Here is a 72,089-nt window from a genome sequence, read left to right as displayed (position 1 = left end):
AAAATGAAAAAATATAGAGATAAATATATATAAATTAAAAATAAAAACCAACATTAAAAATAAAAAGGAAATTGAAAAAAACAAGGAAATAAATGGAAAAAATAAAAATAAAAAATAAAAAATAAGTGTAAACAGGAAGGTAGATCCTATTTCCCCTAGAATTGAAGCTTTGTAGCACTATGGCCAGTAGACTTGGCGGAAGAAAGTTCTTTTTGCTGGCCTTTTGGGGGGTGGGGCTTGGTTGGTTGATTCTCAGGCCAACTTCCTTCAGTGGAAATGCGCCTCCAGGGTGCCTGGTGGGGTAGGGCTTGGTATAAGTGGCTCCAGCCTCCACTAGGTGACACTGATTTGCTCCCTGAAGGATTTCAGTGCTGATGGGTGGATGAATATGTGGCGAGAACTTCTCTAGCCCCAGAGCTGAAAGATTGCCCCCCTCCACACTCTTCAGGGAACCCTCACAGAGGAGCAACCAGTCACCCCTCTTATGTTCCTGGTTTCTGTCAGAACCCTGCATTCACCCTGCCTATGTCCCAACTCTTTTATCTCAGGTGCCTGACTGAGTTTCAGAACTCCAAATTTTAGGGACTCCTGCATTGTGGACCCACTCTCTTCCTCTGGGGGAGGGTCTTGTCAGTTTTTGCCTGCCTGTGCAAAGAGAGTGGTCACATGACCATGCAGAGTTCAGAGCTTATGTCAAAACGGAACAGAAAGCCAGCATCCCTGCTTGCTGCCCTCAGCCCAAGATCCTGCTCATATGCCTGGAAACAGTGCAACATGTTGGTGCCACACATCCTTCTTGTGACGCAGGGGATCCTCCGACCCCGCTGTCACTCCTGGGATTCCACCTCACTTCACCACCTGTGCACCTTTAGGTCAGGCACACCCCCCACTGTAGTGGACTTCTAAAAGTTCAGATCTTCCTCTCTGCTGCTTCTAATACTTTTTATTTAAGAAAAAAAAATTAATGTTTATTCATTCTTGAGAGACAGAGAAACAGAGCATGAGTGGGGGAAGGGCAGAGAGAGAGAGGGGGAGACTGAGAATCCAAAAAAGGCTCCAGGCTCTGAGCTGTCAGCACAGAGCCCAACGCAGGGCTTGAACCACAAACCGTGACATCACGACCTGAGCCAAAGTGGGAAGCCTAACTGACTGAGCCACCCAGGCACCCTTTTTGCTGCTTCTAATACTTTGAGGTAGCCTCCGTAATCAGGCTCCCTCCTCACTGCTGTGCCCTCAGCTGTATCTCCCCCAAGTCAACTCTCTGCACCTCTTACCTTCCAGAAGGTGGCCACTTTCCTACTTACAGACTTGCAGTTTTGTTCTCTCAGACCTCCTACTGATTTCCTAGGTGTTCAGAATGATCTGATAACTATCTAGCTGTGTTTGAGGGATGAGACAAGCTTGGGGTCTCCCAACTCCTCTGCCATCTTAACAACCCCCCCCCCCCAGCTCTTCTATTTCTTTTTGCCTCCTTTCTAATCTTTGAATTGATGAAACTTTCTTTGCTACCCATAAAAGTTATACATTCTTATTCTTCTTATATTTACATCTGACTTTTTCAGACTTATGGTTTTATTTCCCCTCCCACTCTTTCAAGATTGTCACTATTTATGTCTTTTCTCAGAATAACTGAAGAACCTTAGCATTCTCTTATATAAAGGGTAAGAGTCCAGGGATTTGGGTTTGGGATGATAGATTTGTGCTCCTAATTTTTGGAGTGTGTGTATGTGTGCGTACCAAGACCCCTATCCTGTAGGACGTGAACACCTCAAGTTCCACGTCAGCCAAAAACCCTGGCAAATTTGTCAGTACACAGGACTGAGTGCTGTCCAGCTCTGACTGGGCCTCAACCTTCCATTTCCAAGGAGTCTCTCCTGGAAGAGGATCCCTGTAGGCAAACAGGAGGGTAGCAGGTGCACAAGACAGAACACTCAAGTCCACTCCCTCTAGGATCTCCAGTCTCTTCTACTCAGGACCCTCTTCTACTCAGGCACACATTCTCTTCCCATGCCCATGGTTGGTTGGGATCCAACCTCCTCTCTCCCACCTTATTTAATTGGCTTACTTTAGGAAGGTGCATTGCTCTGAATTTATGAACTGCTGTATCTCTCTCCTGGAATCCAGAGTTGGGTTGAGGAGAAAGACGTGGCTTTTTTACTATTATATCTCTCCCACACAAGCATTTTATATATTGAAAGTATGTGGTGCAAAGGGAATTGGGAGTGAAACTATTAAACAGTATTACCTCCAAATTACTGCTATCAGTTGGGGAGAATTTAATTTCACTGTCCAGGAAGTATTATCGAAATCTTGTTTTGAGAAATTTATTTCAAAATCAGGTTTACTCAAAGGAGATCAAAATCCCCACCCCTCCAGACACACACACATCCCGACAGTGTGATGGAAAAGATCAAGATCATGAAATATATGCCCTAGATTACAGATACAGACTTCACTACAGCAAAACACAGACCCACCCAGCTAGTGGGAAAAACAGAGAGATGAATTTTGTAGGAACACAGAGCCTTCCTGCTAATATCGCTGACAAATGCTACTCTAAATGGATATTTGAGGAAGCGCATATGCAAACACTAAGGACTTTCTAGAAATAGTTACAAAATTTTTAAGTTTTCTCCAGTAAGTCTAGAATTGAAACAAACTGACCTCCCAGGTTCTATATCTGTCTGGACTGGCAGGATTCTCCCAACTCTTGGAACTCTAGCTTGGGAGATCGGATCAGGCAATGCCAGATGACCAGCACACCTTAAAGGATACTGTCTTTGCAAAATTATGTAGCCTGGATGTGCTGTACATCGTAGCACAGTGTTAAGCAACACACATTTTAACTAAAGCGGAATGCTCCGTGCAGCATCAAAATGAAAGGTGTTGAGATAAGCAAAACAGGTCTTTATTATGGAAGTTTGTGGAAGGTGTGTACTTTGCATCAACTTTAAGAAGGTGGAAAATGATACAAGAAACAAAGCCCATTGCATAAAGGAGAAAGCCTATTTATGTGTGACACGCTATGGTAGTCACATCATAGAAAGGAGTTTATTAGAAATGCTCACTTCTGAGAGCTCTGCTGGCAGCTCAGAGCCTGGAGCCCGCTTCAGATTCTGTGTCTCCCTCTCTCTCTGCACCTCCCCTGCTTGCACTCTGTCTCTCTCTCTCTCTCTCAGAAATAAATAAACATTAAAAAAATGAAAAAAAAAAAAAAGAAATGCTCACTGCTGAGACTTGTTTGGCTCTGGAATGACCGTGTACACTGGGGAACCCTTATCTGGGTACACTTAACAGAGAATCATGGACATCTGGGGTCAATGCCACACCCGGGGTTTACTGGAGTCAGCTTATACATTCACACAGGCTCAGGCAAGCACCAATTGTTAGACACACAGGAATTTTGTGAGCCAGTAGTTAAACTGCCTATAGCTTAATAACAGCCGTGGCTGGAATATTCACACCACGGAAATGAGTAAATGCTACAAATCAGAGTTGTTGTTGTTTTAATTCAAAAAGCTCAAGTTTTCATGTGAACTAATATCTTAGCAGTGACTCCGCCATCTTTCTCCCTTAGAAAGAAATGGATTGTAATGAATCGAACATTGGAACATTGTTTCCAAATTGGAAACAATTTGGGTATGGAAGAGGTAGCTTGCTTTTCATCTGGTTGCTTCAAGACCTAAAAGTACAGAGTTTGGTTTTTTGTTTTTTTGGTTTTTTTGTTTTTTTACTCAATATGTAAGACTAGATTTATTCTACTAGTCTTTATTTCCACAATACTTTATGATAACCGATCTAACAACCACCCTCTTTAAAATAGCATATTTTCATTTAATGATTATAAATCACTTATAAGGAAAAAAATTAAAAATAAAAAGCCCACTTACACTACAGCACCAGTCTTTAGGAAAAGAAATGCAAAAGTTAGAGAATTATTACAGGATGATCGCACTTCTCAGGGGAGTAGGAGAAAGGGAACACATCAGACTTGTCACCCTCAGCTTATCCAACTCACAACAAAATACCATGAGAATTTTGGAAAGGTGCTTAGTAACGTTTTCAAGTCTATGGATGTGAGGATTCAGATCTAACAGTTAAGGGGCACCTGGGTGGTTCAGTCAGTTAAGCGTCCAACTTCGGCTCAGGTCCTGATCTCACGGTTCTTGAGTTCGATCCCCACATCAGGCTGGCTGTCTGCTGTCAGCACAGAGCCTGCCTCAGATCCTCTGTTCCTCTGTCTCTCTGTCTCTCCCTCAAAAAAAAAAAAAAAAAAAAAAGAAAGAAATTTAACAGTTAAAACTGGATTATTAGATTGGATTATAAACTGGATTATGAAAATTTCGCATTCTGCATATTTTATAGGATATTATTTCCAAATTATAGGAATAATTTCAGCGTGAGGTTTAAGTCACCAACGTTTGGTTTCCCATTATTTCAGAAAAACTTTCTCTGCATCCTTAATGTGCTTACAAAGTACTGCACCTAACAGAGGAAGAGAAAAGCAGCAGGCAAGAAAGCTGCTGGTTTAGAGAAAGTCTGTCAGCAACCCTGAAGCAAGTCCTAGTCACTTCCTCCCAGCTCAGACTCAGCAAGGAGCAGGAGGGCACTGACTGAACATACCGGAAGGCCAGCTTAGGTATTTACGGAAAGAACAGCCAGTCAGTAGCTTCCCAGCTGAGATGTGAGTCAGTGAAGGACAGAAATATGCTTCTTCTGACTCACCTGCAGGGTGTTAAGGCCCTAACATCCCACACCGCTCCGTGCAGGGATGGGCTTGACACGGAGAGAACATTTGGACACAAGAGCACACAAGAGTTGCCCCACTTAGCTCACACATTTTTCTGGTCAGACAGACCTCAATTTCAAAGCCAACACTCAGAGGAAAGTTGCAGCCAATACAAGTGAGCGAATAAAATGGATTTACAGACTTTATGACATCAAGAAGGACCCTGGGCCTGAAGACCCAGAAGGTGTAGAATAATTATCTGAACAAGAGAGGTGCACAGGTTAGACTGAGTGAAGGGCATAGAAGCACCGAGTTATAATCCAGAGCCAATTGCAAGAAAAATTAGGTTAATTATTTAGGTCATTTTATTTCCGGTAGAAATCTTTACATACTGAGTAATGTCTGATACGATGGTTCAAGTTTATTCTGGGGGTGGGGGTGGGGGAGGGGAAGGAGTTTTGTTTAGGTAGCAAGGGAAAGATGTGCTAAGGGACTGAAGCAGAAAAGAACCAACCCAGGTGTAAAAGAGATGGTCACAAAAGCCTTTGCCTTGGCACATCCTCCTGTGTTGGAGAATAATTCAACAAATTATTGTGGAGCACCTGTTTTTGTGACACTCTACCAGATGCTAGAGTTACGTAAATCAAAGAAACACATTTATTCTTCACAAAGGATTTAGACACTGCATCGGGAGACACTTAAAAGGATTATTACAATATGATCTGTATTATTACAGTACAGCTTAGTGAGTGCAATGATAAGGTGTGCACACAATGACAGAGTACAAGGCACATTTACATAATATGCATTGTTTTCACATACAGGAAGGGTATCTTAGGCAACTGTAAAGTAGTCTAGTAGCCAGGTAATTAGACATGGAGAAAATTAATTATTTAGCTACTATAGATGTATAGATTTAGAAGGAAAATAATAAGAGGAGGGGCTTTAAGAAATTTATATGCCTATAAGTGAAATCATATGCGATCTGTCTTTCTCTGACTGACTTATTTCACTTAGCATAATACCCTCCAGTTCCATCCACACTGTTGCAAATGGCAAGATATATGTGGAATTCGAAAAACTTAACAGAAGGCCATAGGGGGAGGAAAGGAAAAAAGGATACAAACAGGGAGGGAGGCAAACCATAAGAGAATCTTAAATACAGAGAACAAACTGAGGGTTGATGGGGGTGGGGGGTCTGGAGGTGGGGAAACTGGGTGATGGGCATTGAGGAGGGCACTTGTTGGGATGAGCACAGGTTATTGTATGTAAGTGATGAATCATGGGAATCTACTCCTGAAGCCAAGACTTCACTGTATGTTAAGTAACTTGACAAAAAAAAAAATAAATAAATTTATATACAAAAAGCATCACTGGAATATAAAGGGGGACCTCCCACAGTCTGTAGGACTGGGGAGAATGTTCTGTGGGGAGGGATATTTTTGTTGAATCTTAAAGTAGGAGTTGGCCAGAGAAGTGAGAAGGGATAGTCAGAGTGGCAAGATTTAAAAAAAAAAAAAAAAAAAAAAAAGTGAAAAGTGGTTAGAAGTGGCCTGGCAAGTTGGGGACCACAAACAGTTCTGTTTTGCTGGATCATAAAATGCAGGGCAGAGGGGCTCATGACAGGCTGGAGAGGAGCAGCCTTGTGAGCCCTGGATGGTCTGGTGATGTTTGGATTTTCTTCTGCAGCAAGGCATTAGAGGTTTTAAGTCTGTGACATTTTCATTTTAAGGTGAATGCTCAGACACCAATGTGAAGGGCAGACTTCAAAAGGCAGACTTGAGATCCAGAATTATTTGGGAGGCTGTTGAATTGTCTAGGTAACATTTAATAAAGGTCTGGATCAGCATAGTGGGAGTAGATACGGAAAAGAGGAGCAGGTTGGAGAAATACTTATAAAGTAAAATTGTAAGACTTATTATAGTGAACTGATGTGGCTATAAAAAAAGATGGGAAAGATAGAGCTTCTTGGTTTTGAGCTCTGATAATTGGTGTTAGGTAGCACTGTCCACCCCCTCCCTGGGCTGCATAGGATACACAGGTGACATGGGTTAAAGAGGTAGAAGATGATTTCATTTTTGACACCAAATAAACAAGCAGTGATGATGTTCAGAACACACACACACACAATTAGGTATTTATCACTGAAGCCTGGGGACAGGTCGAATTAGAGATGAAGAAGATGTGACAGTCTTCATAAATAGGTGGTATTGGATCCAAGAAGTGTTCATGACATCAGTTAGGTGTGCAGAGGTGAGCAGAGGGCCAAGAACTTAGGGTCTGAGACACAACAAGAACCCATCTTTAAATGAGAGAAGCAAGAGTAAAGAATATCCGGAAGAGAGAGTAAACCACAGGATGAGAAGTTGACTGGGAAAGAAGGTCCTACAGATAATGTGGGGAGGGAAATAGGTAAGGGCAGGCTTTACTGATCTCAAAGACAATGTGAAAATATGCAGAGGTGTAGATCCAGTTAAAGTTAGGGCCAGGTATGCCAGATGTTGTCAATTTCCTTCAAGAAGTAGGATGCAAGGGGGGCACCTGGGTGGCTCAGTCAGTTAAGCATCTGACTCTTGATCTGGGCTCAGGTCATGATCTCACAGTTCATGAGTTTGAGCACGCCCCCGCCCCATTTAGAGCATGCCTGGCATTCTATCTCTCCCTCTTTCTCTGCCCCTCCCCATGCTTGCACGTGTGTGCACACACATTATCTCTCTCAAAATAAAATTAATAAGCTTCAAAAAATAAGTGGGATGCAAGGTAACCTGCTAAAAATGATGAAGGGTGTTGAGCAGAATGCTTAAGGAGAATTTTTTAAAAACCTAACCAAAGACAAGAAGAATTAAATGAAATGTGAGGCCAGCTGGATTTTGAGATTATGGATTTTTAGTGGCATTGTTCTACAATGCTATGTAATTATTGTTTCCCACATCAGTACTCACCTACTCAGATTTGGAATAGAGTTGGCAGATTTGAGCATGGATATGTGGTTGAATTCTATTGGACATGTGTGTCCAAGGAGTGACAGGAAACCAAGAATGCTGTTGGGTCCAGTGTGAAAAAGAAGAAAAAGAGACCAGGCCAGGCCTAATAGGCTCTTGGAAAATAGAGATTTAAGGCACAAGACATCTCTATGATGTTGGATCCCTGGAAAGTGAAAAGATAACAACTAGTATTTTAGAGGTTGAGTAGTTCTGGGTGATAAATTCAAGTATATGGCCACGAAAGTAAAGAAAAAAGGAGATAATGGTTACTGGAGTTGAAAACTGTTTAGAAGAAAATGCTTATTTTCTTCATCCTTTTGCTCACTTAAAACGAGAGGACTTTTGCTTTACTCCCCAGTAGGGAACACAATTAAGAGGAACATTATGGTCACTTTCCTCTTTTTCCTTACTTGCTCTTCTCTTTGGGAGGAGGAGGGTCTTATTTGATCTCTGAGATCAATGGAAGCCAAGTTCATTGGTCGTTTCCAGTAGTAGCCTTGCTGCCTTGAAAGGTGGGCAACACTGGTCCATATTCTCTGCTCTCTCATGGTACCTGCTCTCTGGCATCACACATGACAGCGTCTGTGTTTGGGTGACTATGTCAGGATCATGCTATTCCAAGATCTTCACTTGTGTTGGAAATCAGAAACCAAAGTATAACTTTAGTCTACTAAAGTAATGGAGTCAAGATAGTTTAGATCCTTATTGTTTAGAAACCATGCAGAGAAGGGATGAATGCTTTGTCTTCTTGGAGTGTCAATAGGGAGTTCAAGGCACTCTGAGGCTAGGATTCAGATGGTGATCCATCTGAGGAGTGATGGATCTTGACACCCAGAATGATGGAAGGAAAAAAAAAAAAAAGACTTTGAGCCAGATACCAAATTTTCTATAAATGCAACCGAATTACGAGGAATTTGATAAGTGATAAAAAATGAGAAGCAAATGATTTGCTTATGATGGTCAACATCCTCAAAGGAGCAGAAGTGTCCATGAGAATGGGCAATAAGTGACCTTATGGTGACATTGGGTATAACAGAGAATGCTGACCTCACCTTTTGGCTCTGAGTGTGGGAGAATGAGTAGCCTCTACTGAAATTGGCTGCCAGGGACTCGTCACCTTCATGACAGAGGCAGGTTTGAATTAAAGCCAGAGGGTGTCAGTTCCACAAAGAGTTTCTTGATGCAGAGGAGTTTGTTGACCACAATTGTGGTTCCAGAAGGCACACTGAAAATTTCTAATTGCCTGTTTAACAAACTTTCTCTCCATCTTTATACTCTTAAGAGTAGAGGGCCTGAATTTTTATTTTATCCTAGTGCTGAAAAAATACCAGACACATAGTAGGCACTGAATGAGTATCTGCAGGATGAATGAATGAATCTATGAACAAAAAGCACTAAGGAGAGTACAGGATAGAAGAGGTGAACACAGGCTTACATTAACAAGGAGACCAGAAATGTGAAGTGTGGACCCAATATTTTAAACAGAATTGATTTAGAACCGCTTTGGTGTGAAAAGTGGGGAGGCCCATGGAAGGAGACTTTCTCTACAAGTGATGAGGCACAAGCAGGAACTCTTCGAGGCTGAAGGTCCTTACGCTTCCTTGAAAGCAAGAATCCCAGGGCTCCAGATTCAACTATTCAACACTTGGGGTGGAAAAGGGCTAGCCAGTAAATAGCCAGACAACGGAAGGCTGAGGATCTATAAACACAATGTAGAGCATCAAGTCCAAACAAAAATTCCTGAAAAAGGAATTTTAAGCAAAGAAAAGCAAAATTGGAATCAGTGATTTGGGGGTCCAGGAGAGTTTCTCTTGACCAGTACCCCTTTTAGAGAGGCCTATGGCCATGCCCACAGATAAGGAGGGAGTTACTGGGCAAGTTCAGACACAGGTCAAGAGGAACTGGGGCTGTTCGTATCAGACCATTCTTTTCCAGTAGATTGGGTTCTAGATCTGGTGTGACCTCATCAGAGCCCACAATCTCCAGAATACAATACTCTACTCTCCATTCAATGCCACTACAGTAAAAATGTATTGCAAGAAAAGAGGAAGCCTACTAGAATTAGACAAGCCCCTGAAACTTGTGATTCTCATTGCCTTGAAGAATCCCTGGAAATTAACGTCCAGCTTTGAACATGAGCAGGCATTACATCAATTGCTCAAGAAGAGCCAGATGGCATATCTGAGAACCCGAGACCAGTCAGCACGATGCCTGTTTTGCTCCTTTCCCAAGAGGAACCTACACGGGAAGCCATGCTAGGAAGCCCTAGAACTTAGGGCTTCTGTTTGAATAGGAGAGCTGTGGCCAGAGCTGGCAAGGAATGAAGTGTTCTGGGTAGGGGAGTCAGAGCGTTGCATTTAAACTAGGATGTGGCAAGATAGATGGAGAAATGGCAACACAGGTACTCTTTAGGGGCCCAAGTGATAAACTCCACTGGAATTAGGGCAGAGAGACAATAAGTGACCGTCGCCCAAGAAAAAAAATGAGGGTACTGATTAGGAAACAGGTGTCCAGGGGAAGAAGTTCTTATCAGTAACCAGTTCAGAAAAGACTGAAGAAGTAGATAAGAAGTAGGTAAAATGGTTCAGCCAAGCGCTCACCTTGGTAAAGAATTCCTCCACTACTATCAGAAAAGGGTCATGGTCGTACAAGGTGAGCAGACTGAAGGTTAGAGTAGTTATTTCACAGGAAAGTACAGAAAACAGCAAAATCCAGGGCACAAACCAGTACTTTGAAATGGGCTAATGGGGTTCTAAATAGAAATTTTCCCTTCGGATAATGGAAAAGAATGTATGGAAACAAAATTATTTTAAAAAGCAGTGCAAACACAGAAAATGGTTTGGAGGTTAAGATCTGCCTTATATCTTCAGTTACTTCAGAGTATTTGGTTGGCAGTGTTTATGTATTAGGCGGAAGGAGGCAGACACGTGATAGGGTGTGGAAGGATTAGAATCAAGAGGCTCTTGCCTTATTCCTTTCAATGGTATTCTTTTTAATGGGCTGAGTTTACTGGAAATGTTTCCTTCAACATATTTGACTTCAAGACTCAACCTATGCACTTTTCCCACAGTTGATTCATAGCTGAAAAAGTTGCTAATGGTTATTTCATTACTTTTATCTATGATTATTTTTCTTTTATCTGGGTTATCTCCCAAACATCAAATTGCCTGATACATAAAAACAATTCCATTCTATCTTACCCACCAAAAATGTTCTGAAGAAGTGATGAAGTGTTCTACCTGACAGAACATAATTTATCCTATATTATTGTAATCTAATTCAAGCCATTTCATGTTGTACCGGCTATGATTACACAAAACGTAACAGTCTACTTGGCTTAACTCCTCCTATGAAAGAAATTGAAGACACTTTCCTTGAGGTCAGCAATTCCTCTTGCGTCTCATTCCTAAATCAAAGTCTGAGGAAAGTTCAGAAGAGAAGTCACGAGGGAAGAGGGCAAAGCAAGTTCAAAGCTCAAAGAGTGACTGAGAAAACATTCTGGTTTCTAGAGACTTCAGATTCCAGACATAAATGAACAGTTTTTCAAAAGGGAGGGAGAAAAGAGAGAGCAAGGGGGGCAAACCGAGAAACAGACTCTTAAGTCTAGAGAATGAACTCATGGTCACCAGAGGGGAGGTCCCGGGGCCGGGGGGGGGGGGCAGGGAGTGGGGGAAACAGGTGATGGGGATTAAGGAGAACACTTGTTATGATGAGCACCAGCTGTTGTGTGGAACTGTTGAATTACTATATGGTACACCTGAAACTAACATTACACTGTGTAACTGGAATTTAAATAAAACTTAAAAGATAAAGTTGAAGTTTTCACCATCAAACGGACACACAAAATGAATAGCTTTTCAGACTCCGTTCTATGGTGCGGGTCTCTGCCCTGGCATGTGAGAAGAGGCACGGGCCTGGCAAATGTTCTCCCCCGAATATACCCCCTCGACTCCTCACACTAATTCAGGAATCCACGAAAGGGTGGCCGCTTTCTCAATGTGAGTATCTTGTCAGTGAGTTTAAACCTGCCGGTTACTTCTACTTCAGTGTGAATGAATCAGTTAGAAATGTCAGCTTTCTTTCTTCCTAGCAAGTGGTTGATCCACGAGCTCAGAGAGGATGTGATACCGGGTAGAAAAGTAGCCTTTTCTCGGTGACACACCAAGGGGCCGGACTTGGCTGAGGTGGGGCTGAGGTCCTGGAAAGGAACCATCCCTTCCGTGGGGGCAGGGAGGTGACGGAGAAGTGGGAGAAGGGTGCAGAGAGCAGGTGGGGGTAAATTCTATAATTTGCAACGCTGCCTTCAGGGCCTGGTTGGCACACGTCATAAAGCATGTGTAACTTAATGTGGGACTGTATCATTTTTCTGTCAGCATAGGCCCACGATCTGTTGGTTTTTAAAAGTGATCTTGGACCTAGGAGAGAACAAAACTGAATTGTCAGAAGCTAAAATGGCATTGAGCTTGTTAGTGCCCAATGGCCTCAGTGGCCTGCCCAGCTTGTGAAGTGTTCCCAAACTCTCTGCCATGAGTCCCTAACTTCACACGGGATAAAGAACTCTGCACATCAGGCTTCGTCCTACTGGCAACAAGACTGGGCAAAAATGTAAAATACTGTGTCACTGCCCTTAATGCTTCTATATTCCTAATACTTTCTTCCCTTCCCACTTGGGCAACCTTACCGAGCTTTTGGCTTAGTACTTGTGTCTTGACTCAGATTTCAGTGGTTAGTATCACCCTGGAGCAGGTCGTGCTTTGCTGCCATGATGTGCAGCCAGGGCTGGCTGTTTTTTCTGTTAGCAGCCTTTAGATTGGCTTTCCCCAAAGTATGGTGCTCGCCCTGGCCACCTTGGCAGAGACACACAAACCTAGATGAGGTGAATTATCTAGATCCTGTCCTGGAAAATCTCTCATTCATTCATTCATTCGTTCATTTTGAAAACATTAACTGAATGCCAGCCTTGTGCCAAGCACCATGCAAGGCCTGAGGGATGAGAAGATACACAGGCAATGGTCCTGCTTTGGAAGCCATCAGTCTTTTAGGAAGCAAAGATAGTAGTGACAATTGATCCCTATCTGCATTTGAGAATGCAGTCTGGTAATTCCGGAGGAGGGAGGAGGGAGCTGATATCTTTACTAATGCTCCAGCACAGATGCTTGGTGGGTGGGGGCGAGGGGTGTAAGTGCAGTGACTGAGGCAAGGAAGTTTGTAAGTAGAAAAGGGGGAAGTCTAACATAGTCCAACGCTGTTGTAAACTCTACTTCCTCGGTGCTCAAGATACTGAGTAGAAATGGTAAGAGGCAGGCATCTGCTCTGTTGGGGTATAGGGAGTTCAATAGCAGCTTTTTTTTTTTTTTTTTTTTTTTTTTTTATATAATACAGTGATGAAAAATGGGAAAATAAAGGTTTTGGAATGCCCCTGACTCTGGCTTGCATAATTCTGGAAAAAAAAAAAAAACTTTCTTAAACAGTGTTCTGGCATGTTTCCTTAATAACACAACCTTGTTTATGAAGACTATTTGAGGTATGGCTTTACACCCTTGAGCAAATGAATGTAATTTATTTGCAAGTCTACTAAAATTATTTGGTATGATGCCATTGGCCAAATAAATACCTTAATATTACAGCACTTCTTTGGTAGGAAAATTTACTTCAAACGCAGGACTTTTCCAGAGACATAAATGTAAGGTGTCACACTCAGGCTCAGTGTAGCCTCGTAGAGACGGAACCCTGCAGAGGACACAGCTTCCTCAGTTCTGCCCTCTCTGGACACTGGGGAGCACCTCACCCACACAACACTGACAATGAAACAGACACTGTGCTCAGCACATGTCTAACATGGGGCACACTGAGAATCTGGAGTTCCTTGAAATGAGTATTGTCTTTGTCCAGTGCTCTTCTAGGGGAGGAGGCTAAGTGCTGCTTGGGGAAGAATGGGCACGGGTTGAACCCCATCCCCTCCCTGCCTCCCCCGGGGGACCAAACCTGCCTCTCCAGAGGCAGATTAGTGACCTGCTGGTACTCGAGCACGTCCCTCATTAAGATTCCAAGTCCTTCCAAACACATGAGAACTATCCTAAAAGGTTTCTGATAATCACACTAAACAAACATTTTGCCTGCTTTCCAATGATGTGTTATTTCTCACTAATGGTTTAGTGTCCCAAAGGGATGGCACCATAAGCTACTTAATCCAATACTGGTATGAAAAGTAATTTTCTGCTTGGAGACAGAGCTGAAAATACACCCTCTGCTTTCTCAGTGCCCTGGGGAGCTTTGAGTTACACCAGTACATAACCTCGCATCTCTGGTAAAGAGCTCCACAGAAGTAGCCCTGGGCATTATTTTTTAACCATGTCTTTCCCAAGATCATCCAAGCATTGACCTTAAACAGTGGATTTTTACATCACAACTTTTTCACTATTCTCAAACATTTTTCAATATTTTGTTATTTCAAAAACATGAAGCCTTGTATATAGCAGAATCTCCAAACACATTTGCAGATCGATTAATAAAACCAACTTACATTTTCAAAAGAAACATCCAAGAATTAGGTGTGCTACTGCTTTAAAGATATAAATCAATGTTTCCATGAATGTGGAAAATGATAATTACAGTATTAGAAAGTACACTATAACGTTTGTGAAGGGCATGTGCAGGGGACATGTCCTTCACAGTAAAAATCTCAGAAATATGAATGCAAGGTGGAGTTGGGTTGGCTAAATGAGTCTGAAGAATAGGCATAGAGGCCAGAGTCAGTCACACCCTGACCTCTTGTGTGCACTGCTGTTGGGAAACATGATTTACCCCTATGACAGAGTGTTGACAAGATGATTATTGTAGCTACTCTAGTCTTTATCCACAAAACACACACAAGAGTCCATTGACAAATGGACAAATACGTTTCTCAGAGAAATCCTAATCAATATTCCTCAGCGTTTAGAGAAAACTGAAGCAGAACAAGTGGCTTCAAATACAACAGAAAATGTTTCATTTAATAAAAGCATCTGAAGAAATATAGGAGCCTTGCCTTCTTGGCTTAGAATATCTTCAAGACGAAAATGCACATGTTCCTGCCATGGTTTGGAGAAGGGGAGAGTCGGCCTGAGGAGGAAAAGAAGCCAGAGGAGTTAATCTCTTGGGTTCCTCTGGTATTAAAGTGCCCTTAATCCTTTTTTAATTGGGTTTTTATTAATGTAGCTTTCAGTGGTAACAAACACCTTCCCAAGTTGTGAAGAAGCTACTCACAGAGTAAAGCATCTTCATCAGCAAAGCACCAACTCTGGTTCCTTGAATGCAGAGGCGAGGCATCACTAGGTGCCCAACAGGTGGCCTGTGAATACAAACATAGGTGCTTAAGACGGGGTCTTTTCAAAGGTCTTGAAATCCAGACGTAGTTTACAAAATGTAGCGTCTTCGTACGTGCGGGGGCGGGGGGAGGATCAGTCTCAAAGATGACTCTGAAGCCACTGCCTCTGGGAATTTTGTTGACAGTGCTCTAAGTGTTGGATTCCCTCCTGCCAACATCATTACCTCTTAAATCTATATCTTCTTTGCTGAGGTTGGAAGGATCTCCCACAACCGTGAGTGCGACTTTTCCCAGGAAACGCACCCCAGGGCCACCAGACACATGAAGAGCTCCTTCCTCTCTGCTCACAGAGCACTTCTGTGCCCCTGCAGGTGTCATGGCATTTAAATGCCTTGTGGTGGGATGTCTGTGTGCTGGGCTCCAGAAGGAGTCCCTAAGCTCCCCGGCAGGCCTAGCCTCTTAACTTCTCAACTGTGTCCCGGAATTCCGCATAATTTCTGTAATTGTGGCCAGATAATACTTATAAAACTGAATTAATCCAGCACCTCTCCTCTGCCCTCACTTCTTCCCTACACAATGTGTGATTTGACTTGTCACATTCAGGACAAATTCTAGAATTTCCTGTCTCTTCCAGTTCCTTACCACAGGAACCTTTTCTCAGGCTCCCTAATCTACCATTTAGGGTGATTCAAGAAAATACAGGAATGGTGCTGGATTAAAATGGCCAATGATCCCATTTTAACACAAAGGCCAGCATTGTGTTTACAGTCTGCTCCTCTCTCTTGATTATTTTGGCAACAGACTGCACAAATAAAGGATTTTGGAGTGTGGGATGATGTAATAATGTTTTAACATAAAACCGGAGAGTAACACTGTAATGCATTCATGTTAACGGGATGTAAGTCAGAAGATAGCGACTGCCAGCGTTTGATACTTTATTAGTATGTAGAACCTAATTAAACTGATCGTACTATAAGCATGGCCTCTTATTTCTATGGACTTCACTCTGCCAGACGGTGTCAAATGTGAAGTCTGATCTAAACTGGGGGCTTGCAATGACATTTACTTTCCCGACCTGCACAGCCAAATTAAAGTTTATATAGTTCTCCCGTAAAGCCAAAAGAAATATAAGTTTGAGTCAAAATTGCTTTTACGACTCTCATACAAGGAGCCCAGGCAGGGTTCATAGAGTTGAGGCATGTCCCGAGGGCGCTGCTCTTAAATATGGAAATGGAAAACCATTTCCTTATCCAGAGCCCAATGTCGGCCACAATGAGATTATACTGGGCATCAGAAAATGAAGACTGGGCACCAGCATCTTCAAATGAGAACATTCATCCCCAGGACTTTTGGGTCTTTTTTTTTTTTTTTTTTTTTTTTAGTGCTTGGATGTTTATTTCTATAAACATAATAGAGAAAGAGAGAGGGAGGCAATAAACTAAGACAAGTTTAAGAATGTTAGTTAGGGAGGGGCTCCTGGGTGGCTCAGTTGGTTGAGCATCTGACTCGTGATTTCAGCTCAGGTCATGATCTCAGGGTGGTGAGATCGAATCCTTTATCGGGCTCTGGGCTGGGCATGCAGCCTGCTCAAGTTTCTCTCTCTCCCTCTCTCTCTTTCTCTCTATACCTCCATCCCCACTGCTCATGCACTCTCTAAAATAAAAAAATTTAAATATATGCATTAAAAAAAAGAATATCAATTAGGAAAAATACCACATAACTTGGGTCTCTGAAAATGAAGAAAGATTCAGGCATAAAATTAAGGCCCTGAGCAACTTAGTCTCTAAAAAGAACTGGGAATCTTTGTCAGGAGTTATAACCACTGGGCCCCAGGCCAAGAGTCAACTTGGCACCAAAGTCAACTTGAAGAAGTGACTCACTTGGCCATGAGAGCACTGCTGTGTGAGACCTTTGGCCTCCTAAGTGAAAGTACCTGGGTTCTCTTATCACTTAATAAAAAGCACTGAAGGCCACCCAAGGGTGCTGCTTCAGATGAAAGCCATAGGAAGAGGTTTGAACCAAGGTTGAAAGGGCACAGACAATGCACTGAAGAGCAAAACAGGTAAGCACCAGAGAAAAGCAATGTCTGCCTTCTCACAGGTAAGATAGTAACCCATGGGATAGTGGATGTTCTTGTTTAAGGGTTTTAAAACATCAATTTAAAAAAAAATTAACTTCAATCACTTTCAAGGCTATCTTGTAACATTCGGGATATAGAATATACAGGTTATTGGACTCCATTTCAAGATTGTTTCAGAAAGTGTCTGGTCAGAAGATTTCTTGATTAACTAGTTTTGGAATAAATTTCATGTGAAGTATAGTTAAGGATTTATCAGGGATGGGATACTTTGAGACTAGATTGTCAGGTGGCCACTCTCCTTGCTCCTTGATGGTAAGAGCTAGGGGAGGTCTACAATAAAATGGGTGGGAATACTCAGCATTCTCTCAAACCCTGGAACCCATCCCAATGCTAACTTTACCCTTTGCTCCTAGGTCTATTTCTCTTGGTCCTACACAACAAGATTACCCACTCTTCCCTATGACTGCCTTTGGCATTACTGAGGATGCTTGTCAGCGTCTCTGAGTTCTCTCTTGTTCAGTGAAAATATCCTCAGTACCCTCAGTGTTTCCTCAAAGGACTTTGAATCCTTCAATTGTCTTCACTGCTTTTTCCCTGAATGTGCTAGTTTATCAAGAAATATTGGGCTCAGGATTTAACACATTCATTCCTTGATAAACAATGATGGAAAGCATCAAATAGCAGGGCTGAATTCTGTAGAGAAGAGCAGAACCTCTGTGTGCAGGCATGTCTACTGGTAGTCTATGATGGGCTAGCACTTACAGAGCTGTATTAACAGCCGTGTGATTGATCCTCACGCGTTTTTTATTAACCAAAAATAAACCTAATTCTTAACGGTCCCAAATTGGAAGGAACCAAGATGCCCTTCAGTAGGTAAATGGATAAACAAATGGTAGTACTTTCAATACAATGGAAATTTATTCAGTAATAATAATAATAATAATAATAATAAAAGAGCTATCAAGCTACAAAAAAATATGGAGAAATCTTAAGTGCACATTATTATATAAAAGAAGCCAATTTGGGTGGTTACCAGAAGCAGGGGCTGGGGAATAGGCAAAAATGGGTGAATGTAGCCAAAAAGAACAGTAGTCCTGGGGATGTCATGTACAGCATGCTGACTATATAGTTAACAACACTGTGTTGTATACTTGAAAGTTGCTGAGAGATATTAAAGTTCTCATCACAAGAAAAAAAAAAGTGTAACTATAAGTGATGATGGATGTTAACTAAACTTATTTTGGTGATCATTTCACATATATCAAATAACTGTATTGTACATATAAAACAAATACAAGGTTATATGTCACTTATGTCTCAATTAAGAGGAAAAGCCACCGATTTGAAAAGACTCCATACTATATGATTCTAACTACATGCCATTTTGGAAAAAACTATAGAAACAGTAAAAAGATCAGTGATTGCCAGGAGCTGGGGGGAGGGAGGAGGGTAGAATAGGTGAAGCACAGGGAGTTTTCAGGGCAGTGAAACTATTCTGTATGATACTATGATGGTGGGCACATGCATTGTGCGTTGTCAAAACCGAAAAAAACTGTGCAACACAGAGTGAACCCTAATGTAAAGTACAGATGTCAATTAATAATAATGTATTGGGGCACCTGGGTGGCTTAGTCGGTTAAGCAGCTGACTTTTGATCTCAACTTAGGTCATGATCTCACAGTTCATGGGTTCGAACCACCCATCGGGCTCTGTGCTCACAGCATGGAACCTGCTTGGGATCACCTGTCTCCCCCTCTCTCTTCCCCTCCTCCACTAGTACTATCTCTCTTTCTCTCTTTCAAAATAAACAAAGATTAAAAATAAAAAAATAATAATGTATCAACACTGTGTTCATTGATTTTTAACAAATGTACCACACCAAAGCTGGATGTTAACAAACACAAAATAGGAACAGCGACAACAGCAACCTTCAAACAAATCCTATTTTTCATAATCCCTTCTATCATGTCATTTCACCCTATAATCTTGATTTTCCCCTACTTTTTGCACCCAAAGGCAGGCTTTTTATTCAGTCCTTATTAAACTGCACTGCTTATTAGTCTGATAGCTGCTGACCTTGATTCTATCACCCAACATATGCCCGTTCTCTTGTAGGTACGTGGATACGTGGTGTCCAGAAATCTAGTGGCTAGGTACTTTATTCATGTAAATGCCACACATAAAAGTGGATGAAACAATTTATTCAACAGCAATGTGTTAAGTGGTATGTACCAGACATTGCTTTGGGTAACAGCCAATGAAATGGGTGTTAGCCTCTGCTCAGTGGAGCTATTATATTCTAGATTAGGGAGAGAGACAATTAGCAATGATGTCATAAATGAGTTCTAAAATAGGTGAGAAGACGCTAAGTACCTGGGGAAAACCAAAACGGGGTGGGGGTGGGGGGTTGGTCTTTAATTATTCAAATGCCCTGAATCTGAGGCTGGAAGGAATAGGGCAGATTTGAGGTAGTGTGAAAAGGCCGTCTGTGATGGACATGTGTGCAGAGCCAGGAACGTGAGAGATGGGGCTGCAGGGACGGTGAGGGGCCAGATCATGCTGGGATGTGTAGGCCGTGGAAGGATTTTTAACTTTATGCCATCTTTTCCCTCTCAAATAGAAAGCCATTCCGTTATTTTAAACAGCAGATAAAATGAGCTTTTTGAAGAGAACGGACAGGAGGAAGGTAAGAGGAGAGATGGAGAGTCCAGATGGCCATGATGGCAGCAGTGGGGCCCCTGGGAGGAAGAACTGAGGTCCAGGATCCTAACATTTGGGTGGATGGTGGAACATTCACTGAGAGAGCAGACCCTGGACCAGAAGGAGAAGTCCGGGGCACGTCTATAAAGTTTGAGGTGCCTATATGACACTCACAGGCTGGTGGGGGTGGTAGGTAGGTAGATTCATGGGTTTGGACATCAGGCACGAGGAACTGGAACCAGCAGACATTCATTCAACAAGATCTAAATTTCCACAGCTACAGGCTGCACAGATCTGGGCTGGGATCCCGCTTCCACCACTGGTAACATTCTCTTGAGTTTGTTTAACTTCTCTGAGCTGTAGCTCCCTCTTCTGCAAGTTCAGGTCATTACTTCTGTGAAGGATTTCTGCCAAGCTTGAAAAAGAAAATGTAAGAACTCTAGCAGATTGGTTTCTTTTGGGGGGGGGGGGGGGATAAGAATCCTCAAGTCTCTCTCTCTTTCTGTCTCTGCCCCATTCTTTCTCCCTCCCCCTCTCTCTTTTTCCTTCTGTAGTTTCCTGTTTCCTATGTTAACTAATTTTACTTTCAAAAAGCAAATTTGTTCTTACATGCCCTGTTCCCAAGGCCTGCAATTTCCTAGTTGGTGACTGACATGCCTCTGATAATTGGGTCTAGAATTTTTAACACTGACTAAAAGAAAGTTGTAGATGTGAGAATGCATCATATTTTCTTTGTCAAAGCTTCACCTACATCTGCCAACTCCAATCTGCTATCACCCCTACACAAATCCCAAACACTCAACACCAATTTGTCGTGTCAATCAGCAGTCACTTGATTTCAACCTAGCTGCAGCAGGCAGCAGAGGAGGAGAAACTGAGGACAGACTGGTTCCACTAGAGTTGAGTTGGCAGCACGGGCGTTAGTGGAAAGACAAGCGAGTAAGAAAAACGAAAAGTTGATGGTACTATTATAAAATGACCAATCATTTTGCGCAGCCAAGATGACTGAGAAACTAGGATAAGTACTCCCAATGATACAAAGATCAGTGCTACTTGGAATAAAAAAAGAGGGTAAAGAGAAAGAATGGGATTTGCGTTTATTTCAGTGGTGGGATAATCACAGTGCTGGTCTTGCTTAGGGTGTGATGAAAAGAAGAAATTGCCTAAGTGGCATGGGAGTGAATATTTCACGAAAAAATATAACGAGAAATAAGCACCTATGCCAGATATCAAAACATACTATAACATTTCATGTTTAACGCAAGGAAATATGGATGAGAAAAGGAAAACTTAGGAGTGGAAAAGTATAGAAAGCCTAGAAATTTAGCTGGGTTAGTGTGGGATTAAAACCATGTTGGATAATGAGTGGGAAATAGCAAAAAACTCAATAATATTAGGTTAAAATTAGACAGTGTTTTGGAAGAAAAACCCTAAAATATAACCATGTTTAAATAATCTCTGGATACATCAAAGAACAAAATATTAGGGAACACATAGATGAGTTACCAAAGAGGCAGAACTTGTTAGAGCTTGAAGTGATGATATATATGAAGCATTGAGAGAAAAAAGTAACAGATTCAATTAAATAAAAATGTAAAATTTTTTAAAGCAAAAGTAAGATTAAAATAGACATGCAATAGAAGATTTGGTAACATATACAAGTAGAATGCATACGTATAATAAAGCAAATGGTATAAATTGGCACCTAGTGGAAAGTTAAGTGGCTGTGAGCACATTCATATAATTTAGACCAGTATTCTAGTGTCTAGAAATTTATCCTTAGGAAATCGTAGAAAGGAGAAAAATCTAGGTCCATGTAAGTATTAATTGCAAGACTATCTGCTACTGTAAAATAATGAAAACAAACCAAATATCCAACAATAGGGAGATGGTTAAGGAAATTGGGACATAGTAGCACAATGTCATAGTTATTAATATGATAATTTGCAAGACAATGTAATACCATGAAAAATATTTGAGATAATATTGGAAGCCTATGGCTGCAATTGTTTATATGATTGTTGACAAATACTAAAAAATCTTAGTGTCTGTCCATAAAAAGTTAAGGACCCTGAAAAGTTAACACAGTTCTTTTAGTGAGCTAAGATTACAGGTGATTTTTTCCTTTTTCTTTTCTCTTCTTTTCTTTTCTTTTCTTTTCTTTTCTTTTCTTTTCTTTTGTTTTCTTTTCTTTTCTCTTTTCGTTTCTTTTTAAAATTTCATTTAAGAGTTAAAATATTGTATGGAAAATTCAAACAGAAGACAGGTACAAGAAAGAGACCGTGAGCAAGGATCCAGGTGTTGCTGAAACTAGAATGGTAAGTCACCCAAGCGAAGGGCACAGACTGCAAAAGTTGTAGGTTGGGTCTGAGGCTCTAAGACCATTTCCTTATCACCTTAATTCCCTACCCAACACTAGTTAATTTGTGTTACTCACAGGAAGTACGTTTGCTTGGATGACTTACTTAATGACACCAGCTGTGCCTCCTCCCTTATCCATTGCCCCTCCTAGTAACTACACACCACCGACATTTTCTAGGCAATAATAATTCAGGACACTCAACTTGAAGCTTCTTCAATGCATAAAAACAGACATTTTAGAAGTTTTGACTTTTAAGAAAGCTTCCTGAATCTTCTCAAAGCAACAGGGACCCATAAGGACCGACTCTGTTGGTATGTCCCTTTCTGTGAAACCAGACAGAGCATGATTTCTGTGCATGTGTGTGTTCTTCATTGTAATACAGTGCCTCTATCACACAACTTGTGAATCTTTTTTGATGATGAATGGCCAAAAAAAGGGAGAAATGAGGAGAAAGTAGACCTGAGACAAAGGGGGAACTAAGAGGGGGGAGGGGCACTACAAAATAAGGCCATGGAATGAGAAGAGAAAGTAGGGGGTTTGAGGGGTTTCAGGGGCTGGTGGAGTTTGTCACAGGAGAGCAGCTCTAGGGCACAAAGACATTGGGGATTGGATGAAGGGACTTTAGAGAAGTAGTGGTCTGAGTTTTGAGCCTATCATTTAATCTCCTTTGCAAGATGCATTGGAATGCCTTTTCAATCAGTTTGGTGGCAAACCGTGCTTTTTATACACAAGCTGTTAATATCAGAAAAGGAGCCACACAGGAACTAAGAACTTATAAGCCTCTTCCTCCTCTTCCATTGGATAAATACCAAGACATTCTAGATCTTTTTTTAAAATTATTTTTTATGTTTGTTTTTATATTAGAGAGAGAGAGAGAGAGAGAACACACAGGCAAGGGAGGGACAGAGAGAGAGAGAGAGAGAGAGACCAAGACAGAACCCGAAGCAGGCTCCAAGCTGTCAGCACAGAACCCGACTAGAGGCTCGAACCCAGAGCCATGAGATCATGACCTGAGCCGAAGTCTGATGCTTAACCAACTGAGCCACCCAGCCACCCACTCCTGGGACATTGTAATGCCACTCTGGAGAAGAGGTCTTGGGCTCTTCAGTGCTTCTCATCCTGAGAGGATGAAGTTCCTAAAGAGAAAGCCCTGTTGAATGGCTAAGGGGAATTTGCATTGACAGTTCTCTCTGTTGGGTGTTTCGGCCAAGGAGGGAAAGAGAAAGCAGAATCTTCAGTATCAGACCTAAATGATAAAAGATACCAAAACAGTATTTCCATAGAGAGAGAGATAGTGCCTCATGGAAATTCTTCTCTGGAGTAAAACAGTGAAACATAGATCTGTACTTATGCCACATTTTCACTATTAGTTCTTTTAAGGGCTAATATTTAAAAAATTTATCCACTGCCTAGGGTATAGATACAAATCATTAAAACCAAATAGACATTCGGGTGCCTGGGTGGCTCAGTGAGTTGAGTGTCTGATTCTTGATTTTGGCTCGTCATGATCCTTGAGTCTTGAGATTGAGCCCCGCGGTGGGCTCTGGGCTGAGTTTGGAGCCTGCTTAAGATTCTCTCTCCCTCTCTCCCTCTGCCCCCTTCTTTTTCCCCTACTCACACACTCTCTCTCTCTCTCTAAAAATACAAAACAAAAAAAAAACCACACACACACACACACACAAAACAAAGAAAACCCTAAACAGACATTAACTTTCTTTTGCTGGAAAGAGGAGGTGGTGGGATTGACGGGGGCGTTGTGAAGGGGCTGGGCTTGAAGCAGTGACCGTTTGCCAACCAGTTGGAAATATTTCAACATTTTAAGAAAAAGTATGACCATGTTGGTACTGATTATCAGCCTTGGTCCTTCCTCTACTCTCTTCCCCTTGGTAGCTGTAGCCTTTTTTGTCCTTTCCTTGCCTTCGCTAACGTGGGGTGATCCCCCCTCACTCTGTAAGGTACTCCTTGTGCTTCATGTCCTGAGTGAATCTGTGTGTGAGTGACCAGGATCGTAAAGGTAGACTTACTCATGGGATGAGAAGGAAGCTACGTGGCATCCCTGTGATACCTCCATCGCCATGGGAGCCAAGGTGGGTTATTGGCAGGAAGACAGAGAGTGCCCATGGTGGAAGAACAGTGTTCATGTGGAGAAGCGATTCTACGACAGATGCATGAGTTCGGGTGATCAGTAGGAACACCCTTGTAACCACCATGAACTTGGATCGTCAGCACTCGGTCTTCATCAATTCCAGCCCAGCAGCGCTGACAAAGGAAGCCCATTGCTTACATTTCTCAACATGGTACATGCCAGGCAGGCAGCCCAAGTGTCAGCCCAAACCTATCTCTGATTTCACACCCGGCCTGGCATGGTTGGTAATGATCCAGACGTGGGCTCTGAGCACAAGGTCTGGGACAGTGTATTGCGTCTTCCACTGACTGCCTGAGTGCTTCTTGCTTACGTCACCACTCTAAACCATCAATCTAAAATGGGGACATTAACTGTTGTTAATTCACAGGGCTGTTGTGGAAATTAAAGGAGTTAGTGTTTGCGAAGAAGCCAGCATGGTGCCTGGTGCATAGTAAGTGCTCAGTTTTTAAAAGTACTGTTGTTGTCATTTTCCTTCCTTTCCTCTATGCAGCTGCTGAGACTAGCTTGACTCCCTAACACCAATCCTATTTCTCATTTATACTCATATCCAAATTTTGAAAATAGCTTAGTCTGTGCTAAGACACTGCTTCTCAACTCTTTTTTTTTAATTCATGAACTTTTGATAAACATAAAAATATTATGCCCAACTCTCCAAGGAGATTTTTAGTGGGACTTGCCTCTACTACCCTAACTCCCTATTATTCCTCTTGATGATAATCAGTGAACTATAGCATAGTTTTTTAACGACACAATTGTTACTTATCCAATTTGACTATGTCCAGTAAATTCCCAAGCAGTTAAACAATCTGTCCAATGTAGGCTGTTACTCCCCCGGAGGCAAAGCATTAGGAAACGCCTCAGCAAATGTGTGGGGATTCACAGAGCTGGACTGAGAAGAAGGAATGCGTGGTGAAGGCTATGATGGTGAATTTGGACTCCAAATTCAGAGGACTGAACAGAGTTGAAAGTTAAGAAGGAGGTCAAGTTTAACAAACCAAAGAGAGACAATGGAGTACTGAGCCAAAACGATGGGAAGCCTGGGACTTCAGATACAGATTTACTCTAGTAATAAAGGTTGGATTCTAGAATCAAAAGAGGAAGAGAAGGAAAAACAAACAAGCAAACCAACAAACAGAAGATCAGAGATAAGCAGGGAGTGACTACCTGGACTACTAGGTACTGTGTCCAGTGACTGGCTTTCATACGACAGCCAGGGAGTGATCTATAGTGGGCAAAGCATCCAACACCACCTAAGGGTTTAATGGCTTGAGGAGAATTAACTCCTTGACTTGCTCAAGTCCCACTGCAGATTGCGTACCCATATGGAACTTGTAAAGTTAAAAACAAAAATGACCCTTTGACAAATACACGGTGGTAATAGCTTTAGGCCAAAGTCATCAGTAAGGGCTAAAATCGGGGGAGGGGGGGAGGTGAATGTGATGAGAAAGAGGATATTTGCATGGGTCAGTTTATCTCCCCAGAAGATACTTAATAATTGCAGAGGGAAAATAGTGACTTTATATGGAGACATTTGGGAGACTACCTTAGCCAAAAGATCAAAGTTAAATATAGATTATCATATGTCTTCTGATGCCGTGCATTTAGAAAGCACAAAAGTGATGTTGGAGGAGACTGAGGGAACATGACAACCAAATGCATTGTGCAGTCTGGGCTGGATCCTGAACCAAGAGGAACCTCAGTGGGAATCTGACATTTGAATATGGTGTATAGAGATATTAATAGTATTCTGCCAATTTGAGTTCTTGATTTGAATCATTATACTATGGTTATGCGGGACATCGACATTTTAGGAAGCTGGGAGAAAAGAATATGCGAACTCTTTGTAATATTTTTACCAACTTTTTTGAAGTCTAAAATTACTTAAACATTAAAAGCTAAAAAATAATTTTTTAAAAGATCAAAACCTATAATAGCATTTGGAAAAATAGTAGGCAACTGCTAAGCCCACAATAGTTACTTAATGAAGGTGGTAGTGATAGAAATTTCCATAGTGCCATAGAGCAAGGCTGAGAAGTCCAATAAGAAGCACACAGAAACTGCTCCAAAATCCAAGAACTTGACTGACCTGGGGAGAAACAGGAAGAAGCATTGGCCCTTGTGGAAGGGACTGTCAGTTGCTCCGCTCACAGTTACACAAGAAAGCGGACGTGACGGCTCTAGCTTCGGTAGCCACAGTATGGAAACCATATGTTGGAAGGGGCGCTTCAGAAGCAAAGGAGGTAGATGACATCGCAGAGCTGCCACACCAGCCCTAGACCACCCCTAAGCAGACTACTGCCACAGGAGAGGAAAATACACTTCTATTGTGCTTCACCTATTGTTACTTGCAATCTATTTCCATTAGCTGAAGCTAGTCCTACCTGGGTTTCCAACTTGCTCTAGCTCTAAGATACAAGACATGACTCAGTCGCAAGCTATGTCCCTCCACTCAATGACTTCTGAGTGGCCAGGTACATACCCCGTCCTCTGACCTCACCTGCACTATTCCTTTTATATTGTTTCCACAAATCCCAAAGATTAGGCCAGGCTTATGGGGATAAGTGGTGTCACACTGCTCTTCCAGAGGTGCAATTGTCACAGGCAAAGTCCTGGGGCAAAGACGGGAAGAGCCACCGCATGGCTTTCAAGGTTCTTCAAACGACTCCTCTATATTCTCACACCTCCCCCTTCACTGGTCCTACCCTTGTTCATTTGTGCCCCAGACCCAGTGTTCACCTGTGCTTCCCTGTGTTCTGTGATGCCTCAGAATCTTTCCACATACAATTTCCTCTTCCAAGAGCATCCTCTGTTCTACTTTTCACCTGTACAACCTCTTTTATTCTTTAGATTTGTGCTTAAATATCACATCGTCCAAAAACCCTTCATGACCGTGGAAGATGGGGGTAGGCCACTCTGGTGTGTCAACAGCTGAACTTCATCTTACCCCTATCACATTGCATTATAATTACTTGTTCACTTGTCTCTATAGACATAATGATACTGATTATCACCCTTCGTCCTTTCTCCTGTCTTTTCCCTTCCACTAGGTAGCTGCAGCCTTTTGTGTTCTTTCTTTGCCCTCTCTCAAAAGGTGTGATTCCATCAAAGCACATCTCCAGAACCAAACAGAATATCTGGCATATAGTATGGCTTCAATAAATAATGGATGGATGAATGGGAGACTTTTTTAAAGGTTTATGTTGGTCATGACTTATGCCGGTGTGTAATACTGGATGGCACAGAACATCTCTAACCTTCTCAAAGTCCAGATACGGTTAGCTTTTATGAGACCATCCAGACCCCCCACAGAGCCCAGCTGCAGCACTGTTTCATAGCAACTCATTCCCCAAACAAGTCCCCTGGAAGAATTCCCACAGGAGGGGTTGGGGTGGAGATGGGCAGGACTTTCCTGTGGGCTACATTGATTTCATTAATCTCGTTCTCACTACTCAGCCAGTAGAACAAGTAAGTCAAGTTATATGTACTGCTGCCTCCAATTCTGGCTGGAAAGAAAAAAAAGAAGCCAGTGTTCCACATCATAAAGAGAAGCAAAGGAAAAATAATGAGGCTTTAAAAGAGGTTGATGATTTTAACACCTCTAGATCTACACTCATTTGCTCAATACAGCAAACCTTAGTTAGCAAAGTAAGACAAAAAAAATGTCCCATTAAAGAAGCACACAGAACATTTGCATTTGAATGAGTGAGATTCCAAAACCTCAATACTGTAAAGCAGCAGCTGTGGGGCGGTGGAAAAAGAGTTTTGGACTAGGATCTGGGCTCCAGGCCTGGCTCTGCCACTCCATAGCTGCGTGACTGTCCAACTCAGCCGGTCTCAGCTTGGGTTTTTTTCTCCAGTAAATGGAACACTGTGCTAAATGATCCCAACAACCGCAAACCAAGTGAAAACCTCTCTTGTCGTTGTGTGTAGCAGACACTAATGGCCGTTTCCAATCATCTTCACCCTCTGGTCACCTAGCCCACAGCTGGGTAAGTCTGTTGGTCCAAGAAAGGCATCTGGAGAGAAGGTTTATTCTTCTATAGTTCCCCCAATGCCTCTGTTAAATAATTGATAGCGGCTGGAAAATGCTTTCAAATTTGGACTTTGCTAGGCAGAGGTGAGAAGTGAGTCTAGCCTGATTTTATTTAAAGACCATAAAAATCTATGAGCATTTTCTTGCTCTGTGCAGCAAAATCTTTTTTCAGAAGCTAAGGAGTCAAACAACATTTTGTGTGTGATCCTGCTCTGTCTAAGGTAAGGGTTACCTGCCTATTATCTCTGTCCATTCTAGATATCCTGGGGCCTTCAAGAATGGCTGCCAGAGGGGCGCCTGGGTGGCTCAGTCAGTTGAAACTCGGTCAGTTGAACCTCTGACTTTTGATTTGGGCTCAGGTCATGATCTCATGGTTAGTGGGTTTGAGCCCTGGTTTGGGTGCTGTACTGAAAGCATGGAGCCTGCTTGGGATTCTCTCTCTCCCTGTCTCTCTGCCCCTCCTCCACTTATGCGCGCATATATCCTCTCTCAATGTGAATAAATAAACTTTTTAAAAAAAGAATGGCTGTCAGCACTATTCTTTGGCAGCTACTGTGTGTTTCTTTATGAAGCCAGTGTTTTTTATAATGTTTGTTTATTTATTTTTGAGAGAGAGAGAGAAAGAGAGGAGAGAGAAAGAGATCATGAACAGGAGAGGCCACACAGAGAGAGGGAGACAGAGAAGCCCAAGCAGGCTCTACATGGTCAGCACATAGCCTAATGTGGGGAGAATCTGACCTGAGCAGAAATCAAGAGCCGGATGCTTAACCGACTGAGCCGGTGCCCCAATAATATTTCTATTGTTATCTCCTTAAACTGTTAAAGTATGTAAGTCCTACACTCCTAAGTATTAACAGTATTTGATTTGGTAAGAATGTACCGTGTGTAAATTTCCAAATGGAAACTTCACATAAAACATTATTTAACTGTCAAAAAGCCCCTTTGAATGAGAAATGAGATATCTCCATTTTACAGGTAAGGAAACCGAAGCTAAAATCATATAAGTATCTTGCCCACAGTTAAACCAAGGGTGGAGTTGAAATCTGAACCCAGGGCACTTCAACTTTGCTTTTCTACTCATTCCCCTGTCCTTCTGAAGGTCAGGTGCATATCTTTCACTTCTGTAGTTTTTATTTCCAAAGACTCACACATTCTTTATATATAAGAAATATTTACTAGCATCATTTGAGTGCATCCCACATACTCCCTATAATTTCAGTATAATCAATTTAGAGCCTTATTAATAGTGAAGAGGTCACATTTCGTACAAGACGCTCAGGGTGGCCTTGAGGTAAATCCTAAAGAGGCCTGATGGTTCAGGACTGCTTCTTCCCAGGCTGCTGTGAATGTGGGGTGACTGATAAGCTTCAGAGAGGCCACCCATGAAGTTATAGTTATTCTGCTCTGAATGAAGATGCAGAGAAATGAAAAGATAGGGAAGACTTTAGGGAAAGACGTAGTACTAGACTCAGTGACTGAATATGGAAAGCAGTGGAAATGAATGGACTCCTCTGCTCACAGATTGGAAGGTGGATGATGTTCATCCTAACACTGGGATCAGGAAAACACAAAGTGCTTGGTGGTGGGGACAGAATGGATTGTGAGGAATGTGTAGGGCAATTAAATGGACACGTCCAACTTTACATGTGGCCGCAACGTTTATTCAAAGTTTGGATTGAAGCCTACAGTTAAGTGAAAGCTGAAGCTATGTGACTAGACAAGGTGGAAACAAACCGTGAAGCATGAGAAGGTGGAGGGATTGACAGGAGTTGCACTGATGGTTAGGAGGTGATCAAAGGGAGGAAAAAACGTCACTAAATGGCCCAAGAAGAAACAGGGAGAAAGTAGAATGAAAAACGGGGAAAATGTTGAAGGACATTTTTAGGAAAAAGTAACCACAGGTATAAAATTTCAGAGAGCTTAAGATTGTCTTAAACTAATCATGAAAGAAATTGCCTTAAAATTATTGCAACAGATGACTTGACTTGTAGAAATTCAGAGTGAACTAATTTGTGTAATTTCTCCATTATGTGTCATTCTTCAGTCCCTAAGAGCCTTGAAAAACAGATATTACACTGGTAGAGAAAAATGATTCCAGGATGGGTCATGGAAGAGAGTGCTAAAATTTGTTTTGCCTACTTTATAGTTTTGATTGAGATTACAGAAATAAATCTTATTAATTTTACAAGTCAATAATATCCACCCCAAGGATTTATATTTATGAAATAAGTAAAACTCAAATACTGACTTAAATCCCAGGGTGGGGGGGGGTGGTTCTTATAATGAGAAATCCTCAAGAGATGAATTTGATTGAGTGCCTGCTGAGAATTTTACATTGTAGTATTAGTCAGACTTCTCAGGATTTAGCTCATCATATACTTTTCCTTTATTAAATTTTTTTTTCTTACTTTGGTAAGCATTCCAAAAATCGATTGGGATGCAGTTAGCATTACTAATGTTGACCTTATTACAGTGGAAATGACCTCATTATCACTCTTGATGCCAAACAGAATCCAGGACAGATTGTGATCTTGGTCTGAGATGAACAAAACAATATGAGAATGAAAAAAAGAAAGACACTTGGAACCAGTCTCCCACAGAATCCTAATCTGATACTCTTAAAAAAAAAATCATGAAATTTTGGTTCCGATGCCAGGGTACACCACCGATTTAAGAGACAGCACGTGTCACGTTGATAGAACTCCTTAAATGAAGTTGTCATGGGTATGTATGTAAAACAATGGAAAAACCCCTATCTGGACTCATTTGACCAGCGGCTTCTACTGTCCCTTATGCTGCAATAAATTTAGACACCTGTCTACCCAGCAGTACCCCGTCCACCACCAAGACACAACTTCAAGTATGGCCTTTCCTGCTATATTTCAGTTCCCTTTCATCATTTACTCCATTGCTATTCATGCCATTTTTCTTTCATTTGCTCCACAAATATTGGGACCACCTTTCTATGTTTCTGGTACTATTTTAGTGGCAAACAAGACAGACAACCACCTCCATGATGGTTGTATTTTAATGAGGAGATGGGAGCCAACGGCCCTGGATGCTCATGTCCTCCCCACTTTTGGCAGCACAGCAGAGAGCTTGGAAAGGAGATCTGAGTTAGTTGAACAGGCTAATTACTAGTTTATCAGGCTAATGACAAGTCGCCATGTTCTGGAGTATCCCTTCCAAGGACACCTCCCCGACCAGGGAACTTGTGTCGTCTCATGGATGCTTTCCGACCTTGCCCCTCTTCTCAAAAGGCACACCACAAATACACAGAACATCCCCAGCGAATGTCCTCCTTTATTGGAACCTTGGCCATGGGACATGCAGACCACCTGCACCCGGTATAAGACCTAACAAGTAACAAGAGTTAGAGACAATGCATATGTTCTATTACTTCTCTGAATGTTTTTCTCCAATAAACTCTGTATCTGAATTGGATGGTGTTGCAATAGATAAACAGATAAAATCCATTTCTTTTTAAGACCAATTTTTTTAAGTTTATTTGTTTATTTATTTATTTATTTATTTATTTATTTATTTATTTAGAGCATAAGTGGGGAAGGGGCAGGGAGAGAGACAGAGAGAGAGGATCCCAAGCAGGCTCTGCACTGTCAGTGTTAAGCCAGATATGGGGCTCACACTCAAGAACTGTGAGATCATGACCTGAGTCGAAGTCGGAGGCTTAACAGACTGAGCCACCCAGGTGCCCATTTTTAAGACGAGTTTTGACAGTGATAAGTGCTATGAAGGAAACAAAACCGTGCAATGGGACAGGGGGGTCTGATTCTAGGTAAGGCCTACTATAGTTAGGACGGCCAGGAAGGCCTTTTTAAGGAGACAGTAATAGAAGCAAAGCAGTAATAATAAAAGGCAGGTAGCCAAGCAAAGAAAGAACGTTCAAGCACAGGAAACAACAATCACAGCAGATTGGATGAGCATCAGTTTGAAACGTTTGTGGGACAGAAAGCCAGGACCACAGTGACTGAAGTGATGAGTATTAAAAGTGATATCAGAAAGGGGTGCCTGGGTGGTTCAGTTGGTTAAGTGTCCGAGTTTGGCTCAGGTCATGATCTCATGGTTCACAAGTTTGAGCCCCGTGTCGGGCCCTGTGCTGACAGCTCGGAGCCTGGAGCCTGCTTCAGATTCTGTGTGTGTCTCTCTCTGCCCCTTCCCCATTCGTACTCTGTCTCTCTCTCAAAAATAAGTAAAACATTTAAAAAAATTTTTAACGTTTATGTATTTTTGAGACAGAGAGAGACAGCATGAATGGGGGAGGGTCAGAGAGAGAGAGGGAGACACAGAATCTGAAACAGGCTGAGGGTTCTGAGCTGTCAGCACAGAGCCCGACACGGGGCTTGAACTCACGAACCGTGAGATCATGACCTGAGCCGAAGTCGGACGCTTAACCGACTGAGCCACCCAGGCGCCCCTAAAAAAAATTTTAAAGTGACATCAGACAAGTAATCAGAGGACCTGTAAGGAGATTAGATTTTTTTCCCTCTAACTACAATAAGAAGCCATAGGAGAATTTAAAGAGAAAGATTATAATATAAATTGATAAACGTATTTAAAGGTTTAACTCCTGGGTTTGAAGGAGAATGGTGTAGAGGGCACATGAATGGAAGCCAGGAAACCAGGTAGAAGGCTAGCGCATGATCCAGGTGAGAGGTAAGGGCAAATGAGCACATTCCAGTTAGTCTGCAGGACCCACACATGAGCACTGACTGGATGGTGGACGTAGGAAAGAAGAACCATAGAGGACTGACGCCATGACAGTGAGAGACGGTAGGCCTTTCCATAACTGGTGCACATGGTCACTCAAAATCATGTACATGTAACCACTGAGAAAAAAAATAGGAGGCGGTGGGAAATGAGGATTAATAAAGACTAGAGATCTAGTGTAAATAGCAGGTCAGAAAGGCCAATGTTTGAGATTGAGCCAGTGGTGCTGAAATATGCTCGGGAAGTTGACCGCTCAGTTTGTCAGGGGGCAGCGGCCACCTGGGGCTTCTCTTGGGGAGCCTAGCAAGCCAGTGCTCACTGCAAAAATGTGACAGCTTATTCTTCAAACCTGGATTTCAAAAGGGGGACAGATGCCAAAGGCTTGTAAGAAGTCTTTTATGAAAGTTCAGGACCAGAGTCTCAAGCTGATTTGGAGGTCTGCCAGTAGAGTTTACCTCAGAAATTGAGAATCGGTCACAAGAACTCACGTAAACCAGAAAAAGAGGTGGGAAGAAAATTAATCACTTCTTCAACTCCTACGTGCTAGGAACTTCACACAGGTTTCCTCTGTTCGTCCTCAAAAATAACCTTGTGAGAAAGGCAGAGTTTCCTTCATTACCTGGAGGAACTGAAGCTGCGAGAGGTTTATGCATAAGCTCAAGGCATTACAGACAGTGGTCAGGATTCGGATCACGGTGGCCCAGGCCACTCGTCTCCCCACGGCACAGAGAGCCACCGTCAAGTAGTAGGGAAACACGGGGATGCACTAGTGTTCAGCCTTAGCCACCCGAAGTTGCCTCATGTGAGCATGGTTGAGGGGTGGGCTAGCAGGTGGACTTTCTCTGGGTCTCTTTTTCTTGCCACCTCCTTTTCATGTTCCAGTTACTCTGGTACTTCTGTCTTGTGCTTCCTCTAGCCAGTAAAATGAGATCTACTATCTGAGCGTCCACCAAAAACACGGCACGAACTGGGGTTCTGTCGTTGGTATAAAAGTCAAAAAAGTTGAAATTTGCTAGGTGCCTTCTTTTCTCCTGAGTGTCTTTTCCCCTCCAGAAGCTGCCTGATTTCTTTTCCTTCGTGTGGCTTCCTGTAGTTCTGAGTCCAGAGATTATAGTTCTCCTCAGGAGGGTTCATTAATAGGAACGACTTTACTACCGAGAAATAATGTTTTAAACAAAAGAATTCTGAATCAAATAGATGGTTTCTAGAAATGTATTCACTTTCTTTACACTCTTTACTTTTCATAGAATGAATGTTTACTGGTGCTTATTAATTATCTGGTTATAGTCTCCTTTTGTAGATCTACTTGGTTGCTACACTCAAAACAATTCTCCCAGACCAACCACCAAAGACTTCCCTCAGCTTCCCCCCCCCCCCCCCACGTCATTCATGAATGATCTTAATTATGCTTCTGGATTGCCCTCTAATGGCTGAATGTCTGAACTACAAATGGGAAGTACTGTTAGGAAATGTACTCTGTAGAGGTAAGGCAAATAAATTTCTCAGTTCACTAGGTGAGTAACAAATTGTAGTGGACATAGGTCTCCCCAGTAACAAAATACCTTACTCGCTGTGAACTATGTACCACCTTGACTATTATTAACTGCAGTAGAAAAACAACAACAAAAGAAGATTCTTAAAAAGCTCTTCAGATGTTTAAAAAAGATCTGTGGCATGGTTATTGAATGAAGACAATAATTAAGTATATAATTAATTAATAATAAGTATATTAGATAAGCACTGGATAAGAAAGTACTGAGGACAATAACTCGTTCTGAGGACTAAAGAAAGACCTGTCAGGTGAACCAGGCTTGATTTGGAGACTGCACACACAGACTTTCTTGAAGTAACACCGCCACCTTGTGTCTTTCTGAGATACTTGTGATAAAAATATGCAAACCTTTGTTTCAAAAATGTCCTCTAATAAAAGAAACTTGAAAATCTGCTTCAAGGTGCAAATAGGAGAACAGGAATTTATTTCATTTTATCTCAATTCCAGTATAGCTAACATACAATTTTATATTCCTTTCAGGTGTACAGTATAGTGATTTAAGAATTCCATGTATTAGTCATTGCTTATCAAGATAAGTGTACTCTTCACAAAAATAAATTCAAAGTGGCTGAAAGACCTAAATGTGAGACAGGAAACCATCAAAATCCTTACAGGAGAACACAGGTAGCAACCTCTTTGACCTTGGCCGCAGCAACTTCTTACTTGACACGTCTCTGGAGGCAAGGGAAATAAAAGCAAACTTGAACTGTTAGGACCTCATCAAGATAAAAACCTGCACAGCCAAGGAAACAATCAACAAAACTAAAAGGAAACTAACGGAATGGGAGAAGATATTTGCAAATGACATATCTGCTAAAGGGTTGGTATCCAAAACCTATAAAGAACTTATCAAACTCAACACCCAAAAAACAAATAATCAAGTGGAAAAATGGGCAGAAGACATGGATAGACACTTTTCCAAAGAAAACATGCAGATGGCTAACAGGTGTATGACAGATGCTCAACATCACTCAGCATCAGGGAAATACAAATCAAAACCATAATGAGATATCACCTCACACCTGTCAGAATGGCTAAAATTAACAACTCAGGAAATAACAGATGGTGGTGAGGATGCAGAGAAAGGGGAACCCTTATGCACTGTTTGGTGGGAATGCAAATTTGTGCAGCCACTCTGGAGAACAGTAGGGAGGTTCCTCAAAAAAATAAAAATAGAGCTACCGTATGACCCAGCAATTGCACTACTAGCTATTTATCCAAAGGATACAAAAATGCTGATTCGAAGGGGCACATGCACCCCAATGTTTATAGTAGCACTGTCAATAATAGCCAAATTATGGAAAGAGCGCAAATGTCCATTGACTGATGAATGGATACAGAAGATGTGGTGTGTACATATAAACACACACATACACACACACACACACACACACACACACACACACACACACACACTGGAATATTACTTGGCAATCAAAAATAATTAAATCTTGCCATTTGCAGAAATGTGGATGGAACTAGAACATATTATGCTAAGAGAAATAAGTCAGAGAAAGACATACAATTTCACTCATGTGGAATTTGAGAAACTCAACAGATGAACATAGGGGAAGGGAAGGAAAAATTAGATAAAAACAGAGAGGGAAGCAAACCATAACAGACTCAAGTACAGAGAACAAACTGAGGGTTGCTGGAGGCAGGGTGCCTGTGGGGATGGACTAAATGGGCAACGGGCATTAAGAAGGGCACTTTTTGGGATGAATCACTAGGTTCTACTACTGAAGCCAAGACTACATTGTATGTTAACTAACTTGAATCAAAAACAAACAAACAAAAAAGGTAAGTATACTCTTAATCCCCATCACCTATTTCACCTATCCTCCCAGCAACCTCCCTTCTGGCAACCTTCTGTTCTATATAGGTAAGAGTGGTTTTTTGTTTGTTTGGTTGGTTTGTCTCTTTTTTTCCCCTTTTGATTGTTTTGTTTCTTAAATTATAACATGAATGAAGTCATATAGTATTTGTCTCTCTGATTGGCTTATTTGCTTGAGATTTCATTCTTTTTGTGGATGAATAATATTCTGGTGTGTGTGTGTGTGTGTGTGTGTGTGTGTACACACACACACTACATCTCCTTTATCCACTCATCTATTGATGGACATTTGGGCTGCCTCCATGTCTTGGCTATTGTAGATAATGCTATAATAAACACAGAGGTGTATATACCCTTCAAATTAGTGTTTTCATATTTTTTCGGTAAACACCCAGTAGTGCAATTATTGGGTCATATGATCTATTTTTAATTTTTTGAGGAATCTCTGTAGTGTTTTTCACACTGGCTGCACCAGTTTGCATTCCCAACAGTGCAAGAGGGTTCCTTTTTCTCTACATCCTTGCCAACATTTGTTGCTTCTTGCTTTTTTGATTTTAGCCATTCTAAAACTTGTGAGGTGACAGGTCATTATGGTCTTGATTTGCATTTCCACTGATGGTGAGTGATGTTGAACATCTTTTCATGTGTCTGTTGGTGATATTTTGGATATTAAGCCTTTATTGGACATGCCATTTTTAAATATAGGAGAACAGGAAGTTTTTAAAAAACAACCATACTGAGGGAGGCTTACACTTACTTAATAAAATGCACCCTTTTAAAGTGTATCAGGGGCGCCTGGGTGGCTCAGTCGGTTGAGCGTCCGACTTCAGTTCAGGTCACGATCTTGCGGTCCGTGAGTTAGAGCCCCGCGTCAGGCTCTGAGCCTGGAGCCTGCTTCCGATTCTGTGTCTCCCTCTCTCTCTGCCCCTGCCCCGTTCATGCTCTGTCTCTGTCTCAAAAATAAATAAATGTTAAAAAAAAAAAAGTTAAAAAAAAAAAAAAATAAAGTGTATCAGCTCAATGAGCTTTGACAATGTATACACCCAGGCAGCCACCAGCACCATCAAGAAATTTTCATTACTGCTGAAAAGTACACTTGTGTCTATTTACAGATAATCCTTTACCTCAGGCAACCATTGTTCTATTCTCTATCAGTATAGGCCAGTTTTGACTTTTTAGAATTTCATATAAACAGAATTATACAGTATGTACTCTTTCATGCCTGTATTTAAGTATTTTTTTTTGTTCAAATATACCCTTTTTGACATCTATTCATGTTATTTCATGTTATCAGAAGCTCATTTATTTTTGCTCCTGAGTACTATTCCTTTGTATAAATACACCCAAATTTATGTACACATTTTCTTATTGATGGACATTTGGGTTGTTCCCAGTTTTTAAACTTATGAATAAGACTGCTATGAATATACATGTATATAAGCGTTTATAGGTGTTCTCATCTCTCATAGTAAATACTTTGAGGTAGACAGCTGAGTTTAGTTTTATAAAAACAGCTAAATATTTTCTAAAATTTTAGAATCCTAGAGCAATCAATGAGAGTTCCAGCTGGGCCATATCTTTGTTAATATTTGGTGCTGCCACTTAAAAAAAAAATCTATTCTGGTGGGTGTGCAGTTAATAATGATGAATATAGGAGCGCCTGGGTGGCTCAGTTGGTTAAGCACCCAACTTTGGCTCCAGTCATGATCTCACAGCTTGTGAGTTTGAGCCCCAGGTCAGGCTCTGACATCTCAGAGCCTGGAGCCTGTTTCAGATTCTGTGTCTCCCTCTCTCTCTGCCCCATCCCTGCTCTCTCTCTCTCTCAAAAATAAACATTAAAAAAAATTAAAAAAATGATGAGTATATTTTCATGTGCTTATTGGTCATTCATATGTGTTATTTTGTTAAACATTTAGTTTCCCTTGCTATATAAAATTGGGTTATCTTCTTTTTAAAAAATTTTTTTTCTAAATTAAAAAAAACTTATTACTTTTGAAAGAGAGAGAGACAGAGTGTGAGTGGGGGAAGGGCAGAGAAAGAGGGAGACACAGAATCTGAAGTAGGCTGCAGGCTCTGAGCTTGTCAGCACAGAGCCCAATGCGGAGCTCAAACCCAAGAACTGTGAGATCATGACCTGAGCCAAAGTTGAACGCTTAACTGACTGAGTCACACAGGTGCCCTGGGTTATCTTTTACTTATTGAATTGTAAGTTTCTTTATATATGCTCTGTACCAGTCTTATGCAAGATACATGTATTGTTAGTATATTTTCCTAGTCTTTGACTTGCCATTTTATATTCTGAAGTGTTCTTTGAAGAGCAAACATTTTTAATTTTGACAAAGCTTAATTCATCAATATTTTACGGTTACAGCTTTCTGTTACCTGTTTAAAATTTTTGCCTATACTGAGATCACAAAAATTTTCTCCTGTTTTCTAGAAGTTTTATAGTTTTGATTTTTACTGAGGGTTTTTTTTCCCCCCATATAGATATTTCGCTGTACCAGCACCATTTGTTACCATTGAATTACTTTGGTATCTTTTCTGAAAATCAACTGACCATATTTGTGTGGGTCTATTTCTGGAGTCCCTATTTTGTTCCATTTCTGTATTTATCAAACATGAGAACAACATGACATTTTCTTGCTTGTTGTTGCTCTATATTAAGTCTTGAAGTCCTTGACATTTGTCCTTGCTTTTAAATTATTTTGGCTACTCTAGGCCCTCCTGCATTTCCTTATAAATTTTAAGACCAGCTTAAGTTGTACAAAACACAGGGACTGTCCAAACAGTCCAAAGCTGGGACTTTGGGAAGACAGTGCATCTACTAAATTGGGAAGAATTAGCATCTTAACAATATTGAGTTTCCCAATCCATGAACACATTTGTCTTTGTTTTGTGTTGTTTTTTTTGGTAGTTTTCAGTATATAGGTTTTGAATATATTTTGTCAAATTTATCTTAAATATTTCATGATTTTGATGCTAATATATTTTAAAATTTTCATTTTCTAATTTTTGATTGCTAATATATAGAAATACAAGTGATTTTGCATATTAATTTTGCATCATGTGGCCTTTTAAATTCACTCATTTATTCTAACATAATTTTTGAAGATTCCTTAGGAATTTCTATAAACATAGAATGCCAGGGGCACCTGGGTGTCTCAGTCAATTAAGCCTCCGACTTTGGCTCAGGTCATGATCTCACAGTTCATGGGTTTGAGCCTGGCATCAGGTTCTGTGCTGACAGCATGGAGCCTGGAGCCCACTTCCAGTTCTGTGTCTCCCTCTCTCTGCCCCTCCCCTGCTCACGCTGTCTCTCTCCCTCTCAAAAATAAACGTTAAAAAATTAAAAAAAAAAAAAAAAGTAGTAATGCCATCTGCAAATAAAATTAACATTTAAAAAAATTTATTTAAATTTAAGTTAGTAACATATAGTGTAGTATTAGTTTCAGAAGTAGAACGCAGTAATTTATCACTTAATATGTAACACCCAGTGCTCATCCCAACAAGTGCCCTCCTTAATGCCCATCACCCATTTAGCCCATCCCCCCACCCATCTCCCCTCCAGCAACCCTCAGCTTGTTTCTGTATTTAAAAGTCTCTTATGGTTTGCCTCCCTCCTTTTTTATCTTAACATCTTTGCTCCCAACGCATAAAGTGCCTTTCACTTCTGTCTTGCTGTTTTCTACTAGCCCAAATGGCAATGACTTTATTCAATGTTGAATAAAGGTGATGGGAATGGAGCCTTGTTCCTGACTTTAGGGAAAGTGAATTCAGTCTTTTGCCATAAAGTATGATGTTAGTTGTGAATTTTTAAAATGTCCTTTAACAGTTCCCTTTTACTCCTATTTCAATAAGTTCTTTTTTGTAATAAATATAAACTAAATTTTGTCAAATGTATCTTTTCTTCTTTTCCCGGAGCAAGAAAATATGTTTTCTTCCTCCTCTATTCTGTTAATGTTAAATTATATTTATTTTTCAAACGTTAAGCCAACCTGGCATTTTTAAGAAAAATTACACTTACACATAATATATTATGCTTATTATACACAGCTAGATTCACTTTTGTAATAGCTTAATTTTTGCATCAATATCACGAGACATTGGTATGGGGTTTTGGTTGTCAGTGATGTTAGCTTCAAAAATCGAGCTGCTAAGGGTTCTCTTTTCTCTATTTTTTGAGTTTGTGCTTATTACTACTATTATTATTATTCCTTAAAATGTTTGGTGAAATTCATCAGTGAAGACATTGACCTTGGAATTTTCCTTGTAGGAAGGTTTTTAAGTATGAGCTCAACTTCTTTACTATATTTATAGGGCTATTCAGATTTCCCATCAATAATTTTTGTCTTGCAAAGAATTTGTCCATTCCTTCCAAGTCATCAAACTGAATGGCGTAAATTTGTACTAGTTCTATCCTTTGAATGTCACGGGATTGAGAGTGAACTTGTATGTGTTCTAGATCTTGTGTCCCCCAGGTATTCTTCATCTTAGAGCATCTAATCGCTAGCCCAGTCTTGTGGCAGCTGGCCTTACATTCATTAGCACAGCTTAACTTTCATTAACAGACTCCAGGGGAACTCTGCAGATTTCTAGACCTCTTTCTCCACCTAGTCCCCACTCCATGCTAGTCTGCCCTAAGAATTCCAGCCATCCCCGATTCCTTGATCTCTAATAATTACCTCCTAAACTCAAGAGTACTATTCTCTACATGGGAACCTTTTTGCTGTCTTGTGGTTTGGCTTTGGAAAGTGCCCTTCAGGCAGAGTGTTGGTGTGACTTTAAGACTCACTTTATTTTATCCTCTCCTTATGGATCAGCCTTGTATCTCCTGTTTCCCAGTCTCTGAAAACAGTTATTTCAACTATTGTGTCCAGTTTTGTCATTTTCTCACATTGGGAGGGCAAGTCTTTTCCCAGTTTTTCCATCATGGCTGGAAGTGGAAGTCCTCAAACACTCTTGACCAGACCACTGATGTTCCCTCATCTAGGATATCCCAACCCTGTTGTCAAGTGTGCTTACAGCACTATCAGTCTTAGGTGGGATGCAATATGAACAATAGAAAGGGAGGGCATATTAAAATCCACTTAATCAACTATCACTGCAGGCACTGGATGTTGCAGATAGATGGTCCTCTTGCATAGTGAATACATTATATCTTTCCTAAGTACTTGATCCTTAGGCTACAATGAACTAAACTGAGAGCTAGGTATTAAATTTCCCATTTATTAAAAGAGCTGGAAAGTAGCCATCTGGGGAGTTACTATGGGATGGTAGGGAAACATAGAGATAAAATGGAAAAAAACAATTCTGCTTTGGGAGTTGGGATGCTTGGTTCGAATGCCAGGACTTTACATTTATTTTCCTCACTTGCTTCCATTTCTGTCTGTAAAAATAGGCAACTGAACTAATTGCTCTGTGACAACAATTCTGGTTTGGCCATTAGTACTACTGTTCTGTTTTCTACTATTTTTAGCATTATCCCATGTTAATTGGTATAATATCAGTAAACTAGAACAATTATCTTCTTAAGGGTTAAGTTACTCCTGTGGCATCAATTAGCAGTGGGTAGGTGCTAAAAGCAGTTCAAAGAAAGTGAGTGGAAGATAAAAACAGGACTATCAAAGAGCTTCTTGTATAATGTAGAGATCTCAATTTCCAATTAAAGAGTTCTGGGTTAAAAGGATCACAAGATAACAGGGCCTATTTTAATCTCCCATCTTCTTATTAAAATAGCAATGTCAAGCAAAACAGGAGCCCAGAATTCACCTCCTCCAACATCTAATAGTAATTATTAGCATCAGCAAAAATGTCAAGAACAAGAACCAAATAAGGAAAAGCACACAACTTCATGCCATAACTTCAATGAGCTGTGAAAAAAGAAAAAAAACAATTCTGATGTGGTTTGTCATACCTCCCCAAACTTTACCCTAAGCTCCAGAAAGAGAGTGAATGAAATGTTGAGAATTTCCGTAAATATTTCTTCCTTTGGAGAAAAGCCACCAGAGGGGTTTAATAGGATAGTCAGGCAAAATTCAAAAAGAAATCTTTTAATTTTTTTTTAATGTTTTATTATTTATTTTTGAGACAGAGAGAGACAGAGCATGAACAGGGGAGGGGCAGAGAGAGAGGGAGACACAGAATCTGAAACAGGCTCCAGGCTCTGAGCTGTCAGCACAGAGCCCGATGCGGGGCTCGAACTCACGGACCGTGAGATCATGACCTGAGCCGAAGTCGGACGCTTAACCGACCGAGCCACCCAGGTGCCCCCAAAAAGAAATCTTTTAAGAGTAGAAGCCTCTGCAGAAAGACAGTGAGCAGAAGCAGGAGAGGTATCAGACCTGTCTGGGACCACAGATTTCCCCCCATAATAACAGGGTACACTCTAAATCAAGTGAATCTTAGGATAGGATACTGGGTCACATTTCAGAGGAGAAAACAGAACCTACATCCTTAAATGAAGGAAACACAGATGGAATTAGGCCTATACCATTTTCCTACATCCTCAGGCTACGGAGAAGGAAACAGAAGCAAAACACAGCTTTCAAGCCATGGTTCTCAGGAGATAAACAGGATTCTGCAAAGTATGAGGACACTGCACTACTGAGAGCAAAGTGAAACTTAAGAGTAGCCCACGTTCTTTCTACACAAGATGAAAAAGGAGTGACACCTTGGTCTTGTTCTCTATCTTTGTGCATTGTGTGTTTTAAATTTTTATAAAAGATGTTTTTAAAAAGGACTGTTTAAAATTATACATTTCTGCGGTGTTGGTTGTGATCTCTCTTCCTTCATTTGTGGTTTTATTTATTTGGGTCCTTTCCTTTTTCTTGTTGGTAACTCTGGCTAGGGTTTATCAATTTTGTTAATTCTTTAAAAGAAACAGCTGCTGGTTTTGTTGATCGGTTCTAGTGTTTTTTGATTTCAGTATCATTGATTTCTGTTCTAATCTTTATTATTTCCATTCTTCTGCTGGTTGTGAGTTTTATTTAATGTTCTTTATCCAGCTCCTTTAAGGTGTAAGGTTAGGTTATGTATTTGAGACATTTCTTCCTTCTTAGGAAGGCCTGGATTGCTATATACTTCCCTCTTAGGACCACATTTGCTGCATCCCAAAGGTTTTTGACTGCTGTGTTTTCACTTTCATTGGCTTCCATGTAACTTTTTATTTCCTCTTTAATTTCTTGGTTAACCCATTCATTCTTTAGTAGGATGCTCTTTAACCTACAAGTATTTGTGGTCTTTCCAATTTTTTCCCTGTGATTGATTCCAAGTTTCAAGGTATTATAGCATGAAAATATGCATGGTATGGTCTCAATCTTTTTGTACTTGTTGAGAGCTTATTTGTGACCCAGTATGTGATCTATTCTGCAGAATGTTCCATGTGCACTGGAGAAGAACGTGTATTCTGCTGCTTTAGGATGAAAAGTTCTGAGTATATCTGTTAAGTCCGTCTGGTCCAGTGTGTCATTCAAAGCCATTTCCTTGTTGATTTTCTGCTTAGATGATCTGTCCGTTGTTGTAAGTGGGGTGTTAAAGTCCCCTACTATTATTATATTATTATCAATGAGTTTCCTTGTGCTTGTGATTAATTGATTTATATATTTGGATGCTTCCAAGTTGGGAGATATTTACAATTGTTAGATCTTCTTGGTGGATAGATCCCTTAATTATGATATAATGCCCTTCTTCATCTCTTGTCTTTGCTTTGAGATCTAGTTTTTCTGATATGAGTATGGCTACTATGGCTTTGTTTTGATGTATATTAGCATGATAGACAGTTCTCCATCCCCTCACTTTCAGTCTGCAGGTGTCTTTAGGTCTAAAATGAGTCTCCTGTATGGGACCAGAAAGGACCCTGAATAGCCAAAGTCATGTTGAAAAGAAAACCAAAGGCGGAGGTACCACAAGTCCAGACTTCAAGCTGTACTACAAAGATGCAACCATCAAGAAGGTATGGTACTGACATAAAAACAGACACATAGATCAATGAAATTACAGAGAACCCAGAAATGGACCCACAAAGTATGGCTAACTAATCTTTGACAAAATGGAAAGAATACCCAATGGGAAAAAGACTGGTCTCTTCAGCAAATGGTGTTGGGAAAACTGAACAGTGACATTGAGATGAATGAGCTGGGACCACTTCCTTACACCATACACAAAAATAAATTCAAAATGGATGAAAGACCTAACTGCAAGATAGGAAACTATAAAAATCCTACAGAGAAAACAGGCAGCAACCTCTTTGACCTCTGCTGGAGCAACTTCTTCCTTGACATGCCTCCGGAGGCAAGGGAAGCAAAAGCAAACATGAACTATTGGGACCTTATCAAGAAAAACACTTTCTGTACAGTGAAGGAAACAATCAACCAAACTAAAAGGCAACTGACAGAAGAAGATATTTGCAAATGACATTATCAGTTAAAAGGTGAGTATCTAAAATCTATAAAGAACCTATCAAACTCAACAACCAACAAACAAATAATCCAGTGAAAGTAATGGGCAGAAGACATGAATAGACACTTTTTCAAAGAAGACATCCAGATGGCTAACAGACACGTGAAAAGACGCTCAACATCACTATTATCCGGGACATACATATCAAAACCGTGATCAGATACCACCTCACACCTGTCAGAATGGCTAAAATTAACAACTCAGGAAACAACAGATGTTGGCAAGGATACAGAGAAAGGGGAACCCACTTACCCTGTTGGTGGGAATTCAAGCTGGTGCAGCCACTCTGAACAGTGTGGAGGTTCCTCAAAAAAACAAACAAAAAAAACAGAGCTAACCTATGACCCAGCAATTGCGCTACTAGACTGCTAGTTATTTATCCAAAGGTACAAAAATGCTGATTCCAAGGAGCACACTCACCTCAATGTTTATAGCAGCACTATCAACAATAGCCAAATTATGGAAAGGGCCCAAATGCCTATTGACTGATGAATGCATACAGAAAATGTAGTATATATACAATGGAATATTACTCAGTGATCAAAAAGAATGAAATCTTGCCATTTGCAACAACGTTGTAGAACTAGAATGTATTGTTCTATGTGAAATAAGTCAGTCAGAGAAGGACAAATATCATATGGTCACTTGTATGTGGAATTTGAGAAACTCAACAGAGGAACATAGGGGAAGGGAAGCAAAAATAAGATAAACAGAGAGGGAACAAGGCATAAGAGACTCTGAAATACAGAGAATGAACTGAGGGTTGCTGGAGGGGAGGTGAGCGGGAGGATGGGTTAAATGGGTGATGGGCATTAAGGGGGGCACTTGTTGGGATGAGCACTGAATGTTACACGTACGTGCACTGAAACCATTATTTACACTATACATTAACTAACTTGGATTTAAATAAAAACATAAATAAAACAAAATTATACAAACATACTACTAAAAAATAAAGTTGCAGAGAGATGACAACAGCAGACAGAAGGCAGATAAAGAACCTAAGAGCAGAAATCTAAAAGAAATAGAAGAACACTCTCCGCAAGTACTTTCTGTGACAAAAAAAAAAAAAAAAATTAATAAGGACATGAACTCCAGAAGATGATTTCTCATCAGCCAATAACCTAAAAATTGAATGAAATTAAAAAAAAACTGTACTGCTAAAAAAATTTGAGAATGAAAATATCAGAAAATGAATTAGAAACAGCAAGAAATAGAAGAGTTAAAAATGGAATTAATAAAGTATAAAAAGGCTTGAGCCAATCACAGTGAATAGAGAAATAAGATAAAACAATTAAGAAAATATAATATTTAAAGAACAAAGAAAAAATAATAAAAGGGCAGTCTCCTTAAACAGATAAACCAACATATGAAACAGAACACTTTTTACAAGATGTAAGAACACAAACTTCCCTGAGAATTAGTCTACGTAAAAAACTATATAAAGGGGCACCTGGGTGGCTTAGTCGGTTAAGCTTCCGACTTTGGCTCAGGTCATGATATCGAGGTTCGTGAGTTCCAGTCCTGCATCAGGCTCTGTGCTGACAGCTCAGAGCCTGGAGCCTGCTTTGGATTCTGCGTCTCCCTCTCTCTCTGCCCCTCCCTGACTTGGGCTCGCTTGCTCTCTCTCAAATATAAATAAATGCTAAAAAAAAAATTTAAAGCTACATAAAATACGGTTTTTATCAAGGCAGCTCTTGTTTCCATTGATTTCAGGATTCCCATTGTTTCCCAAAGAATTCTTTAATCACATAGAAGATGCAAAGTAAGAAGGACACATTTCAAGCTAATGTCAAATTTCTCCTTTCTAACGCTTAGTGCTAGCAGATAATAGAATAATTAATTTCAGTCCAATTTCCAAGAAAAGTTAAATGACACCCAATTTTATACCCACCCCACCCCCCCAAGCCACTAAACATAAAGACAGGTATATTTAAACATGCACGAACACAGGAAATATAGTGTTCATAAGAAATTTTTTTAAAAAGCTACTTGACAATAAAATTAACTGACACAATTTTAAAAACAATGTTTAAAAACTGTGACACCCCCCCTTTAACTTTACTAATCGTGGATTAGCATTTCATAATGTATAACTGTTGAATCACTATGTTGTGCATCTGAAACTAACATATTGTAGGTCAACTATACTTCAATTAAAAAAATATATATCTGATTCTTTTCTCAGGTATACATTTTCACAAAGCCCTACATGTCTTCATTGCAACACTGGAAAACAACAGTTCATGATTTTTATATTCCTATGAGATTACTGTGTATCCAAAAATTTGCTCACTTGAACTTTTATTTCTTTTTGGAAACAGGAAGGAAAAATAGGCAATAAAACCTTGCCTTCTGTACTAGTTTGCTAGGGCTGCCATAAACAAGTACCACAGACTGGGTGACTTAAACAGAAATTTATTTTCTCAATTCTGGAGGCTAGAAGTTGGAGATCAAGATATCAGCAAAGTTGGTTTTTTCTGACTTCTTTCCCTAACTTGTAGATGTCAGTCTTATTCCTGTATCTTTCACATCATCTTCCTTCTGCACTCGTCTGTGTCCAAATTTCCTTTCCTTAATTACTTTTTTCTTTTTTTTTTTTTTTTTAAGTAAGCTTCATGCCCAGCCAGACTCCAATACGGTGCCTGAACTCACAACCCTGAGATCAAGACCTCAGCTGAGATCAACAGTCAGATGTTTTAACTGACTGAGCCACTCAGGCACACCTAAATTTCCTTTTCTTATAAGAACACCAGTCTTATTGGAATAGGGCCCATCCTAATGACCTCCTTTTAATGTAATTAATTCTTTAGAGACCTTATCTCCAGGGGCATCTGGGTGGCTCAGTTAAGCCTCGGACTCTTGTTTTGGCTTGGGTCATGATCTCACCATTTGTGAGTTCAAGCCCTGCATTGGGCTCTGTGCTGACAGTGCAGGGCCTGCTTGGGATTCTCTCTCTCTCTCTCTCTCTCTCTCTCTCTCTCTTTACCTCTCTCTCACACACAAGATAATAAATAAACATTAAAAAATAAAGATCTTATCTCCAAATACAATCACATTTTGAGGAATTGGGGTTGAGGATTTCAACATGTGAATTTGGGGGGCACGCAATACAGCCAGTAACATTTTCCGTGTCTCACTATAAAGGAAGTGTGACTGAATGTCATTCTGTTCCATTATTATGTTCCATTATTTAATAAAGGAGTCAGAACTCTTTGCCTTCTTTATTTCTTAAAAAAATTTTTTTAAAAATATTTATTTATTTTTGAGAGAGAGAGAGAGACAGAGCATGAGTGGGGGAGGGGCAGAGAGAGAGGGAGACACAGAATCCGAAGCAGGCTCCAGGCTCTGAGCTGTCAGCACAGAGCCCAATACGGGGTTCGAACTGAGAGACGACAAGATTATGACCTGAGCTGAAGTCAGACGCTCAATAGACTGAGCCACCCAGGCACCCCAATTCCTTGCCTTCTTTAAAAGACTCAGTTGGCTATAACTAGGTATGTGGTAAACTCATCTCTATCTGCTTTGTCTTACAGAGATGCTGAACTTCTCAGAACCTTGAAAACAAAACAACAACAACAACAACAACAGCAACAAAAACAAAGACTGACTGATAGACGGAAAGAGTGGAAGAGTCTCAATGCTGCTTCACTTGGTTTTAGATACAGCGTAAAGAAAACAATGGAATGAATCTAGTTTCTTTTCATCTCTTGGAGTCTTAAAATTTTTTTTAAGTTTATTTATTTACTTTGAGAAAGACAGAGACAGCACAATTGGGGAAAGGGCAGATAGTGTGGGAGAGAATCCCAAGCAGGCTCTGCACTACCAGCACAGAGCCCGATGTGGGGCTTGAACCCACACAGCCATGAGATCATGACCTGAGCTGAAACCAAGAGTCAGACGCTTAAACAACTGAGCCACCCAGGTTCTCCATCCATCTCCTGGAATCCTATAATTCATTTTTAATTTTTACTAATCGACAAATTTTGAGTAGTTTTAAGTTTATGGAAAAACTGAAAGTACAGAAAACTACAGCGTGATTGCTGAATGGTATTGCAAGATTATGTTTAGCTTCATAAGTAACTGCCCTGCTGTCTTCCAAAGTGATTGTACCATTTTGCATTCCTGCTAGAAATGAATGAAAGTCTGTTGCTGCACTACCTGTTATCAATACAAGTAGTAGTAGTATCTCATTGTTTTAATTTGCAACTCCCTGATGCCGTGATATTGAGCACCTTTCCACATGCTTATTTGCCATCTATATATCTTCTTTACTGAGGCATCTGTTCAGATCGCTTGCCTATTTTTTAGTTATGTCAACTTGAATAAAAATTAAAAAAACCACAATTTTAATTTAAATTTTAGTTAGTTGGGGCACCTCAATTTTAGTTAGTTGGGTGGCTCAATCGGTTAAGCACCCAAGTCTTGATTTTGGCTCAGGTCATGATCTCAAGGTTCATGAGATGGAACCCTGAGTTGGGATCCATACTAATGGCATGGAACCTGCTTGGGATTCTCCCTCTCCCTCTCTCTATGCCCCTCCCTCACTTGTGCCTGCATGTGCATGCACATGCACTCTCTCTCTCTCAAAATAAATAAACTTAAAAAATTTAGTTAATATACAGTGTAATACTGGTTTTAGGAGAATTCAGTGATTCATCATTTACATACAACACCCAGTGCTTATCACAAGTGCTCTCTTCTTATAATGTTTATTTATTTTTGAGAGAGAAAAAGAGAGAGCATGAGTCAGGGAGGGGCACAGAGAGAGGGAGACAGAGGATCCAAGGCAGGCTCTGCACTGACAGCAGAGAGTCCAATGCGGGGCTTGAACTCATGAACTGTAAGATCATGACCTGAGCTGAAGTTGGACTTTTAACTGACTAAGCCACCCAGGTGCCCCACAAGTGCCCGATTTAATGCCTATCACCCATCAAGCCCATCCCCTACCCACCTGCCTCCATCAACCCTCAGTGTGTTCTCTATCATTACAGAGTCTCTTGTGGTTTCCTTTCATATATTCATCTGTTTTGTTTCTTAAATTCCACATGAGTGAAATCATTTGGTATTTGTCTTTCTCTGACTTACTTATTTCACTTAGTATAATACATTCCAGCTTCATCTATGTTGTTGCAAATTCGCCCATTTTTTTTTAATTGCTGAGTTTTCAAAGTTCTTTGTATATTTTAAGTAACAGTCCTTTATCAGATATATTTTGCAAATATGTTCTCCCAGTCTGTGGCTTGTCTTTTCATTCTCTTAACAGTGTCGCTTGTAGAGCAGAAGTTTTGACCTTAATGAAATCACACTTATTAAATTTTTCTTTCATGGGTCATGCTTTTGGTGTTGTATCTAAAAACTCAATACCAAACCCAAAGTCACCTGGGTTTTCTCTTATTCTATCTTCTAGATTTTTATAGTTTTGCATTTTACACTTTGGTCTATGATCCATTTTGAGTTAATTTTTGTTAATGATGTAAGGTCTGTGTCTAGATTCATTTTTTGCATGCGGATTTCCAGTTTTTCTGGTACATCTGTTGAAAAGACTAGCTGTGCTCCACTGAATTGCCTTTGCTCCTTTGGCAAATTTCAGTTGACTGTATTTGTGTGGGTCTATCTCTGTGTTCTCTGTTCTGTTCAATTGATCTAGTAAAACCTTTGTTTTCAAGCGTAATTTGTTCCGGAAACATGTTTACAATCCAAAGCACTTGTATATAAAAGTGAATTTCCCCATAAGAAATAATGGAAACTCAGATGGTTCGTTCTACAACCCAAATATATTCATAAAAATGATTACAATACTGTAATATAATACAAAATAATAAAGAAAATATAAAATATAAAGAAAAATAAATTAACTTGCACTTACCTTTGAAAACCTTCATGGCTGGTGTGAGGGAGACAAAAGAAGGGAGGGTTATTGTGTAGGATAATTTTTCACTATCACTAACAGAATCACTGCTATCTATAGGCTCAATGGAATCTTTTTTAGATTACAGTATTAATAAACTCTTGTCATATACTGTATTTAATGTAACTGGAAATACGGCAGCAGAGGAAAGGGTCTATATCTGCAGGCAGCCTGACCTAGAATGAAGTAAAGCATTCCTAAGCTCACTCTTGTAAGGAAAGGCAAAGGAGTATCCATAGGTGCTTTGAAAGGACAAAAAATACACTAGTGACAGTTGTGGGCACTTTCCAACATTCTGAAAAATATCACTGATTTCTGCCAAACACCACGGCCTGAGACTGAGCATCCAAGCATGGGAGATGATCACTCACAATCCCACAGAGAGAGAGGAAGAGACAGAGAAAATCATTGACTCAGTTGCGATCCTGTGACATTCGGTGCCATGTACTACTCATGTTGCAAGACATCGCCCATTTATCACATTAAAATTTATTAGAAATGATTGCTTGTCTTGCTGAACACTCACAAAACAAGTTACAACCCAAGGTTTTGCTGTATTTGTTTATTCTTTCACCAATACCACACTATCTTAATTACTTTAGATTTACAGTAAGTCTTAAAGCCTAGTACTGCCAATTTTCCATCTTTCTTCAATATTGTGTTGTCTAGTCTTTTGTTTTTCCATAAGCTTCAGAATCAGTTTGTTGACATCCAAAATAATTTGCTGGGATTTTAATGGGAATTGTGTTGAATCCCAAGTTGGGAAGAACTGACATCTTGAAATATTGACTCTTCCTATCCATGAACACAGAATCTCTCTCCATTTATTTAAATCTTCTCCGATTTCTTTCATTAGTTTTATAGCTTGCCTAATATAGATCTTCTACATATTTTAAATTTATACCTCAGTCAACTTGCCTCCCTTCTTTCCTCCCTCTCTTTTTGGTGCTAATAAAAATGATGTATTTTTTTATTTCCAATTTTTCATTGCTGGTATCTAGCAAAGTAATAGACTTTCAAAAGTTAACTTTGTATCCTGTAATCTTGCTATAACTGCTTCTTAGTTCCAGACTCTTTTTTTTTTAATTCTTTGGGGTTTTCCAGAGTCAATCATGTCACCTGTGAAGAAAGACAATTCTCTCTTTCCTAAATCTATATGCCTTCCTCCCACTCTTTTCTTGTTTTATGCCATTAGCTAGGATATGATGGTGTAAGGAGTGTGGGGAGTCTTAGAATTTTTCACTTTATTGTTTTAAAAGAATTACACTTTGCCTCACCAAAAGAATCATCCCTAATTTAGGGAATATTCCAAAACACTAACAGAAATTGGGAGGGGAGTAAGGAAGAAGGGTGTTAATTTTCTCATCACAGCAAGGCACCAATTTTACAGCCTAAAATTAAAACATTTTAAGAATATATATCTTACGATAACTCCAACCTTGATGTTTTTCACAATGTTTTCTTTTGTTTAAGTTTATTTATTTATTTGAGAGAGAGAGAATGCGAGTGGGATAGGGGAGAGGGAGAGTGAGAGAGAGAATCCCAAGCAGGCTCCAAGTGTCAGTGCAGAGCCCAATGTGGGGCTTGAACTCACGAACTGTGAGATCATAACCTGAGCTGAGATCAAGAGTCTGGTGCTTAACCAACTGAGCCACCCAGGCACTCTTCTATTCTCTCAAAGTAAATAAACAAACTTTAAAAAGGAAAAAAAAAAAAAAAAAGAAAATAGGATAGAGAGACCATAATCTGGGGGCTAGGAACTCATTGCCACTCTGTTGAACATTGTTTCTAGGCCTTTCTAGAGATCAGAACCAGGAAATTTTATTTATTTGCTTTCAGATAAAATACTCCATAAATTCATGGCATTCCCAATTCAAACTAAAGATGACAGGTTTGTAATTTAACAATACCAGTTTATCCTTTCAGCAACTCTGAAAATTCTAGTTTTCAATGATGCCAACATAGTTACTTTATCCCATAATCACACATAACAGTCTCAAAAACAATACCAACAGTCCTGCCAAAAATATTACTAAAAATTCCTTAAATCCTTATGCTTTTCATTTTATCCTTATACCACACAGATGGCTGTTCTAAACTCATTTTGAAAAGTTACTCTGTATTGCAAAAGTTTGCTCTTAAAAGATTAAGAGTTTAAAAGTAATCAAATAAAATATTCACAGCTCCAAAATTAAATCTACTCAATAAGGTATATACAAATAGTTTTCACTTCTATCCGTATTCTCTCCACATTATAGGTAGTCATATAATCTTAAAAGTTCATCCTTTCATTAGTATATATGTGTGTGTGTGTGTGTGCGATATTATTAAAATTTCTTAGATAAGTTGTAACATACTGTAGACATTTTTTTTTCATTTAACAAGACCTTGTCAGAAATATAAACTTGTCAATAATCTACTCATAGTAGTCAAAACCTCAAGAATCACCTGAAGAGTCTAAAATGTAAGAATAGTTTGAGAATGGAACACTTAGGAACACTAATATCTAAGAAAATGGTAAAGATCGGCTAATTGTTCGGTTGTATTGATGTCTCCTTCACCCTCTGGCACACAATGAAACTACGCTTCCTATGACTTCTACAGTTCAGTGACACCTTACAGGTGAGTTGTGGTCAAAGGGAGTTAGGGGAAAGTGATGAATGCTGTTTTCAGGACTCTAAAGTCTCACACAATCCTCTACATTCTTTCTTTCCTTCATCTTCTGGCTGGATGCAGAGGAGGCACCAGAAGACTCCAAGGCCCTAGAAATTAGCAGAACTGTACAATGGAAGGAGCCTGAGATGCTAAATGACTACGTAAAACAGACCCCACCACTACCTCAAGTCCACTTTAGACTGGTTCTGGGCAAGAAATAAACACGGCGTTAGAGCAGATGTTGGGTTGTGTGTTAGAACAGTTAGCCTACCCTGAACATACAGGACCAGTGCAGGAAACAAAGTCTCATAAGGAGACTCAGAAATGGTCAGAAAAGTGCTTTTTTGTTGTTTTTGTTTTTTATTTTTTATTTTTTTTTGTTTTTAAAAGTAAAGGTAGCAGAGTTTCAAGAGCAAGTAGTTGATGGCATCAAATGCTGCAGAGAACTAACAAGAATTGTTTATTAGAAGTGATAGTGTAGGGTCGCTGGTAAAATTAAGTATGTGCCATCTAAATCTCTCAAGTCATTTTCATTGCCCTATTCTAGTTCTTGTGTTTATGGAGAAATAAAACAGAATAATTTCTTTAAAGTACTTAAAAAAGTGTATTTGGCCAAGGAGTGCTGGGTGACTCGGTTGGTTGAGCGTCCGACTCATGATTTCAGCTCAGGTTATGATCCCAGGGTTGTGGGACTGAAACCTGCATTGGGCTAAGCATGGAGCTTAAGATTCTCTCTTCCTCTCCCTCTTCCTCTATCCTACTTGTGCTCTCTCTCTCTCTCTCAAGAAAAAAACAAAAATAAAACCAACCATATTTGACCTGATCATATTTATCTCCAAAATATTTTTGCCCCAACGACTCTTTGTTTCTACGTCCAATCTTTAATTTTTTTCTGGAGCTCTACTCACACTTTCATGATTCTGTACCACTCCCAAGGGTACATCTATTATACTTTCTGACCATCAGCTTCTTTTATTTTTATTTTTTTTTTAATTTATTTTTGGGACAGAGAGAGACAGAGCATGAAGGGGGGAGGGGCAGAGAGAGAGAGGGAGACACAGAATCGGAAACAGGCTCTAGGCTCCGAGCCATCAGCCCAGAGCCTGACGCAGGGCTCGAACTCACAGACCGCGAGATCGTGACCTGGCTGAAGTCGGACGCTTAACCGACTGCGCCACCCAGGCGCCCCATAGCTTCTTTCAAAAAAATGCAGTTCTTCCCAGTTTCTGATACTTAGACAAGCTAAAACACAACAAAAAGATGGGTGCTATGGGGTCCTTAGTTCTTCACAGATCCTGCTCCCGATCTTCCAGCCATTTTAGTTGTGTGGTGCTGACTGTATAAAACTATTTGTCTTAGAGAAGAAATAAAACATAAATTCCCACAAAGAGGGATTTGAAGGAAGTCTAGTAAAAGGAAATGGAGAGTTGGGAGAATAAGGTGGGGCAGGATGTTACAGAGGAATTACAGGTAAGGGAACAAAAATACATAACCCTAGTTGAAGCAAGGGGACAAGGAAGAGAACGCCAGAGCCGCCACAAGTCAAGGATGGCTGCTGTGACACCAGCACTAGATGGTGAGCTCTGACTACACTTGTTTCTGTGGGCGGGGCCAAACCAGCAGGGGTTTCTTCCCGCTACTTGTAAAGTGAAGCATAGCCTCCCAGAGAATTGCTGGTAGGTGGGAAGGTCCCTAAAACCCAGGATACAGTAGAATTTTACTATCCCTTTATGAAATATCTTAGTACCTTAAAAAAACAAAACTTAAAAGTTTGATTATTTAAACTAGTAAGAACCGTCAACGGTAATACAATTTGAACATTAGCAAATCTATATTAGCTTTTTCCTAAACATAGACATAGAGATAATTTATATATCGCATCACATAACACAATATTATTTTGTAACAAAAAATAAAACTTCTTAAATTACTGCAAGGAGAACTCTAGTGATATGTTTTCAACACCCATTTTGAAAGTCTATAAAAGGAAGATGTAGAGATGTAATTTTAAACTCTCCTACAGGGGCGCTTGGGTGGCTCAGTTGGTTAAGCGTCTGACTTTGGTTCAGGTCATGATCCTCCTGGGTTTGTTAGTTCGAGCCACCAAGTCAGGCTCTGTGCTGACAGCTCAGAGCCTGGAGCCTGTTTCAGATTCTGTGTCTCCCCCTCTCTCTGCCCCTCCCATGCTCATGCTCTGTCTCTCTCTGTCTCTCAATGATAAATAAACGAAAAATAAAAATAAAAATAATAAATGATAAATAAAAAATAAATGAAAAATAAAAAAAATTTTTTTTTTTTAAACTCTCCTTCAAACAAAGAGATCTTGCTTGGGAGTAAAATACGTGTAAAAAAAATATCATACATCCCATTTTCAATTAAAGGTTATATTTTCCTACTTTAAGGAACAAAAGACTAAAACTCTGGGTAAAAAAATATTCGTTAACCTAACCAGAGGCTTTATTACTTAAGTTTGGTGTTTTAAAAAATCCTTTCTTAAGGTCTAAAATAGACCTTAAGAGTGCTATTTGATGAACTGTGAGAAGTGCATACACCTGTTACCTTGGCCTGAACGTTTGTGTTACCCCCAAACATACTACTATGATGGAGGTGGGGCCTTTGGGAGGTAATAAGGTAATGAGGGTGCAGCCTAATGATGGTATTAGTATTCATATAAGGGGAAGGACTATCATTCTTCCGGCCAAATGAGGATAGAAAAAGACAGCCCTCTGCAAACAAGGAAGAGGCCCTCTACCAAGAGCGTGACTGTGCTGGTGCCCTGATCTGGGGTTTCTATCCTCTAGAACTGTGAAAAATGATGTGTATTGTTTAAGCCATCCAGTCTGTGGTATTTTGTTATGCAGTCTGAACTAACACACCCGTGTAACACTAACCCTTGGTTAAGTTAACTTAACTTAACCCTTGGTTAACTCTCACCTGAGTTTCCTCATCCTTCTCCCAGTTTTCACCATACACTAATTCTACCCCCTAGAACTTAACAATAGAATTGCAAAATATGCACTCTTTCTCACAGATTTCTTTCACTCACCATAATGTTCATAATATTCATCAATATTATTGCATATATTTTTTTTTCTCTCTCAATTGTGTAGTAGTATTTAATTGTGGAATTACACCATTTTGTTTATCCACTCCTCCCCCTTTTTAAGTTTTTATTTTAATTCCAGTTAGTTAACAGTGTTATATTAGTTTCAGGTGTACAATATAGTAATTCAACACTTTCATATATCCTATCTACTCTCCTTTTGATGGACCCATGAATCACTTTAGTTCTTCTGATTACAAATAAACCTGCTATATTCTTATACAAGTCTTTAGGTGAATATATTTTCATATATCTTCAGTAAATACCTAAAATTGGAATTATGAAATAAGAGGGTGGCATATGCTTAGTTATATAACAAACTGCCAAAAGTTTTCCAAAAAGATTGTATCATTTTATGCTCCTACCAACAAAGATAAGAATTCTGATTGATTTCTGTTTATGCCCAAATTTGATGTTATCAACCTTTTTAACCATTCTTGTGGGTGTGTAGTAGCATCTTGAGATTTCATATACCACATTCTCATTAACATTCAGTTCAAGCTATGTTCAAATTTCCCTTGTGATTTCTTCTTTGACCCATGATTTAGTTAGAAGAACGCGATTTCTCAGTACTTGGACTTATCTGGCTATCTGGTTGTTACAGACTTAATTCCACAGTGGTCAGAGAAAACCCATGTATGATTCCAATATTTTTTATATTTAAGACTTCTTTTACGGTCCCATATGTTCTATCTGGAAGTACCGTGTGCACTTGGAGAGAATGTACCTGCAGCTTTGGAGGGGGGGGTACTGCTCCATTCATAGTTAGGTCATGGTGGTTCATAATGTCAGATCTTCAATTTCTTCACTAATTGTTCTTTTTTGCCTAATTCCATGAAGTGCTGAAAGAAGATTGTGAAAATCTCTTGTTTGTAGATTTGTCTTTTTGTTACTTTTTGTTTCATGACATTTGAAGCTCAGTTATTAAGGGCACACAAATTTATGACGAATATAACTTCCTGATGAAATGACCTTTAATCATTACAAAATGTTACTTTTTATCTCCAGTAATTCCTGTTGTTAAAATCTACATTATCTAATATTATCTGCTCTCAATAAGCCCCAGTAACAAATTCCGATATTGTTTTATTGTTTTCAACTTCTATCTATTTACTCGCAACTTATGCCTTTATATTTAAAGTGCATCCATGCAATCAGCATAATAGCCAAATCTTTGGGTTTTAAACCCACTTTGACTTTTTTTTTAAGGGGAATTTTTAAACCTAGAAATTACATTTAGACGTAATACAATTATAAATGTGCTTATATTTAGTTCTTCTGTTTTGTTGTTTTTTTTTGACTGTTTTGCTTTTTTGTTGTTCCCTGTTCACCTTTTCCTGCCTCCTTTTGGGCAAATTGTGTTCTTTTAATTTTTTAAATTTACATCCAAGTTAGTTAGCAGATAGTGCAATAATGATTTCAAGAGTAGATTCCAGTGATTCATCCCCTATGTATAACCTCCAATGCTTATGCCAGCAAGCGTCTTCCTTAATGCCCTTGACCCATTTAGCCCATGCTCCCACCCATAACCCCTCCAGCAATCCTGTTTATTCTCTATACTTAAGTCTCTTACGTTTTGTCCCCTTCCTGTTTTTATATTATTTTTGCTTCCTTCCCTTATGTTCATCTGTTTTGTATCTTAAATTCCACATGAGTCAAGTCACATGATATTTGTCTTTCTCTAATTTTCTCACTTTACAGTTATTTAAAGTGGTTGCAGTTTTTTGTTTGTTTTTGTGTTTTTTTTTTTTTTTTTTTTTTTTTTTGAGAGAGAGAGGGCAGGGAAGGAGAAGAGAGAGGGAGAGATTCTTAGGCAGGCTCTGCCCAGCGCAGTGGAGGCAGGGTGTGACTCTGGGATGGATCTGACAACTGTGAGATTAAGACTTGAGCCAAAATCAAGAGCTGGCATTTTAATGGACTGAGCCACCCAGGCGCCCCTAGTGGTTTCATTCTTAACACAGTACTATACCACTTCATGAGAAATGTTAAGAATATTGCAATAGTAGAGTTCTGTTTACCACTTTCCATGGCTCTATTGTCACTGTATGACATTTGGCACTTCCAAAATCTATGTCCATAAGTTCTGTATTCAAGGAGAAACTCTAATTGCTTATGTGTGGCTATACAAATATAATACTCACGTAGATATCAAAAACCGAATCGTTCAATGTGGTGGTCCATAATGCTCAGTGGTCTGTTATATACATTTGTTCGGGTGATGGGCGGCACTTTCCTTCTAGCTAAGATCCTAGGTTTTCCAAATATGATGATACATGATTATGATTTTTGTCCCATGTCAAAGCAAAATACTGGAGTCTGTTGATACTTGTTTCATAGGACATTTGACTACAGGATGTGTTGAAAGTGAAGCAGAGTAAGACAGTTTTCAGAGCCCCGAGGTCTGTGCCACCTCTTAGCTCTCTTATCCTAACAGTGGAGCAGGGTAAGGGTACCTTGGTGCCTGAGAAATAAATATAACTCAGGAGCAGCTGACAGAATATTGAATTCAGAGGGGTGCTAAAATTATCAGTGCTAGAAACTTCAATACCTAAAATCTCCTAATAATTTTTCTTTTAAATATAGATTAAAAAATTTTTTTAATGTTTATTTATTTTTGAGAAAGAGCATGAGTGGGGGCAGGGCAGAGAAAGAGGGAGACACAGAATCCGAAGAAGGCTCCAGGCTCTGAGCTGTCAGCACAGAGCCTGAGGGGTGGCTCGAACTCACGAACCTTGAGATCATGACCTGAGTGGAAGTCGGACACTTAACCAACCTAGTCACCCAATGCCCCTTAAATACAGATTTTTAATCCCTAAACCTCCAGATACTGATTCAAAGGTTACAGCTCATAAGCCTAAGTATTTAAAACCTTCTCCATACACTGCATTACAGGTGGTTCATACATGTGACAAAGTTCATATGGATACTTTGCCTTAGTCTAACAGTCATTTTTAAATTCTGAACAGACCTGGGTGTGTCTGAATAATTCTTCATCCTTAAGATTTCAGCCCATGTATCATCTCCTTAGTATCCTTACAGTGGCCATCTAAGGGAATTCTGTCTTTATCCTACCATCTTTTCTCTGTTTTTCTCTTCACAACATCGCCCCGTCTTTATTTGTTCTATAGCATTTATACTAACTTATACCTTGTCTTTCTCCTTGCACTGTAAATTCCCTTAACTAGACCACAGTAATTACACAGTACTCAATAATTGTTTATAGGTGCTCAAATAACTGTCCAAATAATGATTCATTCTAAATACAAAATCACAAGTTGACAAGCTCACCTGTTACCACCAAATATCTGAGTTCATAATATTTTCAGAAAAGCCTAGTCAGATACCATACATACATTATAACCACTTCTCCAAACCAAATCAAACCTAGAGTACACCTAATGATGGATTCAATTCTAGATATAGTCCCAAGACTGATAACCAGAGGAAAGCCAGCTTTGGGGGTTGGAGACCATTTCGAGCTAGGTCGGTCATATGATTGTTTTGTTTATAAGCTTCATTTTGACCAATAAAATTAAATGCATCCAGAAAGTATGGACAGTCAGGAGATACACGACCAAGATGAACTGCATAAAACAGAAACTTCTATCAGAAATCATCCCCTCAAATGGAATCCATTTAGCAGAGATTTACCCAGTTCGTGTGTAATAGAACAGGTACCGCGCAAGGCCGAAGGGGCCTCTTGCTGTGAACGCGAATAGGGTGAGAGATCGGCCTGCTGGGGGAACAGGGGAGTTAGCCAGGGAAGAACCCGGCAGACACCACACTCAAACTGCAGAAAAGAAAGCCAAACCCCCAAACCGCTCACGTCAGCTACCACCGCAGCGCACCTCTTCCGGGATGCGTGTCCAAACTGCCCGGCGAGCTGCGCCTGCGCACTGATGTTTCTGCGTAAAGGACCAATGAACGGGGGAGTGGGCGGGGCATAGGCCAGAGACTCGGTTTCCGGTTCCGGCCGTCCTAGGTCAGTCCGCTTTTGTGCTACGTGTCGCTGGCGTCTGAGAGTTTGCCGGGCAGGTGAGCATCTGTCTCTTGGTGGGCTTGGGGATGAGTCCTTTGTGACTAGCGGAGGCGACGGGCGTGGGCCAGCCGGCGGCCCTCTCCGGGAGGCTCTCCTTTCTGGGCGGTCTGGCGCCCCCGGCTGCCCACAAACCTCCTCGCACGGCCTCTGTGGAAGTAAAGGCCCGGGGCCGCGGCCTCCCGAGGTCCCGAAGGAGTGTGGCTTTGGACAGCCCTTGCTCCTTCAGCGCCTAAAGTCCTGGCCCAGGCTTCGGCTTTCTGGCTGCTCGTCCTGGGCCACCTCGGTGTGCAGGTTTTACTCTGTTAGGGGGCTGCCGGTGTCTTCTGTGCTCTGGTCAGAGATGATGGCGTGCCGCTGGAGTTCCCTTAGGCTTTGGGAGTTTGTGTGTAGTGTCCTGCCTTGGAAGAGTTCTATTTAGCCCTGGCCCTGCCACCACGTCTATAGGGTAAAGTGAGAGGGTTGGTCTAGATTCTAGATCGAGAGATCATACCAAGTTGCTGGATCCCTTCCCCTGAAAGTGAACGCAGTGTTTTACGCATTGTGCCTTTTTTTTTTTTTTCATGGAGAAAAGTTTTTAGCTTTCATCACGACATCTATAAAGTTTAAGCCCGCTGGATTTGAAGAACAAAGTTAAGTGAAGTACTAAGGACGCAGGCATTGCAGTGTTTTTGGAGGGACCCAATGTACTTGGCCTAGAATGTTTATAGAATTTTTATTCCAGCTGCCCGCGCCGGGTGAGGAAATTGGAGCTTAGGAAGGTTATATTTCCTAGACAGGGCTTTGAACCACCACCTGCTCTTCCAATGGTACTCATTCCTTGATGTAACAAAAATTTATTGAGTATCATGTGCCTGACCACTGTTCAAAGGGCTGGAGGTAGGGTAAAATGCAAGTAGTAAGCTCTCAAAGCTAAGATTGGGTGACATTTCTATTGGGCAGTAGATTCCTCAGAAGAATCTAGCTGATGAAGTATATAGCGCTGTTTTCTTAAAAGGTGTGTCCTACCTAAAGGTCTGGAGTTCAGGTAATAGCTTCTGAGAGTCTGGATCTTGGTTTAGTCAATCTTTGTGGTTTTGAAGATTTGATAGATCTGTTCCACACAAAAATACTCTTTTCCGAAAGTGTTATGTGGCTGTGGTTTACAACAATCAGATTGAAGTCCACGTTGCCCCTAGGCTAGATTCTTGCAGCCTCACAGTTGGCCTTCACTACACTTGACACTGGTTTCTGAGAGTTTAAAATAAAATATGGAAAATACTTGTTGGATCCCCAAATTGTTGGTTCCCTAGCAGGAACAATGAGAAGACTGCAGAGTGGGAAAGGAATGGATGTGTTAAGTGCTTAACTTGTCATGTTAGGAGCATGTGTCCTGTGTCAGTGATAATCCTGGAGGTGAGACCTGTGCTTGTTTTATAGCCTTTGATCTGATGCCGGAGTTGACGAAAATATAATGTCTGTTTTGTCTTGGAGTCTGTATTGTTTTGTTTTGTTTTATGAGATGGAATTGACTCGTATCAGACATGAATTCATGACTAGTTTCCTTTATATTTTGATATAACTGATGAAGTGCTGATTTGATGATAATCAATACCAGTGAGCATCTTCTTACTTTTTTGTTTTTTTTAAATAGGCATCATGGATCAGGTAATGCAGTTCGTTGAGCCGAGTCGGCAGTTTGTGAAGGACTCAATTCGGCTGGTCAAAAGGTGCACTAAACCTGATAGAAAAGGTAATAGCTTTAAAATGGGAGAAAAGATTAAATCTTTACATTTGCTAAATCTTTTCTTTGATTGGTATCTTTCTGCTTAATAGCTGTTGCATTATTTTGTCAACATTTTTAGCGATTCATTTTGCTTTATTGTATTTTAATACTGCCATTTTCTAAATTTTGTACGCTTTTTTACAGATACTTTACAGATTTTTCCGTTTTATGTATTTTCAAATGGTGAAAGATAATTTATCACAGCCTTGTGTTTCATGTTAGGTTTGCCTTAGTGGTATTTAATGACTTTAGAGTTTTAGGTGTCAGTGTCTTCCACATTTCCACTCCGAAAGATCTTTTGGAGTCCTCCCTTCTCTGTTGCTGCCCCCATTTCCTCCCCCCAAAACAAAACCTTAACATGAAATCAACAGTATAGTTGTTATCGATCTACTAAGCTAAACTTCGTTTTTCATGATTCATCTGTAAAAAGGTGCACCAGAAATGGTGTACCTTTATTCATTTGAGTGTTTCCCGAGTTAGCACCTGGGAATATAACAGAATATAATATATATGTAGTGTAGTAAATATATACACATATGTAATAGAGACCTGTCCATGTTTTTGTGTAGTGTAGAATTTTTCAGGGAATATAGTCATGAACCAGTAATGGCAATTATAACTCTAATTACTTCTGCGGTAATTACCGTGAAAGACAAATAGAAGTATGGACAGCACATAATAGTAGGACTAACCAAGTCAGGAGGGCACGGGGGCTTCCCTGAGGAAATAACATTAAACGGAACATTACCATGGTCTGAAACCTGTTTTCAGATTGTGCCCAGCCCAGCTTGATTTCTCAAGCCTTATTCCTGGCTTCATTATGAAATCAAAAACAACAGCTCTATTGTTCATTAAAAATCATGTTTTATGTTTTTATAATTAATACTTTTTTTAAATTAGAGAGAGAGCGCGTGCGCAGGGGAGGGGCAGAGAGAGAGGGGGAGACACAGAATCTGAAGCAGACTCCAGGCTCTGAGCTGTCAAGCACAGAGCCTGATGCAGGGCTCGAAACCATGAACTGTGAGATCGTGACCTGAGCTGAAGGTGGAGGCTTAATCGACCGAGCCACCCAGGCACCCCTATAATTAATCCTTTTAACAGTGTAACAAATTTTGAGATGGATGCTGTATATTTCTGTTATCCGTGTTTCTTTTTTCTTTTTCTTTCTTTCTTTCTTTCTTTTTTTTTTTTTTTTTTTTTTTTGATATTCTGGTCATTTGATAAGAAGTTAGACTATTTTGCTGCTTGTTGATGGAATCACTAGCATGGGCATACACTTTATTTCTATGTGTCCTTAAATATCAAAGAAGAAAATTAAAAAAATTTGTCAAGCAAATATTTATTAATAATGTCATGTTTTGTTTAACTTAAAATGATATGTTCACTCTCAGGAGAAATGTACACCAGTAAGTTTATTTATATTGCTGCTAATTTTTTTCTCCTATATTTGCAATGTCAATGTAAAAAATTATCTAAATTTTGTGTTTTTAAATCCAGAATTCCAGAAGATTGCCATGGCAACAGCAATAGGATTTGCTATAATGGGATTCATTGGCTTTTTTGTGAAATTGATCCATATCCCTATTAATAACATCATTGTGTAAGTAAACTTTTTGAAATAGACAGTATCTAGTATAGAATAAAAACTGAAATCATTTGAGTTGACAGCCTGCGATGTTATTAATACACAGATATGTGCTTTGACTTTTTAATGCTGCTAGAGTCTGCTGCTATTTATTGAGTACCTGATAATTCAGAGTGATTTTATATGTTATACAGTCTTTATTAGCAACTCTGAGATAGGTACAATTTTCTTTTATAAATACAATTTTAAAGGGTCACGAAAGTGAGTTAAAAACAGTTTGACCAAGCAAGTGACAGAACCAGTATTCAAATTTAAGTCTTCTTTATGCTGTATATTAAGTTGTTGGTTTTTAAAGTGCAGAGGAAATGCTCCCCCTGTGAAAGTCACTACAGTGATAGAATTCAGACTCTAGACTCGATCTCTTAGGTTCAAATCCTCTCTTTTGTTACTTAATAGCTGTCATGACCTTGGGCAGTTTACTCAGCTTCTCTGTGCCCATTTTATTCCATAAGGCTAATAGCTTTTATTTGGGTTATGGTAAAGATTAATGGTTTAAGTCATGTAAAGCCCTAAAAAACAGTTGGGGTAAGACAATGAAATGGAAGTTGTGACTGCCATGAGCCACTGGTACTAATGGAGGGTTTCTTAACCCTTTAGTGTCTTAGAGAGGAGAAGAAAGCACTGACAAACTGGGATTACTTTATTCTTTCCTAAATGCTTTTCTTTTCAGATTGATTATAAGTTGTGGAGAAACCTAATGGCAGTGAGCAATGAGAGTAGTCAGTTTTAGGCGTTTTAGTTTGGTGTAAAGACTTAGTATGAGTTGCAGTACTCATTTGCTCTTTGATGCTTTTGCATTTATTTAATCTCTGAACTTCAGCGCCATTTAGAAGTAGTAATACCTATTGGGCTTATTTTATGGGATGGGGAGGTTTGAAGCAATTATTTAGACATGTTTTGTAAACTATACATCTTTTAAGTACTAGATACTGTTGATGTAGATGCTGGTGGAAGTTGTCTTCTAAATGATAAGTGACTGAATATATTGTGAGATGGAGTTCTTAAGTAGGTTATTATAGTTATTAAGCAGAAGTGCCACGAAGAGATACCGTGAGATCAGAGAAAGTTAGGCCTGAAAAGGATCAAGTCTCTCGAATCTCCTCCATCACTTGAGAAATCTCTATTCTACTACTAGTAAGCAATACCAGCTCTGGAATTGTGGAATCCTGGAGAGAATGGTCAAGTAGAATTAGGAAACCTGAGACTCTGTGTCTCTGGGCTGCACTTGAGCTCATCAGTAAACAGAAGGGGTAGGATGGAGTTTCTGGGAAGTCACTTCATTTTCATACATACAGCTCAGGGCCTCTTGCTTCCCATTCCAGATAGGTTTAATTGATACAGTTAATTTTTTCAGTTGATAGGGAATTTGTTTCCTGTAAACACCCCTCATTGTTCTTAGTTTTACCCTTTGGGACAACATATAACTTTCTCTCTTTCAGTATATTGTTATATGAGTGCCTCTCACATTTTTTCTCCAGTCTTCACTTAATATATTTTTAACTCTCTTGCCAGGCATTACTGTCTGCCTTAAGTGATTGATAGGGCCTTTCACATTCAATTATGAGTTCTGAGGCATTCCTGGTATAGATACTTACATCTATCTATGCACACACGTAATGTTAATCTATGTAAGTACGTATACATATATTATGGGGTGTGTGTGCGCACTGCAGAACCTAGTTCACTGTACTCTTGTAGCCATGAAAAGCACTGAATAAGTGTCTGTTAAATTAAGTCAACAACTCAAGGTTTATCTTTTTCTAAGGGTCATGATGGTATGAACAATCTCTGACACTTACTGGGCACTTCCTGTGTGCCAGGGACTCTTCCTGCTTTAGTTAACTCCTTTAATCCTCATGACACTTCTGTGAGGTTAGTACTGTTCTTTTCATTTTATGGATGAAGAGACTGTGGCACGGAGAGTAGGTACTTCCTCAGGCTGCTTGGCCGGTAACCGGTAGAGCAGTGTACCATACGCAGGCCGACTGGCTCAGGAGCCTCTATTTCTAATTGTTGAGAGCCCTCTCTCATGCTGGCTCTGTTGAATGTTCCCTATTTTGAGTCCTGTTCCTCACTTTATGCTCCAGTTTGCATTTCATCCATTCTCTTAAAATCCAGCGTTTAGAATCAAATGCCTCTACATATGTCTTCTTGCTGACGGCTAAAATCCTCAGACAGGTTTCTCACAATTAACTGCTACAATAAATTTCCTTTATCCTGGGTTTAAACAGTTGGGGTGGTTTATTTTTAGCCTAAAAATGGAACATTTTCCTTGTTAAATTCCTTTTTCCTGGATGCCCTTAGGGAAGACTTTTGAATCTTTAATCTGTCCAACATTGTTATTTATCCTAGTTTTTTTTTTTTTTCTTTTAATTTTTTTTAACGTTTATTTATTTTTGAGACAGAGAGAGACAGAGCATGAACGGGGGAGGGTCAGAGAGAGGGAGACACAGAATCTGAAACAGGCTCCGGGCTCTGAGCAGTCAGCACAGGGGCCCGACGCGGGGCTCGAACTCACGGACCGCGAGATCGTGACCTGAGCCCAAGTCGGCGCTCAACCGACTGAGCCACCCAGGCGCCCCTATTTATCCTAGTTTTGTATTACGACAGCTTTTATTTCCTTGTCTAAGTTGTAGCCTAAGGACAGGGCACTCTGTTTAGGACAGGGCAGCCTTAGTGCACCCTTTTTGGATTGAGTTTAGTCGGGTTGTTCTAACAGGGTTTTGAAACAAGTATTAAAAATTTGCTTTCACTTAATTCTTTCCGTGGCAAACACACAGTATCTTTTATCAATCTTACCAATCAGAGATGGTTCAGCAGCTGGTTACTTAGAAAACTTGTCATCTGGTGACAAAATTGTTTCAAAGTTAAAGGAGTTAGAAATCTACCTTTAGAGAGTTTTTACATTAAAATGAAGGCCAAATAAAGCATTCTGTGAGAAATGCTATCAAAACTTATTCTTCTCATGACATTCTTCGACATCTGTAAAACCCTAAGATCTTTTTTTCCTGCTCGAAAAGAACATAAGTCACTGTTTTAATTATTTTGGGGTGATGGCAAGTGAAATACAACCACAAGCTCCTCTTTCATTAGGCTAAATTATCACTTGTTTTCCCTTATGATAAATGTATGTCCTCTTCTATAAAATTATAGCAGTCACAAGTAATAGCCATAGTATTATAATTTAAAGGAGTTATGTAGTCATGGATAGTTTAGTTACAGCAATACAGTTTAATAACAAACACTAAAAATACTTGGCATTAAAGTAATATTGAAGAGTATTTCTTTCAGGCATATTACTTTCATCGAGTAGTGCAATTATTTTTCCTTTTTTAACATTACTGAACAATAATAGGGACGCCTGACTGGCTTATCAGTAGAGCATGCCACTCATGATCTCAGGGTCATGAATTCATGCCCCACATAGAGTGTGGAGCCTACTTAAAAAAACAAAAAAAAAATTAGTAAACAATACTAAAGTGTGCATCTTAGCATGCGGTTTTAATGTTTATGCTTTTGAAACTTAGAAGTTCTGTAGAAAAGGTGATTTTTGTTTTCATTATGATTAAACCCCTGTTTTTTAGTGATTGTGTGAAGATACAGTAGTTGGAAACTGTTGAACTAGTTCGCATTCTTTATTTTCAACTGATTGTGTATCAACTTGAAAAACTTACCAGCTAACCATCCTGTTATGTAATTCGTATTTTTCATCTTGTTCAGAAAGACTTTATGCCAGACTGTTAAACACGTGTCCCCAAAAGAGGATTCTGAGTTTTTAATACAAACCTGTTCAAACGCCACATCATCTCTAAGGACCTTTTTTAGTTACAAGATTTTAAAGTACAGTTTCTTCTCCTTTGTGCTATCTTTGGGTTCTCAGATAACTGGTTTTAGTTCCATAAAATTGTAGCACATTGCATTTCAAATAATTATTGTTATTAAAATGTTCTATACACTTAAATGGACCATTTTTCTTTCTTTTACAGTGGTGGCTGAATACCTTTTTAGAAGAGTTTTTCATCTTGGGGATTGGTGAATAAGTGAGGATTTGAGAAGCTCATGGAGTAAAAATCTGTCTATATGTTTTGTGTTTTTCTTTCCTTTTTTGCCTTCCAAGATGTTTTGTATTTGTAAATTAAAATAATTTCAAAATAAAAACAGGCTTATCTTTTTTCCATCATAGATATTTATCAAATTTGATAGGAGATAATGGGTTCTTTTTTTTTTTTTTTTTTCCCTAAAGTTTATTTATTTTTAGGAGAAAGCACAAACAGTGGAGGGGCAGAGAGGTAGGGAGAGAAAGAATCCCAATCAGGCTCCATATTGTCCTCCCAGAGCCTGAGGCGAGGGTTGATCCCACAACTCTGGGATCATGACTTGAGCTGATATCAAGAGCCGGACGCTCAACTGACTGAGCCACCCAGGCGCCCCGGAAATAATGGATTCTTTTCCCTCCCTCCCTTCTTACTTTCCTTCCTTCCATCCTTCATGTTTTGACTTATAGGAGAAATTAAAGTGATGTACCATAATTTCTGAGTGCACCTCTCTCAGATAAACATTTTCCTACCATGGAAGAAGAAACAAAATAAAGGATGGTAAAGGTAGTGAAAATTCGAGGATAGGGTAGGAGTTTTGTCCTTAAGCACTCAAAATATAAGCAGGTAGAGCAATAGAAGTGTAGGTGCTACTTGGAATGTTTTCCTGAAAATAATGGTGGAAACTTCAGTGTGAGAGGCCCTCTTCAGACAAACTGGTCACACTGTCATAAACATTGGAGTTCTGAGTTTTGTGAAGAATTCACTGATAATTGAATGTAAGATAAAAAGTGGCCCTATTTTCTTTCCCCTTTAAAACACAATAGTAATAAGCTAGTGAGATAGTTTATTCCCCTTTTCAAAAAGGTTTGTTTGTATGTTTATTTGCTTTTTAAGATTATTTTGAGAGAGAGGGGAGAGAAGAATCCCAAGTCGGTTCGGTGCTGTCAGCATGGAGCCTGAAGTGGGGCCCGCTTTAAAAATAGTTTTATTAATCTGTTCATTCAGTGTTTAGTTACTGAATTTTATTTCCCAAGTTCTATATTTTCTTAATAAATTGGTTAGTAGCACTGAGAAATGTATAGAATTGTTGAATCATTATATCGTATATCTGAAACATAACTGTGTTAATTATACTTGAACTAAAAATTTTTAATTGATTAGCAGCACATATTTGATAAATGTCCTCTGATTCTTCTTTTGTTTCTTTTTTTTTAAGTTTGTTTATTTCAAGAGATAGCATGAATGGGGGAAGGACAGAGAGAGAGAGAGAGAGAGAGAGAGAGAGAGAGAGAGAATCCCAAGCAGGCTCAGTGCTGTCAGCACAGAGCCTGAAGCAAGGCTTGAACTCATGAAACCATGAGATCATGACCCGAGCCCAAACCAAGAGTCAGGCGCCTAACCGACTGAGCCGCCCAAGCATCCCATGTCCTCTGATTCTTCTTGAATAAGGTAGGCAGGGGTCTAACTGGTAAGGTTGGGCAATATTCCTCATTTTTGGAGTCCATGGTGCAGAGAGTAAGGTTTTTCATAGTGACGGTAACATATTTTCTGCCTGTGTTTGAAATGCCAATAAGTATTTCAGTTTTGAATGAATTGTCCTCAAGGAAATAAAAATACAGCCTTGGCCATCTATAATCTTAGGGAGTCCATATAGCCACATTTTACAGATACTTCACTCCTTAAAGACCAAAAGTCTGTGTGTGTGTGTACATGTACATGTGTACATGTATATGTGCACATGCATGTGTGTATACATGTATACATAAACCTGCATATATTTGTACACATACATGTACATGTGCGCATAATACATATAAAGTATGGACAAATTCTAAAATGTAGACTTTCTTTGCTTCTGGCGAATGTGTATATTTTCTTCTAGGATAAGATAATTCTGGACCTTAGTATTTTCATTCTTGATATAATTATGAATCCCTATTTATAGTGTGTATTTTGGCTGTTTATTTTTTCTTTTGCTGACTTGCTGGTTCTTGACACATGGATAGGTAATGTACTACATACATATGTTTATACATGTAAAATGAAAGCTGACCAATAATGTGAAAGAACAGAATAACCACACTCAACAATGAATCTTATATAGGAAAAATAAATAGATTTTTCTTATTCACCATGTAAGTATATCTAAGAGCTGGTGCATTTGTGTTTTGAAGGGTGGCTCAGTTGGTTAAGCATCCAACTTCTGCTCAGGTCATGATCTCATGGTTCGTGAGTTCTAGCCCTGCATTTGGCTCTGTGCTGACAGCTCAGAGCCTGGAGCCTGTTTCGGGTTCTGTGGCTCCCTCTCTTTCTGCCCCTCCCCTGCTCACACTCTGTCTCTCTTTCAAAACTAAATAAACATTTAAAAAAAAAATACAAAAATTATGTTCCCTTGGGACCTCCCCTTAGAGATTGATTCAGTACATCTGGCTCAGCCTGAGAATTTGCATTTCTGTCTCCCTGCTGATGGCTACTGGTACATGGACCACACTTTGAGTGTCAAGTTTTCTACAGTTCTTAGTGGTTTTGGGGCACCTGGGTGGCTCAGTCACTTGAGGATTCAACTTTGGCTCAGGTCGTTATCTCATGGTTTGTGAGTTTGAGCCCCTCATTGGGCTGTCTGCTGTCAGTGCAAAGCCCCCCTTCAGATCCTCTGTCTACCCCCCTTTGCACCTCCCCCACTTGCACTCTCTCTCTCAAAAATAAACATTTAAAAAAATAAGATTCTTAATATATTTTTTCTTTTTTTTAAAGATTTTATTTTTATTTATTTATTTTTAAGAGAGATAGAGATCGAGTGCAAGTGTGAGGGAGGGGCAGAGAGAGAGGGAGACACAGAATCCAAAGAAGGTTACAGGCTCTGAGCTGTCAGCACACAGCCCGATGCAGGGCTCGGCCTCACGAACCATGAGATCATGACCTGAGCCGAGGTCGGGCGCTCAACTGACTAACTGAGCCACCCAGGTGCCCCTAGAGATTTTATTTTTAAGTAATCTTTACACCAACGTGGGGCTTGAGCTTAACGACTCTGAGATCGAGTCACATGCTCTACTGGCTCAGCCAGCCAGCCAGCCATCCCCCCAAATTTTTAATGGTTTTGTGTTGTTTAAATACTTACAGCAAAATATAAGAATGTCCCTTTTGTAGTTGTTCTGCAATTCTCATAAACCCCTATGCCTTAACGCAAGTGCTCAGCCACCTGGTCCACTAGACTAACCACAAAAAGTCAACAGAAAAATAAACATCAAGGAGGAATCAAATAAATAGTCCAGACAGCATGGCAGAGCCTTGATGGAAGGGTAGCAAATAAAGCATGGTTCCTTTTCCAGTTGCTTTGTTACTGCTGGAAAGGAGTGTTTTACTGCAGAATCTGTCCTTCTTGGGCCATTTGTCTCATTTTGTTAGGAAGGTTCTACTTGGAAAGAGTGGTATTTGAATTAGCCTGAGTGCTGGAGGCATCACTGTACTTTGTGTTTGAAGGAGCGCCTTATGCCAGAAAGCATTAGAGCTGAATTCTACCTCTGATGGTACACTCTGGTCATAATTTTGTGTGCTAGAGACAGTCTCTTCTGGGTAGATTTCCTGATGCTTCCGATGCAGTTGTCCCATTTTCTGAGGCTCATTCTACCTCAACCCTTTCGCATTCCATAGCCATGCTTACAGTCATGTGTTCGCTTGTCTTCCACGTGATCTTCTAGCCCCTAATCGACCTTGCTGTTTTTGTTTGTCTTAGTCAACATTGATTATAGCATTGTTTGTGGGCTTTTGAGAAGGTTCTGAGAATGTCTTGATACCGTGACTTAGTAAAGTTCATCGCCACAGGACATTGGTCGCTTCGCTAATTACAAATTAATAAAAATGTATTTGCATTCTCCTCCTACCAAACCCTTGTTGAATTTCTAAAGGAATAGTATCACAAATGTTGACTCACTAGTGGAGGTTGGAACATAGCTTTGTAGGATTGATGATACTTATATAAGGCTTTACAGTTTTCAAACTACTCCTTCTTAGTTGATCTTCATAATA

General features: G+C 39.9%; 1 protein-coding gene and 1 long non-coding RNA gene across 7 annotated transcripts; both read left to right on the top strand.

The window, feature by feature from the left end:
* Window positions 1-19,488: 19,488 nt before the first annotated feature.
* On the top strand, window positions 19,489-48,619 carry LOC122232947. 5 transcript variants are annotated; one of them, XR_006210336.1, is made up of 8 exons: window positions 19,489-19,616; window positions 19,720-19,785; window positions 20,077-20,229; window positions 22,028-22,117; window positions 24,675-24,737; window positions 28,165-28,296; window positions 29,316-29,439; window positions 30,851-31,782. It is a non-coding gene; the product is annotated as an uncharacterized LOC122232947 (long non-coding RNA). The 5 variants fall into 5 exon arrangements; XR_006210337.1 differs by lacking the exons at window positions 29,316-29,439; window positions 30,851-31,782 and adding an exon at window positions 48,448-48,619; XR_006210340.1 differs by lacking the exon at window positions 24,675-24,737.
* An 11,908-nt stretch (window positions 48,620-60,527) lies between these two features.
* SEC61G (SEC61 translocon subunit gamma) lies at window positions 60,528-68,107 on the top strand. 2 transcript variants are annotated; one of them, XM_007094774.2, is made up of 4 exons: window positions 60,528-60,615; window positions 62,250-62,348; window positions 63,879-63,981; window positions 68,013-68,107. In XM_007094774.2, the coding sequence occupies exons 2-4, from the start codon at window positions 62,255-62,257 to the stop codon at window positions 68,020-68,022; spliced, it is 207 nt and encodes a 68-aa protein (XP_007094836.1). In that variant the 5' UTR covers window positions 60,528-60,615; window positions 62,250-62,254; the 3' UTR covers window positions 68,023-68,107. The 2 variants fall into 2 exon arrangements, with proteins under 2 accessions (XP_007094836.1, XP_042819407.1); XM_042963473.1 differs by lacking the exon at window positions 60,528-60,615 and adding an exon at window positions 60,670-60,902.
* The last annotated feature ends 3,982 nt before the right edge of the window (window positions 68,108-72,089 follow it).

This window comes from Panthera tigris, chromosome A2, assembly GCF_018350195.1.
Source record: "Panthera tigris isolate Pti1 chromosome A2, P.tigris_Pti1_mat1.1, whole genome shotgun sequence".
NCBI classification, from domain to species: domain Eukaryota; kingdom Metazoa; phylum Chordata; class Mammalia; order Carnivora; family Felidae; genus Panthera; species Panthera tigris.
The sequence above is the reverse complement of the archived record's forward strand: the minus strand, read 5'-3'. Positions and strand labels throughout refer to the sequence as shown.

Coding starts and splice junctions, on each gene's coding strand:
- SEC61G (XM_007094774.2), top strand. CDS start 62,255: ATGGATCAGGTAATGCAGTTCGTTGAGCCGAGTCGGCAGTTTGTGAAG. Junction 62,349..63,878: donor CACTAAACCTGATAGAAAAG/GTAATAGCTTTA, acceptor TTTTAAATCCAG/AATTCCAGAAGATTGCCATG.